Source organism: Lampetra fluviatilis, chromosome 43 (assembly GCF_964198595.1).
Source record: "Lampetra fluviatilis chromosome 43, kcLamFluv1.1, whole genome shotgun sequence".
Lineage (NCBI taxonomy): Eukaryota > Metazoa > Chordata > Hyperoartia > Petromyzontiformes > Petromyzontidae > Lampetra > Lampetra fluviatilis.
In genome coordinates this window covers 8,708,045-8,780,133 of record NC_136317.1, presented here as the reverse complement: position 1 = coordinate 8,780,133, position 72,089 = coordinate 8,708,045, and the positions used below count along the sequence as shown (strand labels likewise).

Sequence of the window (72,089 nt, the reverse complement as noted above, 5' to 3'; positions counted from 1 at the left end):
TTACCTGATAAAAGAAACAATAGTTTAGAGGCGGTGAGCTCAACGTGGAGTGACTTGGAAAACCAAATTTTGTAACAAAGCCATGTGGCAGTGTAAACGAGTCCTGCAGGAAAATTGTGGTAAGTGTCTAATGTACACAGGCTTCTCATTGCAGTAATGTTGGTGATGAGGTCTAAGATGTAGGTTGGTCAATGCACATCTGGTGCATGAATTAGCATGGGTTCCCCAGTCTGACCTCAAATGTTCAAGGTGGAACGTGGAGAGGTGGTGATGTTCCCCACAACTCTGCCAGCTCCACTGCTCAAAGTGCAGCTACACAGCACCAATCTCAGTGTGGTGTCTGAGGGGCGAGTGCAATAATTGTATTCCTATTGCAGGAAAATGACGCGACAACCGAAACCGTTTTGCTTTTTTATCTTCATCCCATTCACCACCACTGACCTACCAGTGAAGTATGGTCAATCAACACTGCACAAATAAACCATTCAAAAAGTAAAGTTTGTTTTATTTAACCAGATGAGATGAAAACACGAGGCCAGGACGGTCTAATGTGCAACTGACTTGGGTCACCAAAATGACAAAGTACAGAATGAAGCTAATAGCAATTTGACCCAAAAGCAACTTACGAAATCCAAAACGGTGCACAAAAATAAATATTCAATAATGAGCTATGTTGACTTGTGTATTATGAATTTAAAGTGAAATAATTTTAAATTAAGTTACATAGATGCAAAAATTAGGTGGCTGTTACACTAATTTGTAAAACAAGTGAGGATATTAGTCAATTGCAGGTGAAGTGATTGTAGAGAATGTACAGCGACAAAGATGGGAGGGGAACCGTGGATATTTGTGAAGCGATGGAATTCCAGTCGTTTGGGGCATTCATAGATGAGTGGGAACCTCGCAAGCCATGCGAAACTGGCCAAACATCCTGCCGCAGGACCCTCCTGGGAGAGTCGTGGAAGTGGGTGACACTGCAGGATGATTGGCACTGGTGATCGGAGTCAACGTGAGCTGCATCTGTGCGTGGTAGTGAGAGGCAAGAGTTTATGCGAATCTACGTTGAGTAAAGAAATTGGCATTGGATTTGTGATCCAGTTCCCAGGCAAAATAGCGGAGTGGCACATTAAAGACAAAAGTCCACATCAGAGAAAAACAATCTCAGCTAGCCTTCTCGTCATAGTTGTGGCAGGTTTGGAACAGGGTCTATCAGCACTTCTCTCCAAAACCACTCGAAGCAGTGGAGCCCACCCGACCTCTCAGCACGCAGTTACTCAGCATAGTCGGCCAAAAACGAAGAACCACCAACTATTGCGAGACTTTTTCCAAAAAGATTTTATTAACTAAACGATTCAGATACAAGCAGAGATGTGAAAGGGGGTTGGCACAAGCCCAAAAACATTACAGATTACAGTACAATGTAAACCTGTCTCTGATTGGGAACATGGAGATAACATGATTGCCTCGTCAGCTGCCTCAATGTCAGCTAAAAGCAAAGATAACCCGATTGCTAAGTTCAACCTTCTGTCCAAGAAGAAGCCAGATCCACACGTTAAAAAGTTAGACCGTGACAAGATTGTTATCAGAGTAACAGGTAAATTTTCGGACAGCCTAAAATCGGTTCGAGCTCAAGGGTTGAATTTCGCAGTCACCCCATTGTGACCCTCGGGCTCCACCCATCTCAAACCTTTATAACATCCTGCTTCAGCAGCTCTCGCTATATTTTCACCTGATGACGATTGCTTGTGTTGCGATCGAAACGTCGTGATAATTTTTTATTCACTTTATTTTAATTTCAATTTTTATTATTTTATTGTTATTACTTTTTTCTATCTATAATAAGCCTTTACCGAAAGACCCAAACAATATGAATTCCTGCACTCACGGAAGCATTAAGTCAAGATTTAACCGCCTCTACGGGGAGGGTTTCCACTCAACTATTAGATATTTTAACAACTTCGAGACAAGAAGGTTCATCTGATCAAGTCGCTCACTTTTCTGAAGAGATGCCGCGACACTAAGGTAATACCGATTGCTTTTACACTGACATCTGCTGCTGTCACTTCTGCTAATGCTAAACGGATCTTGTTCAGGACTGGCCTAGACCTGATCTCAGAGTGAATAATATTGCTCCGATTTGAACTAGACAATTTAGACAAGACTCTCTTGCAATCACACTTAACATTGACAGAAAAAATGTCTACATCTGATTGGGAACATGTAGGTAACATGACTGCCTCGTCAGCGACCTCAATGTCAGCTAAAATGCGAAGATAACCTGATTGCCAAGTTCAACCTCCTGTCCAAGAAGAAACCAGATCCACAGGTTTAAAAAGTTAGACGGTGCCAAGATTGTTATCAATCAGAGTAACAGCCCAATTTCCGACAGCCTAAAATCGGTTCTAGCTAAAGGATTGAATTTCGCAGTCACCCCGAAACACAGCCCGGTTGATGATATCATTGCCCAGGTCGACGTAGCCCTTAAGGGGTTGGGACACATCCCTGCAGACGTGGCAAGATAGTAAATTGCTGAAATCTTTCTCAACTAAAAAAGAGAGATGACACAGTCATCCTCTCAGCCAACAAGGACAATGCTCCTGTCATCATGGACAAAACCACATACAACAACAACATTCAGGACCTAGTTAATGATGGTAGCTATACCAAAATCAATGGAGATCCCACCAACCGCCTGGTTATGAAAACCAACAATATCATCACTGATTCGACATCTTTAATCGAATCAAATAAGTGGCTTTCCTTAAAACCCTCTGCTGCTAGACCACTTACATTTTATGGCTTACCAAAAATCCATAAAGAAGGTACACCACTTCGGCCTATCGTCTCCACTATTGACTCACCCACCTGCAAACTGGCCAGATTTCTGTCTGAGACCTTACATCCATTCACTGGTAAGACCACCTCAGCTGTATTTAACTCAGCTCACTTGGTATCGTTAATTAGGGACATCTCACTATATCCAGGACATTTGCTTGTCAGTTTCAAGGTAACATATTTACTTAACTTTCGTGACTGCATGAATTAATATTCTATGGTTATTTTGGGAAAGTCACGTAGATAGAACAAATAATAACAATAAAAATGAAAATAAAGTGAATAAAACATAATAATAAAATATCACAACGTTTCGATTACAACACAAGCAATCGTCATCCGGAGAAAAAAGAAGGGGAAAGCTGCTGAGGCAGGCTGTTTATGAAAGGTTTAGAGATGGACAGGGCAGCTAATGTTAATGTAGGAGAGGTCTCCGACACCGTCAGGAGGTCTACACCAATCAATGCTATGCACCTCGTTCCACACACCCACAATGTTGACGGTTCAGGTGGACAAGAAAACACAAATCAAGTCATGACCCAAAGTGGTTGATGACATCTTTCCAATGATTGCTGAGTTTAAAACCCTCGTCTCGGTTGAAATTGTGTCTGTAGAAATGGATAGTTTCGTGAACAAATTTTTGTTGATAGCCAGCCGGCTTGCAAAGTACCATCGTCTAAGAGAAATAAATTTCACGTGAGCCAGCCGCATTAAAGTAATGATCAGCCATGGCAGAAGTACTGGTCCTGCCGTTCTTCAGATCTGCCTTATGTTCATGAACACGGTCCAAGACATGTCGTTTGGTTTCCCCAATGTAACTGCTGCCACATATGCAGCTTCGTTTGTAGACGCCGAGATATTGCATGTCAGGAATCTTGTCCTTCGCAGATGGGATCAGGTCACGAATTTTATACACTGTGTTAAATCGGACCTGGATCTTGTGTTTGCTCAAGATTTTGCAAATGTTTTTGGTTATCCCTGCTATGTAAGGTAAGGTGATGGTTTTGATTGGATCTTCAGATGGCTCCTTCCGGGCGGTTTGGGTGATGGCTTTGCAGATTGTGTAGTCAGAATATCCATTCCCCTTGAGAGCCTGGTGTATGTGTTTGAGTTCACTGGTCAGGTGTTCATGGTCAGATATACATTGAGCTCTATGGTGTAGAGTTTTGATGAGGGAATTCTTCTGGGATGGATGGTGGTGGGAATCAGGTTTTAGGTAGGCATCCATATGGGTGGCTTTCTTGTAGACAGAGTGTCTCATTGAGCCATCTGGTCTCTTTTCGATTAAAACATCCAAGAATGATAACTTGCCATCCTTATCCACCTCCATGGTGAATTTGATGGCTGGGTGTATGGAATTGATGTGGTTGAAGAATTGGTCCAGAGCTGGTAGGCAATGTGGCCAGAAAATAACAAAATATCACGACTGAGCAATCATTGGAAGGACGTTATTAACCAGGTTAAGTCGTAAATGTCTAAGATGTTTAGTAATTATTTACGAATCTGGTGTTACATTAACAGGTTAAATGTCTTGACATTAACAGGTTAAATGTCTCACTAACAAAGCCACTGATGCTCGTTGACCTTGATGTGGCAGTGGCTCTGCAATCTTACATTGACATGCTATCTCTCACAATGCAATGTTGGATCCATGCGCTTAACCTCAAACAATGCGAATTCAACCCCGATGGAGTCTGGAGAGCTCAATGGAGTTCAAACTCACGAACACCTCGTTGTGAAGGACCAAACACAGAAGATCCCTGGGTTTCATCTTCCACAAAGCTCATGGTCCACCCTAAATCGCATCCACAGCACAAACCATGGCAGATGTGGACACTTGATGCACAAAATATGGAAAATTAAAAATTCTCCAGTGTGCGAAGGTGGTCATCCAAAATAGGACTGTGCAAGATATGACAAGGCAATGCCCGATCCACAAATACGAATGAGACATCACTTTCGTTATGTTTAATGCAATGTTCTTGTGGGGTGAGTTGGCAGCCGGGACGGCTGGGTGTTACCAGGGGGGGGGGGGTGATGTAGTGGCATTGTTGGGCGCGATGCACGATCACCACTACTCTTAGCCGGTAGTACAGGCCCCGTGTCAACAGGGGGCGGAAGAGAGGCTGAGCAGGATAGTTTTGATGAAGTGAGGTCGTTGGGCCGAGGTAACCCCCAGGGAGCATCGTGACCGGAGGTGCATACTCCAGACCCCCAAGAGGGGGCTGGCGGATGACGTCACACTCCAGGTCCCTCTGGAAGGTTCCAGAAGGAAGGCATGGCTAGGGGCGGAGTGAGCTTGGACCGTGTATAAAAGCTGGACCCCTAAACGGGTCCAGCAGTTGTTTTCCACTCGTAGACTCGAAGAAGCCACCCTAGAGACCTGGAGCCGGGGCTGGACCCCAGGACCTTGGCTGGGTCAGAACCGAGCAGCCCCGTGGGTAGGACCTGAGGACCTTGGCTGGGTCGGGTCAGAATATTCTCCCTATCGTCCCGCTAGCCAGAGGACCCTTAGTGAGCTATTCCCCCAGTGTGTAGGGCATGCCAGTGTGGAGGACATACCTCCTAAGGGTATCGGATGGAAGGGGCCATAACCCCTTCGTGTTAGGGCTGTTACTGTTATTGTATAATAAATGTGTTGCCTCCAGAGAAGTGTCTCTCTTTCTCCATTTATACCCACTATACTAGTCATGAATTTACATGTTCTATTTACGTGACAAACCTGATTAATTAACTATGTCGGGTGGTGGTGGGTTTACCGATGCATTTATATATTTGTAGTGTCTTAGGTCTCTTCTTCTCCCTTCTCGAGGTGTGTGTTTGCGGGTGCCATGTGGTGCACACACTCAGTCAAAGACGAGGTCGTCGTAGGAGGCACTGTCTCTCTTTTATTAAGTTCACACCGTCATCTCCGGCCTCCTCTCTAACGACCACGCTGCCGTACGGCCCGGCCCAACCCGCGTTGCAGCAATGGCGTCGACCGAGACGGCCAACTACTATCCGGCCGCGCAATGATCGGGCGAAGGCGGCAGCGACGAAGGCAGCAACGACGACAGCGACGACAAGACAAGTCAACTCCCAGTACCAGCAGCCTGGAGTTCTCACTCTCCGCTGCTTATATTCCGCTAGGCTCGGCTTGGTTCCACCCTAGCCACGCCTCCCTTCTCGAACCCACCAGAGGGTTCCAAGGGCCTCCCTATAAGGTCTACTGTGACCCTTGCCCCAGTTCCTCTATCCTGCTTGCACACCCGTGTATATGCTCAACGGCGCGTGCGCGAAATGTCCACCGCAATTGCTGCTGCTGTACAGCAGTCGGCGCTGTGTCAATACATATGTGTAGTGGGTTCCATGGAGACACACACTTTAATCTGGAGGCACCACGTTTATGATACGGCCCCAACAGGGCTACTAATTTAACATTACAAAGGGTTAACTAGACCCCAACCGGGTCACTATGTAACTGGGTCAGGAGGGTAACTTCTTCCTGACCCACGGAGCCTGAAAGTGCAATCTAAGACCAATGACCGAAGAGACATAGCACAGTGAGTTCACTCCTAGAGACAGCCACGATCGATCCTCCCCATCCCTCTTATTCTGTTGAGCGTGGCCTCGGTCCGCCTCCAGCCAAGCCCCCTTCTCGATCTCTCCCAAAGAAACTGGGGCCAGCGTCATGTGTCCCTCAAGCCCCCTTTTCGGGCCCTCTTGCTACCCCGTGCAATTCACGTGCCCTCTCTCTCCCTTCAACGGGACCATGCCCTTGAGGGCCCGCTTCCCTGCCATTCCTCCGCCGGTTCCAAAGAGAAGTACGAGACATATGCAGTTACCTGCTCGTGAATCTAGATGGCGTAGATGCCATCGAGACTCTAATTACATCTCTACATATGTATGCGACCTAACCCAAAAAAACTGTATTATATACGAAAGCGTTGGCCACTCGTCTGGAAGCTGTTCTTCCAGAAATAATTTACCCCTCCCAGACTGGCTTCATAAAAGGGAGGGACATCACCTATCATACTGGAACAATAATTAATAGATGTAATTGCATGGTCATAAAAAAAACAAGCCAACGCAATTACGTTGGATGGAGAAAAGGCATTGGACAAAGTCAAGTGGGATATCCTCTTCCAAACAATTCAACATATTAACTTCCTACAAAAATTCCTAGCATTCTGCAAACTACCAAACACTCTCCTTACGTCCTCTATCAAAGAGAATGGGTGGATATCAAGGGAATTCCTTCTAAGTAGAGGCACAAGAATAGGGATACCTTCTATCTCCACTCCTTTTTGCAATAGCCATAGAACCACTGGCAATAACCCTTAGGACATAAAATAAAATAAAGGGGGTACAAGGCCCTGGAGAGAAAGTATGAAATTACTTTTATATGCTGACAACATTCTTATAACAATAACCCCTTTGAATCTATTCCAAACATGCCTTATACTTCGATTTAAAGCTTTCGTGACTGCAGGGATTCATCTTCTTGGTTCTTTCGGTAAAGTCACGTAGAAGGGAAATAATAAAATGATAAAAATAAAACATGATAAAATAATTCTCACGACGTTTCGGCCACAACGCAAGCAGCCGTCCTCAGGTGAAAAACAGGTCTGTCGGAAAGACAGCGTTTCTTTCCGACAGACCTGTCGGAAAGACACGGCTGCTTGCGTTGTGGCCGAAACATCATGAGAATTATTTTATTATGTTTTATTTTTATTATTTTATTATTTCCCTTTTACGTGACTTTACCGAAAGAACCAAGAAGATGCCTTATACTATTGTAATCAGCGACTTCCGCGAAACTTCGTGTAGAGCAGTGATCCCCAACTTTGTTTTGCACCAGGGACCGGTTTCATGAAAGACATTTTTTTTCACGGACCGGGGGGGGCGGGGCGGGGGGGGTTCATCATTGGGTCTTTCCCTCTTTTCAAAGAAGCTCTCCAGCGACGTTTGTTTTTTACTCATTTTGGCTAGGGTTAGCTTGTGGGCTTACCAAAACTGTGACTGGGACAAGTGCACAGTGCGGGAAAGAGGCGCAGATGGAAGTGGTAAATAAAAGAATGGGCGAGCCACACGCGGACTCCCAGCTCACCTCCTGCTGTGCGGCCCGGTTCCTAACAGGCCATGGCCCGGGGGTTGGGGACCCCTGGTGTAGAGGGTAATCGTCTTTATTTCACATACGGGCACAACACAGGCCAACTCTATCTTCTTCCTTTTCCAAGTACAACACTTAAATGTTAGCGTCCCTACAGGCGACACATGGTTGATCATCCGGCGTGGTTCCACCCATCCCCTCCCGGCTTCACTGCTGGCTGACGGCGTGCCGGTAAAGGTGGTGGAACTCGGCAGGAGATCTGCCACGTGGCCGGACGACGGAGAGAGAAGACGACGAGCAGCGACGCAGTCCATACCCAAGACTCCCACACCGAGGCTCCGCCTCCAGCCACGCCCTATCGTGGAAACTTCCCGCATTTTCCCGGAGTATCTCAGCCAGCCACCTTTTTCCCAGATACCTCTCCCTTTGGGATTGGATGATGTTTTAGTGGTGCACATACCCGTGCTTCCCTTTTCCAACCAGCAGGTGTCATCATGTCATTACACTATCAATATTTACAGCACAGCAGCAGGATAAAAGTTAAATATATCAAAATCAGAAAATCAGAGATTATGCCAGTGTGTCTGGTCACAAAACAGTATAAAGCATTTCGGGGTGAAAATACCATAACCTACCTTCTTTTTTCGCTGCTAACTTCCCTCCGTTGCCACAGTCGACTTGCACTCACTTGCATGTTTGGAATGCACGCTCCTTCTCTAAATCAGAATACAAATAATTAAGATGATGACTTTGCCCAAATTTATATTCCTAATTTGAGTGCTCCCTGTCACTATCCCAACACCCTTTCTGCAAATACTCAACTCGGCTACTTCCAAAATCTTCACTCAGCCCCCATCAGAGAACCCCAATATTTTTTCTATGGCTATTAACTAACCAAAGAAAAGCCGAATTTGACGAAACAAAATCCCCCCAACTCCATCGATGCCCCCTGGACACCCCTCAAACATAGGCATGCCTTTTACAGGTAGGAACAACAGTTCCACACTGCCCACCAGGGATTATTTGTCTGCCTGTCTGTTGTGCATGGCCCTAGCCCCACCAGAGCCCTCCCATTGGCTCGGGGGCGCCGACCAATGGGAGCGATGGGTTGGGGTTGGTAGAGGGGGGGGTTAGTGGTGGGGGGGGGGCACCGCCTCGACTCGGGCCAATGAGGAGACGGGCGATGTTTCATTCACAAAATGGGGGAGAGTGGCTCCATTCATAAAATGGAAGCCTTGAAAAGAAAAAAGCGGATCTTCTTGCCTCATGTTTCTTTCAACATTCCCAGCCTTAAGGTGATTCAGTTGGGGGTGGGAGGGAGGGGCTGGGTGGGGAGGGGAGGGTGGGGAGGGGCTGGGTGTGGAGGGAGGGGCTGGGTGGGGAGGGTGGGGAGGGGCTGGGTGTGGAGGGTGGGGCTGGGTGGGGAGGGGAGGGTGGGAAGGGTGGGGAGGGTGGGGGTGGGAGGGGTGGGGCTGGCTACCCCGTGGTGTCCTTATAAAACTCAACGTTTAACCTACACACTACACTATACACGACACGATACACTACACTTATACAGGTAGGAACAACAGCTTCCACACTGCCCACCAGGGATTATTTGTCTGTCTGTCGTGCAGGAATGCACTGTCCAACCAAGTTCCTACCTGCCCACTCCGAAGGAACGTGTTGGGAATGTCCAGACATTAACAATTGTTTTCAAAAGATCACTTGCTACTTTAACCACGTTCACAAAACAAGCATCTCACCCTCACCGGAAATGTCCTTATTGGGGTTGAATCCTCAAGGCCTTTCCATAGAGGCAAATATATTATTCCAAATGTTCAGTGTTATGGCAAAACGCACTATTATAGCCAACTGGAGAGAACATGCTCCCCCCAACACTGCAGGAATGGGCCAATACCTTATCAAAAAATGCCGCTTTAGAGGATCTAAGTGCACAACTAAGCGGCAGGGAGGAAGCTTACCACAAAACATGGAACCCCTTCACTACCTCCCCTCCAGTAGGCAATGATTCGTAGGAACATTCATGAGGGCATTTAGTCACTCTTCCCCACCACCCCTTCCCTTTTTTCTCCTACAAGGGTATCAGAGCTTAGGAAGACACCAGGGTTGCAGATTTTATTGAAAGTTTATTGAAACGTGCAGTTTAGACAGGTTTCCAGGTTTTCTGCTTGTACCTGAATTGTTTTAATAAAATACTTTTTGAAAAAAAAAAGCTCGGGTGGGATTGATTGTTGTGAGCGGTTTTGGAGAGAAGTGCTGATAGACCCCGATCCAAACCTGCCACAACTATGACGAGAAGGTTAGCCGAGTTTGTTTTTCTCTGATGTGGACTATTATCTTTAAGGTGCCACTCTCCACAATTGTGCAGGGGGAACTGGATCACAAATCCAATGCCAGTTTCTTTACTCAACTTAGATTCGTATCAACTCTTGCCTCTCACTACCACGCACAGATGCAGCTCTCACGTTAACGACTCCGATCACCACAGTGCCAATCATCCTGCAGTGTCACCCAGTTTCACGACTCTCCCAGGAGGGTCCTGCGGCACGATGTTTGGCCAGTTTCGCATGGCTTGCGAGGTTCCCACTCATCTATGAATGCCCCAAACGATTGGAATTCCATCGCTTCACAAATGTCCACGGTTCCTCTCCCATCGATATCGCAATTTGATGCTTAGCTGTACATTTTCTACAATCACTTCACCTGCAATTGACTAATATCCTCACTTGTTTTACAGATTAGTGCAGTAGCCACTCATTTTTGCATCTATGTAACTTAATATAAAATTTCAGGTAAAATTCATAATACACGAGTCAACGTTGTCAACAACTCATTATTAAATATTTATTTTCGTGCAATATTTTGGATTTCGTAAGTTGCTTTTGAGTCAGATTGCTATTAGCTTCATTCTGTACTTTGTCATTTTGGTGACCCGAGTCACTTGCAAATTAGACCATCCTGGCCTCGTGTTTTTATCTCATCTGGTTAAACAAAACACACTTTACCTTTTGAACGGTTTATTTATGTGGTGTTGATTGACCATACTTCAAGTCAGTGGTGGTGAATGGGATGAACAAAAAAAAAGCAAGACTGTTTCAGTTGTCGCGTCATGTTCCTGCAATTGGAATACAGATCTTGCACTCTCGCCCCTCAGACACCACACTGGGACGGACGTTGTAGCTGCACTTTGAGCAGTGGTGCTGGCAGAGCTGTGGGGAACATCACCGCCTCTCCATGTTCAACCACCAGCAACATTTTTGAAGCCTTCCCGAGGTCAGACTGGACAACCCATGCCAATTCACGCACCAGATGTGCGTTGACCAACCCACATCTTAGGCCTCACCACTCAAAACTGCTCAGTGGCCTAAAATAAAATGTTTCGCTCCGGATGATTGCTGCAAAGTATGACCTGTGTTTTGATTTAGTGTGCTGATCTTTAAGGTGCATTGAAAAATTATAATACTCCGATTGATGCTCCTGCTGTTGTGGAGTGACTCATGTAGCCAGCTATGGCTGCAGGGTTTTGGTAGTCCATGTTGTTTGCGTTTATTGTGAAAATTCCGTCAGTTCCTATGATCACTGTTTCATTGCTTTATTTTGGTGATTTCGAAAAGTTTACTGGTTTGGCCATGTTTGTTGTAGTACGGAGTAAGACTGATGGCCTTAATCTAAGTTGTCTTGTGGTTGTTGTTGTTTGACTTGCCTCCCACTGGGATTTTTGCACACAGCATTGGTGTACGGTGTTTTTTCTGCCATATTTTGCTGTCTTTTCTTGGATTTTCTGTTTGCACTTGTTTTTTGTTTGTTGCGGTTGCACCCGATTCAAGAGCCGAATGGCTCACAGGGCTATACCTAATAAATTAACTTGAACCAACAATAGTGCAATGAGAAGCCTTGGCACAATTTTCATGCAGGACTCATTTACACTGCCACAATGCTTTGTTAAAATTTGGTTTTCCAAAAGTCACTCCACGTTGAGCCCAAAAGTCACTCCACGTTGAGGTAAAAAAACAGAGCTATACGAATATTTTTCAGAAGGGACTTGGCCACAAATGATAGCTCAGTGGCTTTTGGAAATTGGCAACGGCCAAATACTCGGAGGGGCATGTTTATAAATGTTGATATTTTGCAATTTCACATCGCACGTTGGACTAAACCACCAGCAAACTAGATGGTCACCACTATCTGTCCACACCGTTGCCGTAATGATCTTAATTCTAGACATCCAAATGAAACGTGCAGCCAAAGACAACCAGGTATAGTACCAAGGCCTCCTATTGGTGCAGAGGCCTCCATTAGGTGATTGATCAGGAGGCCAGGTTTTAAGGGATTCAAACTGAAAAAGGCAGGAAGCAAAGTTTGAGACGATCGACGTGAGAGAAGGGGGCTCCAAAGAGCTAAGAGGAGAGCACAAAAAACACGTCAGGGGAAGAGGAACTTCAAGAATCAAGCAAGTGGGGCCGAGTTGCTGTGTAATAAAAACAAGTCTGCAAGGTCGTCCACATCTTTACACTTCCACCAATAAGAGCTTTGAGAAACGTTGATTTAAGTTCAATTCCCCCCCCCCCCCACACACACACAAATATCAATGGAGTCATCTGCATATTCTCGGTGTATAGTTCGCAAGGGCTTGGGACAAGGTTAGTTTGGAGTTATGCGTCACTCCAGGAACTCAATTTCTAGTCAACGGCCACACTGCGAGAAATCTGCAATACCACGGATCAGGTGCTTGGCCGCTGGCACGACGATTTTTTCCCAAGATCTGCCTAAACCAGATATGGGGAAAATGCGGCCCGTGGGGCGTATACGGCCCGTTGGGCTTTTTAATCCGGCCCGCCGAACTTGTCCAATTATTATTATTAAATTAAATTTTACCTTCCTCCTCTAATGCCCCCATTTCCCCAATAGATGGCGCACTTTGACCGGGAGTGTGGTGTACAGTAGAACATCTGGTCACGACCATAATTTGTTCCATAACTTTGGCCGCAACCCGATTTGGTCGTGACTCGAACCTAAGTTCCCCATTGGATTGTATGTAAATACGATTAATCCGTTCCAGACTCCTACGAACTGTATATAAATATTGTTTTTTTAAAGATTATTAAGCACAAAAATAGTTAATTACGCCATAAAATGCAGTGTAATAGTAAACTAAATGTAAAAACATTGAATAACACTGAGAAACCTTGAACAGAGAAAACTAACATTGCCAAATCAAGGTTTAGAATCGTTCAACAAGATGATTGTTTCGTCTGCTACATCAGTCGGTCGATTCTGAGAGAGAGAGAATATTCGTATGAGCAATTCATATTTCTATTGAAAGTAACTTAACAGTAATATTTGGGTACAGTATTGTTTTTGGAAGCATTCACCATAATATCGTATGAACGTTTACTTCACCGCATCATCGTATGAATGATGCGAAAAGAGATTAACGGGTTCTTATGTTAGCGATTTACGTACTCGGCGCTTTCGCTCTCTAAATTACGGCTTGAATGAGGGGGAGGGGTATGACTACACACAAAATTAATATCTTACTAGGAATTTTATATAACAAAAGTTATATACATAACTGTTACGCTTTCTGTAATTCAACAAAACAAACAAAACCTAACTCCGAGTTCTCTCCGAATTTCACGAGTCCGTTCTAGACCCCACAGTTTTTTTATAGAGTTTTAAGCACAGAAAACATAATGAAAGTTTGAAAAATCATTAATTATACAAACTTTCAATAATTTCCTTCTTCACTTCGATTTAAATTTTCTTTAAAACTTTCTTCTCACCAACATTACCACTCAATACCACTTTCTCCGAAGGAAAGTTTGTAAAAGAATGCATGGTACAGACAGCAGACATCTTGTGTCCGGAGATAAAAAGCAAATTTGAAAAGTCAGTGTATCACGCAGGACTGTGACTGGCCGTGTGGAACGGATTGATAAAAATATAGCCAATCAATTAAACAAAAAGTCAGATTCCTTTGAATTATTTTCACTAGCACTGGATGAAAGTACGGACGTAAAAGACACTGCTCAGCTCCTCATTTTTATCCGAGGCATTGTCGACAGTTTTGCGATAACAGAGGAGTTTTTGACCATGGAGTCCCTGAAAGGAACAATGCGGGGAGAGGACTTGTATAACCAGGTATCTGCTGTCATCGAAAGAATGACGCTACCTTGGAGTAAACTTGTCAATGTCACAACGGATGGATCGCCAAATTTAATTGGAAAAAATGTTGGGCTGCTGAAAAGAATCCAGGATAAAGTGAGAGGAAAACCCTGTCCAGGGTATTATTTTCCTTCACTGCATCATCCATCAGGAATCCCTGTGTAAGTCTGTATTGCAGCTTAATCATGTCGTGAATCCAGTCGTAAAACTTGAACTTTATACGAGCAAGGGGACTTCAGCACCGTCAGTTTATTACCTTCCTGGAGGAAATTGATGCGGATCATCAGGACTTGCTGTACCACTCTCGTGTCCGCTGGTTAAGTTTGAGGAAAGTGTTACGAGTGTGGGAGTTGAAAGAGGACATCATCGCATTTTTGGAGTTGATGGGGAAATCTGACGAATTCCCCGAGCTAAGCGACAAGAACTGGCTTAGTGACTTTGCGTTTGCTGCGGACACATTTTCACACATGAGCTGAATGTGAAACTGCAGGGGAAAGATCAGTTTGTTCACGACATGTACAAACATGTGAAAGCCTTCAAATCCAAGCTCACTTTGTTCTCCGGACAAATTGCGAACAAATCTTTTGCTCATTTCCCCACACTTGCCATGCAGAAAGAGGCACCGCGAAACGCAAAAAAATACAGCAAATCGCTTGAGGACCTGCACGGAGAACCTTCCGTATGTTCTCCGATTTCGAAAACATTGAACAGTCACTTCAGCTGGTGTCCTGTCCCCTGTCACAAGACCCTGAAACAGCACCACAAGAGCTGCAGTTGGAACTGATAGATCTTCAGTCTCCGTCCTAAAGGACAAGTTCAACTCTGTTAAACTGAATTACTTTTATGCTTCACTTAAGAGCCACGTTTCCAAACCTCCGGAAGACTGCACAGAAGATACCGACTCTGTTTGGCTCGACTTGTGAGCAGATATTCAGCGTCATGAACGCCAACAAAGCCCGTCACAGATCAAAGTTAACGGATCAGCACCTCAGATCTATCCTGATAATTGCCACAACCAAAATAACTCCAGACTTGGATGCACTGGCAACAATGGGAGATCACTGTTCCCACTGAAACTGATGTGTTGCTGCAGCGAGGTTAGAGCCAAATCTCCGACAGCCTGCGTGGCTGCTCCAACCTGTTAATGTAGATAAAGAAGTTCAAGTGCGGTAATTGGTTTGGCGCAGGCCTCAGATGTTTTCATGATGTTGACATGTTCATGTTCGTGCAATTTGTTAAATTGCCTTGCAAATAAATGCTTTGCTACCTGTTAAAGGCCAAATACGTTCATGCAATGATTTTCACATGTCATTTATATTAGTTCACACAAACACTCCATCCACCTGTTCCTGGCCCGGCCCCTCTGTCAAATTTTAGAACCCATTGTGGCCCGCGAGTCAAAAAGTTTGCCCACCCCTGGCCTAACCATTTGAGGGTGAAGGAAGCATCAGCCCTGTTTCTACAGAAATATATTTAGGGATGTTAACCATTCTTTAGGGTGCTATTAACTGGGTGTCAAGTGTTACCATCAGATCCGTTTTTAAACAGTACAAAGCCCGATCCTCCTGACATCCGAGGTCAGTGGGGCGCTCGTGGCTCCTTTTGGGCAAAACAAAACTATTGAGGCTCTTCCATCAAGACCACCGCCATTGCCCGAAACCAAATCTGCATCACGAGAAGGGAATAGCATCATCCACTGCTTGCCGGTTCAACTTGAAAAAACACACGAGTCACCAAGCCCAGGACCAGTTTGCAGCCAATATATAAGGAGATTTATTTGGGCTTATCAGCAGAAATGGGCTGGCCACAGGGCCCCTTGGTGAGGAACACGCGCTCCTGGAATGGGGCATGGCCGGCCACGAGGATCCGCGTCCACGAAAGCTTGGAAGTCTATATTCTTGGGTTTTTTCGGTAAAGTCACATAGGTAAAAAATTAAAATTATTAAAAGTAAAATTAAAATAAAATAAAAAATCACGACGTTTCAGAGGCAACACAAGCCTCCGTCCTCAGGTGGAACAGTCACAGCACGCTCGCTGCATCAAGTAAATGAGAAATTCCAAGAGATCCGACCCCGTATATATACTGGTTGAGGGGGGAAGAGCCAGGGCAGGCCCCTGGATAGGAGTTTTTTTATTATTATGGCAAGGTTGGTGCGGCTGAAGCTACGGCTAGTCTACATAACAAAGGACTGAGTCCTTTGTTATGTAGACTGGCTGAGAGGCGGGGGGGTGCCAGAGTTGTTAAAGTGCAGCTGCTGCTAAATGGTACCGATCCCCTGCCATGTGGATGTAAAAGCAAAAAAGCAGGTCAGGAAGAAACAGCCTCTTGCTACGTTCAAAAAGTCAAAAGTCACTTTATTGTCAAGTGTGTTACATGCATGACATACAACACAGATGAAATTACAGTCCTCTCTCTTGATCCCACGGTGCAACCAAGCAATTCAAAAATGAATCAAAATTAACAGACTTAAATAAACAATAAACAATCGGCGATCAACACAAGATAAATAATCAAAAATGTAATAGACTTAAAATAAACAACAGTCAAGAATTATAAAATATAAAATATGATTTAAATAAAATATTTAAAGAAATAAGATATTTAAACCGGTGTGGCAGTGCGATGTAGTGCAATGTGCAGTCCAGAGATCAGGATGTACGAGTGAATGTGTGTGTGGGGGTTGGGGTCAGGGGACAAAGGGGGGAGGGTGGGCAGAGGGGGGGAGTGATGGTAGAGCAGGGAGGGAGTTGAGTCTCCTGACAGCCTGGTGAAAGAAACTGTCTTTGAGCCTGCTGGTCTTGGCCCGAAGACTCCGCAATCTCCTCCCTGACGGCAGCAGGCTGAAGAGGCTGTGAGATGGGTGGGTGGGATCACCTGCAATCTTGATTGCTTTGCTGGTGATGCGGGTGTTATAAATGTCCAGAAGAGGGGGAAGAGAGACACCAATGATCCTCTCAGCTGCTCTCACTATGCGCTGCAGAGTCTTGCGGCAGGACACGGTGCAGGTGCCGTACCACACAGTGATGCAGCTCGTCAAGATGCTCTCAACGGTGCCTCTGTAGAAGGTGTGCATGATGGGGGGCGGGGCTCCTGCTCTTCTCAGTTTGCGGAGAAAGTACAGGCACTGTTGGGCTTTTTTGGCCAGTGATGCAGTGTTGTGACTCCACGACAGGTCTTCAGAGATGTGTACACCCAGGAACTTGGTGCATCTCACCCTCTCCACTGCAGCACCGTTGATGGTTAGCGGAGTATGCTGGGTGTGCACTCTCCTGAAGTCCACAACAATCTCCTTCGTCTTCTCAACATTCAAGTGGAGATTGTTGTCCTTGCACCACGTGGCCAGCCTGCTCACCTCACTCCTGTAGTTTGTCTCATCCCCGTTTTTGATGGCACCCACCACAGTTGTGTCATCCGCAAACTTAATGAAGAGGTTGGAGCTGAATGATGGTGTGCAGTCGTGGGTCAGCAAAGTGAAGAGGAGGGGGCTCAGCACACATCCTTGGGGAACCCCTGTGTTCAGTGTGATGGTGCCGGAGGTGTTGCTGCCAACTCGAACTGCCTGTGGTCTCCCTGTCAGGAAGTCCAACAGCCAGTTGCACAGAGAGGTGTTGAGCCCCAGGTGGTCTAGTTTGTGGATGAGCTGCTGGGGGATGATTGTGTTGAATGCTGAGCTAAAGTCGATGAACAGCATTCTGACGTAGGAGTCTTTAGTCTCCAGATGGGTGAGAGCTGAGTGGAGGGTAGCGGAGATGGCGTCATCAGTCGAGCGGTTAGACCGATACGCAAACTGGAAAGGGTCCAGGGCAGGGGGAAGGACAGACTTGATGTGTTGTAGGACTAGCCGCTCGAAGCACTTCATAAGGATTGGAGTGAGTGTGACCGGGCGGTAGTCATTGTTGCAGGAGGGTGATGACTTCTTCGGGACCGGGATGATGGTGGTAGCTTTGAGGCACGTAGGTACAACAGCCTGTCTCAGCGAGGTGTTAAAGATGTCGGTGAAGACATCTGTGAGCTCCTCCGCACAGTCTCTCAGGACACGACCCGGAATGTTGTCAGGGCCCTGGGCTTTCCTTGGGTTCGTCCTACTGAGGGATCCCCTCAGGCTATCTGGGGATAGCGTCAGCACCTGGTCGTCGGGAGGTGGTGGAGTCTTCTGTGCTGGGGTGCTGTTGTCTGCCTCAAAGCGAGCGAAGAAATCCTCCAGCTGGTTCAGCAGAGAGGTGGAGCTGTCACAGGTCTGCGGAGAGGGTTTATAGTCCCTGATGGTCTGCATCCCTCGCCACAGGTTCCGGGTGTCTCTGCTGTCATTGAAGCGGTCGGCGATCCTCCTGGAGTACTGCCTCTTGGCCAATCTGATGCCTCGCGACAGGTTGGCCCTGGCTGTCTTCAGGCCCATCTCCTCGCCAGCTTTGAAGGCGGCGTTCCGAGCCCTCAGGAGCCTATGGACTTCCCCTGTCAGCCATGGCTTCTGGTTGGCCCGAATGGAGATGGTTCTGGTGACCGTGACATCCTCCATGCACTTCCTCATGTAGGAAGTGACGGTCTCCGTGTACTCCTGGAGGTCTACGGTGTTGTTGTAGGTGGCTGCCTTTCTGAACATGTTCCAGTCGGTGGTGGAGAAGCAGTCCTGGAGTGCCTCTGAAGACCCCTCAGGCCACACGCAGATCCGCTTTATAACTGGTTTTGTGACTTTAACCAGCGGCCTGTATGCTGACGTTAGCAGAACAGTGGTGTGATCTGAGGCCCCAAGGTGGGGGAGGGGACGGGCTTTGTAGGCACCTTTGTGTGTAGTGTAGACATTGTCCAGGATATTGTTTCCTCGTGTGGGAAAGTTGATGTGTCCCTGGAGTTGTGGAAACACGCTCTTGGGGTTGGCATGGTTGAAATCCCAAGCCAGAATGAGGAAGGCATCTGGGTGGGCTGTCTGCTGGTCACCGATGTGCTGATGGAGTTCATACAGTGCCTCGTTCCTGTTGTTTTCGGAGCCAGGGGGGATGTATCAGAGGTGTGGACTCGAGTCATGTGACTTGGACTCGAGTCAGACTCGAGTCATGAATTTGATGACTTGCGACTCGACTTGGACTTGCATAACAATGACTTTGTCCCACCTATGAGATGTGGACTCGGGTCATGTGACTTGGACTCGAGTCAGACTCGAGTCATGAATTTGATGACTTGCGACTCGACTTGGACTTGCATAACAATGACTTTGTCCCACCTCTGGGATGTATAGTGCCACCAGCAATATGGCACTAAATTCCCTCGGCAGGTAGAATGGCCGGCATTTAATTACCATAAACTCCACCAATGATGAGCAGTGTTGGCAGACCACAACAGCGTCGCGGCACCAGGCATCGGTGATGTAAACACAGAGTCCCCCGCCGCGAGTCTTCCCCCCCTCGACGAGCGCTCTGTCTGCCCGGTAACATGTTAGCCCGGCTAGCTGAATGGCATGGTCCGGGACGTTATCGTTAAGCCATGTTTCCACAAACACAAGGACACAGCACTCACTCACAGTCCTGGAAGTTGTACGAAGAAGGCGGATATAGTCCAGTTTGTTTTCCAGCGAGCGTACGTTGGCCAGTGTGATGGTAGGGATAGCCGGCCGGTGAGGGCTAGCCGCTCGCCTAGCCTCGATACCTCCGCGCTTTCCCCTCTTCTGCTTCCTCATACACCGCCTGTGGCGCTTCCACTGTAGGCTGGTTGCAGTAGTGGGGGTCGGTGGTAGAGCAGGCCTCTGGAGCAGACCGCAATCGCGTAGCTCTTCCGCGTCTGCTGGGTTTATATCCATGAGTGTGGTTCTGCCGATGGCGAGCAGAAATTCGCGAGAATATGTGTGGGTAAAAATTAAAGCAGGAAACCAGCGTGTGAAAAAAGAAGCTAAACATGAAACAAAACTGGCCGTCTATCAGTAAACTGTACAGTAACTAAAGAAGAGTTGTCTGTCAAATAAGATGCTTGGAAGTCCACGCTGGCGCCTTGGTTCTCGTGAAGATCCCCCATGATCTTGCGCACTTCATGCGGGTCACACGCACCCTGCATTCGTGAAACAGGAACACTTTCTGCTACAGCAATGCACCAATCACTGCTCAGTGTTGCAGCAACATAAATAGGAATCAAAATGCTATGTGGCCATGACGAGCCCAGTCTTAATCAACCTCTAACAGTGACTATGCGCGCTCAGTCGTTCTTGCAAAACCCAGTGCCAAGGCAAATGGCACTGCCTCGAGCCCCAGCGGCTCCCAGTGCAAGCGGAGACACGTCATGGCACCACATTGCTCGGGAAACGTTTGCTTGCAGTGCTGTCGCCGTGGAGGGCACAGGAAACCCACCGCCAGGTAGGGCCGCATGTGCTTCACGAGCAGATTCTGTAGCGCGTGCTTCCTCATGGAGACGCTCCCCGCGCCTCCTTCACAGTTGGCGCAGAACTCGCGCACAAAGACGTCCATCATAGCAAAATGCATCTACCAGATGCTTGCAGTATCTTGATGCCATCTCAGAAAAATGCAGATATGTATCCACTTACCCAGCTGGAATTAAACTGAACTGATCGGCTTAAGGCCCCTGTATTTATACTACTATTAATATTACTGGAACGTTCTAGAATGTTCTAGAAGTTACTCCAAGTTTACTCAGCACTGAATTTATCTGGAATGTTTTGGAAAATAGGTAAATTTCAAAATATAACTGTCCTGGTCACAAAAGCAAAGTTTGTGGGGAATAATAGCCATTTTCTCTACTTTTGAGGCATAAGCAATTAGGAAATAACACTTACTACCTAGAAACAAAAAAAAGTGTTACACAGTGGTATCTGCGAATGCCCCAAACGCCTAAAATTCTATCGCTTTGCAAAGTCCTTGGATCCCCTCCCATCTACATCGCAACTTGATGCTGAGCTGTCAATTCTCTACGGTAACTTCACTTGCAATTGCACTTGGCTCGAATATCTTCACCTGTTTTCAGATTAATGTAAAGCCATCTTTTATATGTTTAATGTGATCAGTCTAAAACTGATCTACCCGAGCCGACTTCTGTTGCAGGGAGTTGTGAAATATTTTAGATGTTTCGTGTTGTTATTGTACTGATTGCCCTTTGCTTAATAGCTGTTCATTTTCTTGGTTCTTTCGGTAAAGTCACGTAGAAGGGAAGTAATAAAATAATAAAAATAAAACATAATAAAACAATTCTCACGACGTTTCGGCCACAACGCAAGCAGCCGTCCTCAGGCGAAGAATGAGAACATTATCAAGCTAGGAGCTTATATAGGTGTAGCGAGGAGGAGCGCCTTAACAAAAGAATGTGCATATGAAGAGGAATTTAGCATACCAATGGGCAATGCATAGGAGGTGGGCGGAGGGGTTTCAAAGTCCCATTATGCCCATGCATTATGCAGGATCAACAGCACCACGGGGGGGCGCAAGGAACAGCGTTAATAAAGGAAAGGAATGTTAGTGATATGTAGCTGCATTTGCCAAACAACCACGTAGAAAACCAAAGTGGAAACTACATAAAAAACTAAAATATAAACTGATACTTACTATACTCTACAATAAGCTGAGTTACTAACAACAAATAATAAATTACAATTCTACGTCGTAAGAAGTATATAATATACTTCCATCTAAACTTTATTCTCTTAGCATATACAGTACTATATACTGCCATAGATAAACCCAACATTAAATTATATACTGTATTGCTGTAAACCACCCTATACTTTATACATTTTAATATAACACTATGTATTATTCAACTCACCCTAATGTGTATCGAAATGGTTTATTACGTCCTTCCAATGATTGCTAAGCCTGAATCCATCTTCTCGGTTAAAATTGTCTCTGTGTTTGTATATGTGGATCGCCTCATGAACGAATCTCTCATGATAGCCAGATGGCTTGCAGAGAACCTCCGTCTTGGAGAAGTCAATGTCATGTGAGCCCACTGAGTTGTAACAGTGGTCTGCCACGGCTGAGGTGTTTGTCCTACCGTGTTTTAGATCAGCTTTATGTTCACGAATGCGGTCTGAGACGTGTCGTTTGGTTTCCCCAATGTAACTGCTACCACAGAGGCAACTTAGTTTGTAGACGCCAGGGTACTGTATGTCTGGAATCACATCTTTTACAGACGGTACCAGATCACGGATTTTATGTACTGTGTTGAATCGGACCTGGATCTTGTGTTTAATCAGGATTTTGGAGATCTTTTTTGTGACCCCAGCAATGTAGGGTAAGGTGATGGTCTTGAAAGGCTCCTCAACAGGATCTTTCTTGATGGTTGGAGTGATGGCTTTGCGGATTGTGTAGTCGGAGTAACCATTAGCTTTAAGAGCTTGGCGTACGTGTTTGAGTTCACTGGAAATGTGTTCATGGTCGGAGATGCATTGGGCTCTATGATATAGAGTCTTGATGAGGGAATTCTTCTGGGATGGATGGTGGTGGGAATCCGGTTTTAGATAAGCATCCGTGTGGGTGGCTTTCCTGTAGACAGAGTGGCTCATTGAACCATCAGGTCTCCTTTTGATTAGGACATCCAAAAAGGGTAGCTTGCCATCATTTTCGACTTCCATGGTGAATCTGATGGCTGGGTGTATGGAATTGATGTGGTCGAGAAATTGGTCTAGAGCAGGCCGGCCATGTGGCCAGATGACAAAAGTGTCGTCTACGTATCTCTTCCATAAGGTCGGGCGTAGAGTGGCAGTCTGGATGGCGTCCGTCTCAAATTTCTCCATGAAGATGTTGGCTACAACCGGAGATAGGGGGGAGCCCATTGGGGTGCCCTCAATTTGCTTGTAGAAGGTTCCATTCCAGGTGAAGTATGTATTGGTTAAGCAGTGTCTCACCAGGGGGGGTACCCCAGCATTTAGTCCTTGATGAACCAAGTCTTCAATGATTGCGATGGTGTCAGGCACAGGCACCTTGGTGAACAAGGAAACCACATCAAAACTGACAAGCAGGTCGTCTGGGGACAGGGCAATCCCCTTGATTGTCGATACCAGGTCAGTAGAGTTTAGTACTGCAGAGGTGGTTTTTCCAGTGAAAGGCCGTAGGATTTCGGACAAAAAACGAGCCAGTTTGTAAGTGGGGGAGTTGATAGTAGAGACAATGGGACGAAGAGGTGTATCTTCTTTATGTATCTTTGGCAAGCCGTACAATCTTGGTGGCCTGGCTGCAGAAGGTTTCAACGAGAACTGTTTGGTCTGATCAATTAATGCGGTTGAAGCAGAAATGATGTTGTTGGTTTTGGAGACGAGGCTGTTGGTGGGGTCTCTTTTTATTTTTGTATAGCTGCCATCGTTGAGTAGTTCTTGAATTTTGTTGTTGTATTCTATTTTGTCCATGATGACAGTGGCATTGCCTTTGTCGGCTGAGAGGATGACAATGTCATCCCTCTTTTTTAATTGAGCTAATTCAAAACGCTCATCTTTGCTGATGTTGCTAGCTGGCATCTTAGCGTTTTTGAGGGTTACAGAGATTTCAGATCTTGCTACGTCTGCAGCGATGTGACTCAAGCCCTTGAGAGCTACATCTACTCGAGCAATTATATCATTAACTGGTATGTGTCTAGGTGTGACTGCAAAGTTTAGTCCTTTAGCTAAAACGGATTTCAAACCTTCAGAAATAGGACTGTTACTGCGATTAATTACGACTTTGTTAACATCTAGCTTTTCAATGTGTGGGTCCGGTTTCTTGTTTGAGAGGCGGTTGAATTTGGAAATCAAGTTGTCCTTACATTTAGTCGACATAGCGGCAGCTGAAGAGGCAGTCATTTTTTCCACGTGTTCCCAATCCGAAATAACCGCCTCTACGGGGAGGGTTTCCACATAACTTTGAGATCCTTCAACAAGCTCCGGGATAAGAAGGCTCAGCTAATCGAGTCTCTCACCTTTCTGAAGAGATGCCGCGACTCTAAGGTAATACCAAACGCATTTACACTAACATCTGCTGCTGTAACTTCTTCTAATGCGAAACGAATTCTGTCTAGAACTAGCTTAGCTCTTATCTCAGAGAAAATCAGACTTACGCGCACCGAACTAGATCAGTTAGACAAGACACTCTACAAATCACACTTATCTTTGAGTGCAACAATGTCCACATCGGATTGGGAACACGTGGAAAAAATGACTGCCTCTTCAGCTGCCGCTATGTCGACTAAATGTAAGGACAACTTGATTTCCAAATTCAACCGCCTCTCAAACAAGAAACCGGACCCACACATTGAAAAGCTAGATGTTAACAAAGTCGTAATTAATCGCAGTAACAGTCCTATTTCTGAAGGTTTGAAATCCGTTTTAGCTAAAGGACTAAACTTTGCAGTCACACCTAGACACATACCAGTTAATGATATAATTGCTCGAGTAGATGTAGCTCTCAAGGGCTTGAGTCACATCGCTGCAGACGTAGCAAGATCTGAAATCTCTGTAACCCTCAAAAACGCTAAGATGCCAGCTAGCAACATCAGCAAAGATGAGCGTTTTGAATTAGCTCAATTAAAAAAGAGGGATGACATTGTCATCCTCTCAGCCGACAAAGGCAATGCCACTGTCATCATGGACAAAATAGAATACAACAACAAAATTCAAGAACTACTCAACGATGGCAGCTATACAAAAATAAAAAGAGACCCCACCAACAGCCTCGTCTCCAAAACCAACAACATCATTTCTGCTTCAACCGCATTAATTGATCAGACCAAACAGTTCTCGTTGAAACCTTCTGCAGCCAGGCCACCAAGATTGTACGGCTTGCCAAAGATACATAAAGAAGATACACCTCTTCGTCCCATTGTCTCTACTATCAACTCCCCCACTTACAAACTGGCTCGTTTTTTGTCCGAAATCCTACGGCCTTTCACTGGAAAAACCACCTCTGCAGTACTAAACTCTACTGACCTGGTATCGACAATCAAGGGGATTGCCCTGTCCCCAGACGACCTGCTTGTCAGTTCTGATGTGGTTTCCTTGTTCACCAAGGTGCCTGTGCCTGACACCATCGCAATCATTGAAGACTTGGTTCATCAAGGACTAAATGCTGGGGTACCCCCCCTGGTGAGACACTGCTTAACCAATACATACTTCACCTGGAATGGAACCTTCTACAAGCAAATTGAGGGCACCCCAATGGGCTCCCCCCTATCTCCGGTTGTAGCCAACATCTTCATGGAGAAATTTGAGACGGACGCCATCCAGACTGCCACTCTACGCCCGACCTTATGGAAGAGATACGTAGACGACACTTTTGTCATCTGGCCACATGGCCGGCCTGCTCTAGACCAATTTCTCGACCACATCAATTCCATACACCCAGCCATCAGATTCACCATGGAAGTCGAAAATGATGGCAAGCTACCCTTTTTGGATGTCCTAATCAAAAGGAGACCTGATGGTTCAATGAGCCACTCTGTCTACAGGAAAGCCACCCACACGGATGCTTATCTAAAACCGGATTCCCACCACCATCCATCCCAGAAGAATTCCCTCATCAAGACTCTATATCATAGAGCCCAATGCATCTCCGACCATGAACACATTTCCAGTGAACTCAAACACGTACGCCAAGCTCTTAAAGCTAATGGTTACTCCGACTACACAATCCGCAAAGCCATCACTCCAACCATCAAGAAAGATCCTGTTGAGGAGCCTTTCAAGACCATCACCTTACCCTACATTGCTGGGGTCACAAAAAAGATCTCCAAAATCCTGATTAAACACAAGATCCAGGTCCGATTCAACACAGTACATAAAATCCGTGATCTGGTACCGTCTGTAAAAGATGTGATTCCAGACATACAGTACCCTGGCGTCTACAAACTAAGTTGCCTCTGTGGTAGCAGTTACATTGGGGAAACCAAACGACACGTCTCAGACCGCATTCGTGAACATAAAGCTGATCTAAAACACGGTAGGACAAACACCTCAGCCGTGGCAGACCACTGTTACAACTCAGTGGGCTCACATGACATTGACTTCTCCAAGACGGAGGTTCTCTGCAAGCCATCTGGCTATCATGAGAGATTCGTTCATGAGGCGATCCACATATACAAACACAGAGACAATTTTAACCGAGAAGATGGATTCAGGCTTAGCAATCATTGGAAGGACGTAATAAACCATTTCGATACACATTAGGGTGAGTTGAATAATACATAGTGTTATATTAAAATGTATAAAGTATAGGGTGGTTTACAGCAATACAGTATATAATTTAATGTTGGGTTTATCTATGGCAGTATATAGTACTGTATATGCTAAGAGAATAAAGTTTAGATGGAAGTATATTATATACTTCTTACGACGTAGAATTGTAATTTATTATTTGTTGTTAGTAACTCAGCTTATTGTAGAGTATAGTAAGTATCAGTTTATATTTTAGTTTTTTATGTAGTTTCCACTTTGGTTTTCTACGTGGTTGTTTGGCAAATGCAGCTACATATCACTAACATTCCTTTCCTTTATTAACGCTGTTCCTTGCGCCCCCCCGTGGTGCTGTTGATCCTGCATAATGCATGGGCATAATGGGACTTTGAAACCCCTCCGCCCACCTCCTATGCATTGCCCATTGGTATGCTAAATTCCTCTTCATATGCACATTCTTTTGTTAAGGCGCTCCTCCTCGCTACACCTATATAAGCTCCTAGCTTGATAATGTTCTCATTCTTCGCCTGAGGACGGCTGCTTGCGTTGTGGCCGAAACGTCGTGAGAATTGTTTTATTATGTTTTATTTTTATTATTTTATTACTTCCCTTCTACGTGACTTTACCGAAAGAACCAAGAAGATGAATCCCTGCAGTCACGAAAGCTTTAAATCGAAATATAGCTGTTCATTGTTTTGTGGCTGAAATTTTCGTTACCTGGGTTATGTTTTCTAATCAGGCCCTCCATGGTCTCTTGATTTCTCACCTGGTTACACAAATTACACTCGACTCGAATGCTTTTTCAACGAATCTCTGGATGTGCCGTGTTGATTGACCATACTTCACCAATGTGGTAAGTCGGTGGTGAATGGGATGTGCGAGGGGGGGAGGCAGGACCTTTTCAGTTGTCGCGTCATACCCCTTCAATACCAGCACAGATTTCGCACTTTCTAGTCCCTCTCATGGACACCACACGGGGTTTATCGTTGCCTGCAGCTGCACGTTGATTGGAAACGGAGTGGCACCGAGTATTGGAGTAACCGGAGCTGCGGGAAACATCACAACCCAAGCGTAACCTCTCCGCATTCCACCTTCAGCAGAAAAACTTCTGAAGGCGTCCTCGAGGTCAAACACCGGGGAACCCCACGGCAATTTACGTGCCAGATCTGCCTTACTTCTCCACGTTGACCTCACTTCCTCTATTTAAATTATAAAACAGTTTATTTTAATAGGTAAGGCCCACTGAGCTATTGTGTTCTTTTTCAGAAGCACAAATGGTAGCTCAATGAAGTGGCTTATCAAGCGGAAATTTATAGCTGCCAAATACTCAAGCGCATGTATCAACATGTCTAGGAGAAAACCGAAAACCCGGAAAAAATCATGGGGAAGACAGAAACGCAAACTCTACACATACAGCAGGCGTCAGGGTTGGGATCGAACCCATGACCTCCTGTATATCAGGCAAGGTCGTTAACGTCTCGCCACCGGAGCACCCCTTTCACAATTGTATACAACTTAAACCTCGCTCGGGCCTTCAAAACAGTCTGCGATGTTTCCCAGCAGGTTGCTCGCGACCTTTGTTCGGCTCATTTAAGAGCCCAACTTTTGGGCTTGTTGATTATCTCTTGCAGTTTCACATTCATTCATATCCCACGTTGGAGTTTCATCAGAAAATCAGAGGCAATACCCTCTTCATTTGCCCGTGCCTTTGTTTCCACCAATAACATCGTTGGAAAACAAATGCTAATACCCGGTGACCAACGTTTGTTAAAGTGAGATACCCCCTCGAATAGCAAGTCTTCATCTGCATATCCTCGGCATCACCCCGTTCCCATCGAAGTTGAAGCTCCTCCATTTAGACATTCAACGGCCTTCTCGTAGCACAGAGCTTTGTACTAGATTAGTCTATAGTTATGCATCGCTCGAGTAACTTTGTATAGTGTGAACGGGCACGCTGGTAGAACACTTTCCAAATCCGAAAGCTCAGGTGTGAACTTGGCCGCTTTAAATTTCCGATTCTTTCCGACATATGCCTATACATCGTTCATGAAAAAGGGGAGAGGGCACTCCTTCACAGTTGGCTCAGAACTTGTGCAAGAAGATGTCCACCACAGCGCTCAGATCCTCCATGGCGGCGGCAGATGAAGGCATCACGACATTATCAGTGAACACAGTGTACATTAATTTTACACAAGATGAAGCTCGATCACCTATATAACCTTTCGACTGTTAGCAACAAGTATAGCACACGAGGGGGTAGATCGCCAGCACCTCGCGACAATTGCTTCCCACGTTGAGAGGTGTACACACCAAGTGCTCATTTGCGGCCACGTCGACCTAAAGAAGGTCCAGGACTCGTTAAGAAAAAGCCTCGTCTGGTGTTGGCCCCAATTTAGAATCAAACTCGGGTCGCAGAGTTAAAAATCGCAGCGCACAAACCGCTCAGATCCACACCACAAGCGTGTACAATCCACACGGGTTAACTTGGCGCAGTAACCCTACGCAAATACACATATTGCGTTCATGAGAGAGGACTCGAGAACCGCGAGATGTCCTGGCTTAACAAACCAGGATCCAGCCATGAAAGCAGATGCCTCAAAGACGGAGTGTTATTTATTAGGTCCGCCTTTCGGCGTCATCTGGTCGAGCACCAATTGAGACGAGGCTCAAAAGAAAGCTGTTTCTGGTGTGGACCAATCAGTTTCAAGGACAATGCATATATTATCAGAGTGTGTTTTTGTTTGCATTTTGACTGCAAGTATTGTGGTTAATGCAGACATGATTCCTTGTAAAATGGTTTCAGTTTTGTTGCCAAAAAAAGGGGAAACCCCTATTATAATGGTTGTGTTAGTTAGATATTTAAACCTGTTAACGTAAATATATTTAATCTGTTAATGTAACACCAGAGAGTCGAAAATAAATACTAAATATCACAGACAATTATGACTTAACCTGGTTAATAACGTCCTTCCAATGATTGCTCAGTCGCGATATTTTAGCAATTTTTATTCACTTTATTTTCATTTTTATTTTCATTATTTAATTGTTATAATTGTTTCTATTTACGTGACTTTACCGAAAAAAACATAGAATATCAGTTTCTATATAATTTTTTTGTTCACCAAAGTTCCCGTTCCTGACACCATTGCAATCATTGAAGATTTGGTCCAACAATCACTGAATGCTCATGTACCGGCCCTGGTTAGACACTGCCTCACCAACACTTACTTCACCTGGAATGGAACATTCTACAAACAAGTTGACGGTACCCCAATTGGTTCTCCCTTATCTCCAGTTGTAGCCAATGTTTAATGGAACATTTTGAGACAGATGCCATGCAGGCATCCACCCTACGTCCTTTCTTTTGGAAGAGGTACGTAGATGACACGTTCATCATCTGGCCACATGGCCTACCTGCTCTGGACCAATTATTCAACCACATCAATTCCATACACCCAGCCATCAAATTCACCATGGAGGTGGAAAGGATGGCAAGTTACCATTCTTGGATGTTTTAATCGAAAAGAGACCAGATGGCTCAATGGAACGCTCTGTCTACAGGAAAGCCACCCATATGGATGCCTACCTAAAACCTGATTCCCACCACCATCCATGCCAGAATAATTCATTCATCAAAACGCTACAATATAGAGCTCAATGTATCTCCGACCATGAACACCTGACCAGTAAACTCTAACACGTACACCAGGCTCTCAAGGCGAATGGATATTCTGACTACACAATCCGCAAAGCCATCACCCCAACCGCGAGAAAGAAGCCATCTGAAGAATCAATCAAAACCATCACTTTCCCTTATATAGCAGAGATAGCCAAAAGATTTCCAAAATCTTGAACAAACACAAGATCCAAGTCCGATTTAACGCAGTGCATAAAATTCGTGACCTGATTCCATCTGTGAAGGACAAGATTCCTGACATGCAATATCCTGGCGTTTACAAACTAAGCTGTATCTGTGGCAGCAATGACATTCGGGAAACCAAAAGACATATCTCGGAACGTGTTCATGAACATAAGGCAGATCTGAAACACGGCAGGACCAATACTTCTGCCGTGGCTGATCATTACTTTAATGCGGCTGGCTCACGTGAAATAGATTTTTCTTAGACGTTGGTACTTTGCAAGCCGGCTGGCTATCAACAAACATTCGTTCACGAAACCATCCATTTCTACAGACACAGACACAATTTCAACCGAGACGAGGGTTTTAAACTTAGCAATCATTGGAAAAATGTCATCAACCACTTTTGGTCATGACTTGATTTGTTTTCTTGTCCACCTCAACCGTCAGCAGTGTGGGTGTGTGGAACGATGTGCAATGCATTTGATTGGTGTAGACCTACTGCCGGTGTCAGAGACCTCTCGTACATTAACACTAGCTGCCCTGCCCATCTCTAAACCTTTATTAACAGCACTTTGATTGGTGTAGACCTACTGCTAGTGTCGGAGACCTCTCCTACATTATCATTAGCTGCCCCGCCCATCTCTAAACCTTTATAAACAGCCTGCTTCAGCAGCTTTCCCCCTCTTTTTTCCCTGATGCCAATTGCTTGTGTTGTGATCGAAACGTTGTGATATTTTTATCATTTTTTATTAACTTAATTTTATTTTTATTATTTTATTGTTATTTTTTTTCTATCTACGTGACTTTACCGAAAGAACCATAGAATATGAAAGCCTGCAGTCACGAAAGTTTTAAGTCAAAATTTTACATTGAAACTGACAAGCAAATCACCTGGAGATAGTGAGATGTCCGTATCTAACGATACCAAGTGAGCCGAGTTAAGTACAGCTGAGGTGGTCTTACCAGTGAGGGCTACTTTGTAGGTGGGTGAGTCAATGGTGGAGACGATAGGCCGAAGGGGTGTCCCTTCTTCATGGATTTTTGATAAACCATAAAATCTGGGTGGTCTAGCAGCAGAGGGTTTTAAGGCTAGCCGCTTCGATGTTTCGATTAAAGATGTCGAATCAGTGATGATATTGTTGGTTTTCGTAACCAGGCGGTTGGTGGGATCTCTTGATTTTGGTATAGCTTCCATCACTAAGTAGGTCCTGAATTTTGTTGTTGTATGTGGGTTTGTCCAGGATGACAGTAGCATTGCCCTTGTTGGCTGAGAGGATGACTATGTCATCTCTCTTTTTTAGTTGAGACAAACTCAAAGCGCTCATCCTTACTGATGTTGCCAATAGGTGTCTTAGCGTTTTTGAGGATTGCAGCGATTTCCGATCTTGCCACGTCTGCAGGAATGTGTCCCAAACCCTTAAGGACTACGTCGACCTGGACAATGATAAGTCTCTGTGTGGGAAATCTGTGGGTCTCGGTGTGGTGAGTGTGTGGGTCTCTGTGTGGTAAATGTGTGGGTCTCTGTGTGGTGAGTGTGTGGGTCTCTGTGTGGTGAGTGTGTGGGTCTCTGTGTGGTGAGTGTGTGGGTCTCTGTGTGGGAAGTGTGTTGGTCTGTGTTACTCTGTGTGGTGAGTATGTGGGTGTCTGTGTGGTGAATTTGAGTCTCTGTGTGGTGAGTGTGTGCGTCTCTGTGTGGTGAGTGTGTGGGTCTCTGTGGGTCTTTGTGTGTATCTGTGTGAGGTGAGTCTGTGGGTCTCTGTGTGAGGTGAGTCTGTGGGTGTCTGTGTGTGGTTAGTGTGTGTGTCTTTGTGAGGTGTGTCTGTGGGTGTCTTTGTGTGGTTAGTGTGTGTGTCTTTGTGAGGTGAGTCATTGTGTGTCTGTGTGAGGTGAGTCTGTGGGTGTCTGTGTGATAAGTCTTGTGGGTCTCTGTGTGGTGAGTGTGTGGGTCTCTGTATGGTGAGTGTGTGGGTCTCTGTATGGTGAGTGTGTGGGTCTCTGTGTGGTGAGCATGTGGGTCTCTGTGTGGTGAGTGTGTGGGTCTCTGTGTGGTGAATATGTGGGTCAATGTGTAGGGAGTCTGTGGGTCTCTGTGGGTCTCTGTGTGTGTCTGTGTGAGGTGAGTCTGTGGGTCTCTGTGTGAGGTGAGTCTGTGGGTCTCTGTGTGTGTCTGTGTGTGGTGAGTGTGTGTGTCTTTGTGAGGTGAGTCTGTGTGTGTCTGTGTGAGGTGAGTCTGTGGGTGTCTGTGTGAGGCGAGTCTGTGGGTGTCTGTGTGTGGTGAGTGTGTGTGTCTGTGTGAGGTGAGTCTGTGGGTGTCTGTGTGTGGTGAGTGTGTGGGTCTCTGTGTGGTGAATCTGAGTCTCTGTGTGGTGAGTGTGTGGGTCTCTGTGTGGTTAGTGTGTGGGTCTCTGTGTAGGGAGTGTGTGGGTCTCTGTGTGCTGAGTGTGTGGGTCTCTGTGTGGTGTGTGCGTCTCTGTATGGTGAGTGTGTGGGTGTCTGTGTGGTGAGTCTGAGTCTCTGTGTGGTGAGTGTGTGGGTCTCTGTGTGGTAAATGTGTGGGTCTCTGTGTGGTGAGTATGTGGGTCTCTGTGTGGTGAGTGTGTGGGTCTCTGTGTGGTGAATATGTGGGTCAATGTGTAGGGAGTCTGTGGGTCTCTGTGGGTCTCTGTGTGTGTCTGTGTGAGGTGAGTCTGTGGGTTTCTGTGTGAGGTGAGTCTGTGGGTCTCTGTGTGTGTCTGTGTGTGGTGAGTGTGTGTGTCTATGTGAGGTGAGTCTGTGGGTGTCTGTGTGTGGTTAGTATGTGTGTCTGTGTGAGGTGTGTCTGTGGGTGTCTGTGTGTGGTGAGTGTGTGGGTCTCTGTGTGGTGAATATGTGGGTCAATGTGTAGGGAGTCTGTGGGTCTCTGTGGGTCTCTGTGTGTGTCTGTGTGTGGTGAGTGTGTGTGTCTTTGTGAGGTGAGTCTGTGTGTGTCTGTGTGAGGTGAGTCTGTGGGTGTCTGTGTGAGGTGAGTCTGTGGGTGTCTGTGTGTGGTGAGTGTGTGTGTCTGTGTGAGGTGAGTCTGTGGGTGTCTGTGTGTGGTGAGTGTGTGGGTCTCTGTGTGATGAGTTTGCGGGTCTCTGTGTGGTGAGTCCGTGGGTCTATGTGTGATGACTCTGCGGGTCTCTGTGTGGTGAATCTGAGTCTCTGTGTGGTGAGTGCGTGGGTCTCTGTGTGGTTAGTGTGTGGGTCTCTGTGTAGGGAGTGTGTGGGTCTCTGTGTGCTGAGTGTGTGGGTCTCTGTGTGGTGTGTGCGTCTCTGTATGGTGAGTGTGTGGGTGTCTGTGTGGTGAGTCTGAGTCTCTGTGTGGTGAGTGTGTGGGTCTCTGTGTGGTGAGTGTGTGGGTCTCTGTGTGGTGAGTGTATGGGTCATTGTGTAGGGAGTCTGTGGGTCTCTGCGTGTCTCTTTGTGTGTCTGTGTGAGGTGAGTCTGTGGGTTTCTGTGTGAGGTGAGTCTGTGGGTCTCTGTGTGTGTCTGTGTGTGGTGAGTGTGTGTGTCTATGTGAGGTGAGTCTGTGGGTGTCTGTGTGTGGTTAGTATGTGTGTCTGTGTGAGGTGTGTCTGTGGGTGTCTGTGTGAGGTGAGTCTGTGGGTGTCTGTGTGTGGTGAGTGTGTGGGTCTCTGTGTGATGAGTTTGCGGGTCTCTGTGTGGTGAGTGCGTGGGTCTCTGTGTGATGACTCTGCGGGTCTCTGTGTGGTGAATCTGAGTCTCTGTGTGGTGAGTGTGTGGGTCTCTGTGTGGTTAGTGTGTGGGTCTCTGTGTAGGGAGTGTGTGGGTCTCTGTGTGCTGAGTGTGTGGGTCTCTGTGTGTTGTGTGCGTCTCTGTATGGTGAGTGTGTGGGTCTCTGTGTAGGGAGTGTGTGGGTCTCTGTGTGGTTAGTGTGTGGGTCTCTGTGTAGGGAGTGTGTGGGTCTCTGTGTGGTGAGTGTGTGAGTCTCTGTGTGTGTCTGTGTGAGGTGAGTATGTGGGTCTCTGTGTGTGTCTGTGTGTGGTGAGTGTGTGTGTCTATGTGAGGTGAGTCTGTGGGTGTCTGTGTGTGGTTAGTATGTGTGTCTGTGTGAGGTGTGTCTGTGGGTGTCTGTGTGAGGTGAGTCTGTGGGTGTCTGTGTGAGGTGAGTCTGTGGGTGTCTGTGTGTGGTGAGTGTGTGTGTCTGTGTGAGGTGAGTCTGTTGGTGTCTGTGTGTGGTGAGTGTGTGGGTCTCTGTGTGATGAGTTTGCGGGTCTCTGTGTGGTGAGTGCGTGGGTCTCTGTGTGATGACTCTGCGGGTCTCTGCGTAGTGAATCTGAGTCTCTGTGTGGTGAGTGTGTGGGTCTCTGTGTGGTAAGTGTGTGGGTCTCTGTGTAGGGAGTGTGTGGGTCTCTGTGTGCTGAGTGTGTGGGTCTCTGTGTGGTGTGTGCGTCTCTGTATGGTGAGTGTGTGGGTCTCTGTGTGGTGAGTCTGAGTCTCTGTGTGGTGAGTGTGTGGGTCACTGTGTGGTTAGTGTGTGGGTCTCTGTGTAGGGAGTGTGTGGGTCTCTGTGTGGTGAGTGTGTGGGTCTCTGTGTGGTGAGTGTGTGGGTCATTGTGTAGGGAATCTGTGGGTCATTGTGTAGGGAGTCTGTGGGTCTCTGCGGGTCTCTGTGTGTGTCTGTGTGAGGTGAGTCTGTGGGTCTCTGTGTGAGGTGAGTCTGTGGGTCTCTGTGTGTGTCTGTGTGTGGTGAGTGTGTGTGTCTATGTGAGGTGAGTCTGTGGGTGTCTGTGTGTGGTTAGTATGTGTGTCTGTGTGAGGTGTGTCTGTGGGTGTCTGTGTGTGGTTAGTGTGTGTGTGTCTGTGTGTGTTGAGTGTGTGTGTCTGTGTGAGGTGAGTCTGTGAGTGTGTGTGTGTGGTGAGTGTGTGGGTCTCTGCGTGATGAGTCTGCGGGTCTCTGTGTGGTGAGTGCGTGGGTCTCTGTGTGGTGAGTGTGTGGGTCTCTGTGTGGTGAGTGTGTGGGTCTCTGTGTGGTGAGTGTGTGCGTCTATTTATGGTGAGTGTGTGGGTCTCTGTGTGGTGAGTCTGTGGGTCTTTGCGTGGTAAGTCTGTGGGTCTTTGTGTGGTGAGTGTGTGGGTCTCTGTGTGGTGAGTGTGGGTCTCTGCGTGGTGAGTGTGTGGGTCTCTGTGTGGTGAGTCTGAGGGTCTCTGTGTAGTGAGTCTGTGGGTCTCTGTGTGGTGCATCTGAGTCTCCGTGGGTGTCTATACATTTCCACACGATGATGATGTTATCAGCCACTTGGTTGAGCTACATAGCTCCTTACCTAGTAAAATTTGAAATGTTTTAGTTTAGTATTTGGGTCTCTATGTATCTATGTGGGTCTCTGTGTGTCTCTGGGTATCTATGGGTCTCTGTGTTTCCCTGGATCTCTGTGTGTCTCTCTCCGTTTCCATGTATCTCGATGGGTCTCTATGTGTCCCTGTCAGTCTCTATGTATCTCTATGTATCTCAATTGGTCTCTATGTATCATTATGGGTCTCTCTGTATCTCTATGGGTCTCTGTGTATCCCTGGATCTCTGTGTGTCCCTGTCCGACTCTATGGATCTCTATGTATCTCCATGGGTTTCTATGTATATCTATGGGTCTCTACGTATCACTATGGGTCTCTGTGTGTCTCTATGAGTTTCTATTTATCACTATGGGTCTCTGTGTATCTCTGGATCTCTGTGTGTCTCATTCGGCCTCTGTATCTCTGTGGTTCTGTATGGTTATCTATGGGTCTCTGTGTATCTCTATGGGTCTCTGTGTATCACTCTGAGTCTCTGTGTATCTCTATGGGTCTTTATGTATCACGATGGGTCTCTGTGTGTCTCTATGGATAAGCGTGGTTTCTTAAGCGAACTGGGAAATGTGGTGGGCGCATAACATGGGATACGATGGGAGCTCTATGGGATTGGCCGGCGGGTGCGATTGTAATGCGTAGTGCGGATAAGCGTGGTTTATTCAGCGAACTGGGGAATGTGGTGAAGGGTAACGTGGGATCCTATTGGAGTAGCCGGTGAAGGTGATTGCAATTTGTAGCGTGGATAAGTAAGGTGATTTTGTTATGTAGGAAATTTGGTGGAAGGTTTGATGTAAAGCCTATAGCATCCTATGGGATTAGCCAGTGAACGTGATTGCAATTTGTAGTGTGGATAGGTTAGGTATGCTGTCCATGATGACTCGTGCAGAACTCATTAATTGTAACTCAAACACATGCCTCACCCCCCTTGTGACGTCACCACAGGCTTGGTGCATGAGGAGGTCACGGGTCAGACCCAGCAGGTGCTATGGGCTGACTGCTGTGCCAGGCTAGGTGCAGGAGGAGGTTACGTTACAGACCCAGCAGGTGCCATGGGTTGAGTGCTGTGCCAGGCTAGGTACAGGAAGAGGTCACGGGACAGACTCAGCAGGTGCCATGGGTTGACTGCTGTGCCAAGCTAGGTACAGGACGAGGTCAAGGGACACAACCAGCAGGTACCATGGGTTGACTGCTGTGCCAGGCTAGGTGCATCTGACGACAAACATCTGGGCAGTTCACCACCATTGGTTCAAGCAGAGCCTGTCTGCTTCTGCTGATGAGACACGGACCTGGGTTGGGCAGACTCCAAATATACAGCAGCAGTCGGGATGGAACCCACGACCTCCTGAGACCAGGCGAGGTAGTTAACATCTCATCAGGGTCGGGATCAAATCCACGACCCCCTTCGTACCAGGTGAGGTAGTCAACATCTGGACCCAAGTCCACTGAGACCCCAGGCAGCAGCAACTCGCCACAACAAACACAATTGCAACGTTCTGTTGAGTCCTCTTATTTATTAACAACAATCGATGAACAAATAATGGTCTAGATATATACGTGTAATGCGAGCGTAAACGGGCTCGCGGGATGTGACATAACAGGTGGGAGGAGTTAGGGTCACGTGGGGAGAGAGAAAGCTTTTAAGGACAGGAACCGGAAGGGCTGGGGGAGAGTGTGAGAATAAAGACAGGAGGCCACGCAGGGCAGGAGAAGGAAATTGGCGTGATCGCCACAGGGTTGGGACTCGGCACCATTGGCCAGCGGTGTCCGGGCACGGAGGCGACGGAGAGCCAGCAGCGGGGCTGCATAGTGAGCAGCCGTGGGGCTGCAGGTCGGAGGCAGAGAGGCTGAGTAACGAGCCAGCAGCGGGGCTGCATAGTGAGCCAGCAACAAGTCTGCAGGAGCGACGGCAGCAGTGGGGCTGCCGAGCGGGAGACGGAGGAGACTTTGAGCAAGACGCCGTGCGGGCAAAGTTGTACGAACCAATAAAGGACAACGGAGACAGACCCAGTGCAAGAGTCCTTTATTACACTGGTGTCAGAAGTGAAACGGCATGTCAAAACAGCTGAGAAGAAATAATATCCCCGCACCGTCTGCTACATCTTCCGACGACGACGACCTTCCTCAGGCAGTGGCGCTGCCAACGATGGAGGGAGAAATCGACGCGGAAACGAGTGACGGCCCAGGGGTGCAAGAGGTCGCCACTTCGGTGGATCCGCCCACGCTGGGGGATGCTGACCAGCGATGGAGACAGATGGCGGCCCAGCTGGAGACTTTAAAGACCGTCTTGGCACAACTGTGCGACCTCGTCACGCCGGCGACGGGTTCGGGGAGGCCCGGGGGTGAACAACAGACCAGGGCCTTGCCTGCACAGCCAGCGCCCTCCGCCACGCGGCACGAGGACGCCATCTTGGGCGTGGCGGGAGAAGAACCGCGGGAAGCCGCCATCTTGCGCCCTCCGCGGCGGAAAGCCGCCATCTTTGACACGTTGCGGTGCGACGCCATCTTGAACATGCCACGCGACGCGCCATCTGCAGAGGACAGCGGAGCGAGGACCCGCAGCCGTCACTTGACAACAGTTAAAGAATTCTCAATTGGAGGCGACTGGAGTGCGTTCGCCTGCCGATTTTTGGCGGCGGTACGCTCCGCCAGATGGACTGACACCGAGGCCCTGGAAGTTCTGCCAACTCTTCTCGACGATGAGTCGGTCAGATTTTTCCGTTCCATCAAGGCCGAGAAGAAGAAACTGAGAGGGGTTTTTGATGAGATGGCGGATGCGTAAGAGCCACCGGATGACGCGCACCGACAATTCGTTCAGCGCCAGCGGGCACCTGAAGAGTCGCCGGTGGCATACAGGGGTGCTGTCCTGGAATTGGCCATGACCGCATACCCTGAGACGGAGCCTGACCTATTGGAACCCCTTATTTTGGGCAAAATGCTGGAGCTGTCGAGAGATTTGGAGATCCCTATGCCGGTGTGCGGCCATGAGAAGTTGACGTCACGGGCTGCTGCGAAGTGTTTGGATGCCCAGTTTAATCTGCGCCGTTGGAAGCAGGTGACAGCGTGGACGGGGGGGCCCATCGTGGAGGGGGGTGCCGTGGGTTGGGATCCCAAGAAGGCGGTCTACGTTCCTGACGGGGGGGGCCCGCAGGAATTGACGGCCGCCTCTGCGCAGTGGCCTGCCCGCGGAGGGCCGGGGCCGCGATCTGCGCCGACGCGGGAGCGTCAGGATGGAGGGAGTCCTGTGCGTCGCAACGACGTCGAGTGTTTTCGCTGCGGTCGCAAAGGCCACTTCGCCAGGGATTGTTGGGCCCGTATCCCGGGGCCACCCCAGCAGGAGGCCTCGACCACAGACGTGCCGCGGAAGGACCCTCCAGGACAGGCAAGTCGGTGCGCACCAGACACCCGGCAAGGCTTGGCACCTCATTCATCACCGTTGCCGCGCGATCCGGTTGTCGTTAACAACGGGAGGCCGCCGAATGGCCTATGTCGCTCGGTAACGCAGTGGCGTAAATTGGCACAGCGGGTTGTTGCGGCCGCTACTGGTTCGTCCACTGTGCCAGGGTCGACGTGCGCATTTTAGTAGACTCCGGTGCGTCCGCGACGATTATATCGGATGTCATTTTCCATTTGTTGGGCATCCCGCCGGACGTAGTGCGCCCGGTTTACGATTCCTGTGTAGCAGCGAACGGGGGAAGTATGGGCATTGTGGGCCAGGTGGACGCCAATATATCCATCGGGGGGGTGTCGGCCTCAGGAACTGTGTTGATTTCGAGGTCCCTTGCGGTTCCGTGTTTGTTGGGGACTGATTTTCTAGCCAAAATGCCCATTCTAATAAGAGTTAATCAAAATTGCATTGAATTACCGGGGGGTCGAAAAATTTCATTTTTGCCGTCGCCCTAGGGGCGACCCGCTCCGGTCTGCCAGGTGCAGGTGCTGTCCGAGGTATCTGTTGACATTCCACCTGGTTCACAGATGCTTATCCCCTTGCGATATCGGAAACCGGTGCCTGGTCGGGAAGGAGCGCCTGGGGTTTTGTTATCACCGTCCGCAACCATTACGGGCGGGTCGGCGCTGGTCGGGGCGCAAACTATTATCCGGCCGGACCAGCAGCCGTTTTTTCAGGTGCTCAATGGGAGTACGGAGAATGTTTGCGTGCCGGCCGGAACGGTCGTGGCCCATGCCACGACAGCGTTCACGGCCCATGACGATCTGGGCCACCGGGATGTGGTTGGCGGAGTTTCAGGCCCTACGGGCCAAGATGATCGCTGGGTCGCCGAATTGTGCGGGGAGAATTCATCCCTGACCGGGGAACAGCGATCCGTGCTTCGCGCGCTATTGTTGAGTTATTCCGATGTGTTTAGCTTCGACGATTTGGACTTGGGACGCACCTCCCTGCTTTCCCATCATATTGGCACGGGGGACGCTGCTCCGATTCGGTTGAACTCGCATCGGATGAGCCCGGCGGAGTGAGACCATGTTCGTGGAGCAGTGGATGACATGCTGGCTGCGGACATAATATCTCCGTCTAACAGCCCATGGGGCGCGCCTGTAGTCTTGGTCAAAAAGAAAGACGGCAAATTGCGATTTTGCGTCGATTTCCGCAAATTAAACAAAGTGTCCGTGGCGGATGCGTATCCCCTGCCGCGTATGGATGATTCCCTCGATGCCTTGTCGGGGGCGAAGTTCTTTTCGACGCTGGATCTCTCTTCGGGATTCTGGCAGCTTCCCCTCGATGAGTCCTCGAGGGAAAAGACTGCTTTCCGTACGCCGCAGGGCCTATTTCAATTTAATTGTCTTCCGATGGGGTTGAATGCTGCCCCCGCCACATTTCAGAGGTTGATGGAGCTGGTATTAACGGGGTGGCAGTGGGAGACATGTCTGATATATTTAGACGACATCATCGTCTTTAGCCGCACATTTGACGAACATCTACAGAGACTGGAGGCGGTGTTTGCCAGGATGCGCTCCGTCAATCTGAAATTTAAACCTCAGAAATGTCACCTATTGCAACGATCCGTGCGCTATTTGGGACACATAGTCAGTGCCGACGGGGTTGCCACGGATCCGGAGAAGACGGCGTGCGTCCGCAACTGGCCAACCCCGGCCACGGTGGGGGATGTGTGTCGCTTCTTGGGGTTTGCCTCATATTACCGTAGGTTCGTTCCCAATTTTGCAACGATTGCTAGGCCTCTGCACCTCCTTACGGGTAGAGGACGGAAATTCAGTTGGAGCCCGCCGGAGGAGGCGGCATTTAAGGGCCTGCGTGATCGTTTGGCGACGGCGCCAACATTGGACTATCCCGATTTCGATCACCCTTTCATTCTGGACACAGACGCGAGTGACACGGGCATTGGGGCCGTTCTGTCGCAGTCCAAAGGCGGTGTGGAACGCGTGGTGGCGTACGGTAGCCACGTCTTGTCCCCCGCAGAAACCCGCTACTGCGTCACTCGCCGCGAACTTTTGGCCATTGTCTATTTTCTCCGCCAATTTCGGCCGTATCTCTACGGCCGTTCGTTTATTGTGCGCACGGATCATGCGGCTTTACAATATGTTCTGAAGGTAGACCAACCATCTGGCCAACTGGCACGATGGTTGGACACTCTGTAGGAGTTTTCCTTCCATATTCAGCATCAGAAGGGGGCGCGTCACGCAAATGCGGACGCGCTCTCCAGGTTACTGCAAGGATCCCCTTGCGCTTGCGCGTCAGGTACGCATAGGTGTACGCCGACTCAGCAGCCCCCTCGGCCTATTGCGTTAGCGGTCGAGGTGCCTGAGGCTCCAGTGTGCCTGGGACCGGCCGATGGGGTTCTGAACCTTCCACGAGCAGTGTGGATTCGTGAACAAATGCTTGACGACTCGTTGGGGACTCTGTGGAGTCTGGCTGCAAAGGGAGGGGGGGGACTGGTTTCCGGAGGGACGCCGGGGGCCGCTCTCCGCGACGGACTGCTGATGTGGAGGGAGGGGTTACATGATCGCTGGCGTCTTGTTGTACCGTCGTCGTTACGGTACGAATTGATTAGGACTCTGCATTGCGACACGCTATTACACCTGGGGGTGCAGAAAACCTTGTTGATGTTGCAGCGAGACTACTTCTGGCACGGCATGACGACGGATGTCGTCGGGCACGTTCGCGCGTGTCCCAAGTGTGCCCGGCGGAAGCCGCCTAAACACCCATATGTGCCGCCGGTACAGTCTATACAGGTGTCTCGAGTTAACGAGTTGGTGGCGTTGGATATTTTGGGACCCTTCCCGCCATCTGCTAAGGGTAATAAATACTTGCTAGTTGGAGTGGAGTATCTCTCCCGCTGGCCGATGGCCTTGCCCCTGCCCGACCAGTCGGCGGCGTCCATTACGGACGCCTTTCTATTTGGATATGTCATGGACAAGGGGGCGCCGGAGAGGCTGCTCACGGATCAGGGCCGGAATTTTTCTTCTAAATTGTTGGGGGAGGTGTGCGCTGCTCTGGGGACCAAAAAGATCCGGACATCCCCCTACCACCCGCAGACGGATGGCATGGTGGAACGACTAAATCGGACGCTGTCAGCCATGCTGTGTCACACGGTTAATGAGAAGCAAGCTGACTGGGATTTGCACATCCCTGGGGTACTCTCGGCATACCGGATGACGCCTCACGCGTCCACAGGATATTCTCCGTTTTTTCTCATGTACGGTCGCGAAAACGTGCCGCCAATGGATGTGCAGTTGGGAACGGGAGTGAGAGGGCCTATTAAGCCTCTCCCCGATTACATTCAGGACGCCGTTCGCCACGTCGCTGAGGCGCGGGAGGGGGCCCGATTGGCTACTGCCAAAACCCAGGCCCGAAACGAACGTTGCGCTCGACGCTCGAAGGGGAAGTGCCCCTGGAAGGTGGGGGACATGGTTTGGCTGCATTGCCCGCAGGTGCGAGCAGGAACCTCCCCTAAATTGCATAAACCATGGCAGGGGCCTGTTAGGCTCATTGAGGTTCCTAACCCGCAGTTCGCGCACGTTCGGTTCGGATCTCAGCGCTGGTAAGTCCATACGTCTCGGTTGAAACCATACGTGGCCCCTCGGACGGATGCGTCATCTCCTGATGTTGCCTTGCCGGTGTCTGTTGCTGCCGACGCACCCTTGCCTGTGCCTGTTGACCCTGCAAGAGCGCCTGTCGTGCCTTCTACAGACGAACTGGCCGTGACACTGCAGGAGGCAGCGGACTCTGCTCTGGGTGGGCCTACCACGGCTGCGGGGACACCTGACCCCGCCGCCCCTCCAACCCCACCACAGACACGGTTGCGGGACGTCCCGGACTCGGGTCCTTCAGGGGAATGGGACCTTGGCGTTGACGGGCCTCCAATAGCGACAGGGGGTTTTGACCCTGTCGCTCCTAAAACCCCGTCGCGTTCTCGGTCTGCAGGGGGGCCGCCGCTCGTCCGGGACGGGCCGGCGACCCGCACACGTTCAAAATCTTTATTTTCCTTGATTGTTGTTCTTGTTCTTGTTGTTATTGTTATTATTGTTGTATTCTCCATTGTCCGGTCACGGCTGATGGTTGTTGGTCGCTCGCATTACTTGTTCTGTTTCAGCCGAGGACGGCTGGAATTTTCTCGACGGGGGAGGGTGGTGTAATGCGAGCGTAAACGGGCTCGCGGGATGTGACGTAACAGGTGGGAGGAGTTAGGGTCACGTGGGGAGAGAGAGAGATTTTAAGGACAGGAACCGGAAGGGCTGGGGGAGAGTTTGAGAATAAAGACAGGAGGAGGCCACGCAGGGCAGGAGAAGGAAAGTGGCGTGATCGCCACAGGGTTGGGACTCGGCACCGTTGGCCAGCGGTGTCCGGGCACGGAGGCGACGGAGAGCCAGCAGCGGGGCTGCATAGTGAGCAGCCGTGGGGCTGTAGGTCGGAGGCAGAGAGGCTGAGTAACGAGCCAGCAGCGGGGCTGCATAGTGAGCCAGCAACAAGTCTGCAGGAGCGACGGCAGCAGTGGGGCTGCCGAGCGGGAGACGGAGGAGACTCTGAGCGAGACGCCGTGCGGGCAAAGTTGTACGAACCAATAAAGGACAACGGAGACAGACCCAGTGCAAGAGTCCTTTATTACATATGTACACATTATTACATTATAACTTTTTCTCATCTCTATCCTAACTCTTCACACGCGCACGTGTGGGTGGTGAGTGCGGGTTGTGAGTACGGGTGGTGAGTGTGGGTGGTGAGTGTAGGTGGTGTGGTGAGTGTGGGTGGTGTGGTGAGTGTGGGTGGTGAGTGTGGGTGGTGTGTGTGGTGAGTGTGGTGTGGTGAGTGTGGGTGGTGAGTGTGGGTGGTGTGGTGAGTGTGGGTGGTGAGTGTGGGTGGTAATTGTGGATGGTGAGTGTGGGTGGTGTGGTGAGTGTGGGTGGTGAGTGTGGATGGTGAGTGTGGGTCCACTCCGCTACTCTGCCGTGGGCCGCCCACCACAGAGCAGCAGGCGGCTGAGGAGCGTGCGGACTGAGCGGACTGAGCGGAGTGAGCGTAGTGAGCGGAGCGCCCTGCCCACACGCGCCAGGGCACCTCGCTCTCTCTCCTCCTCCTCTTCCTCCTTCTCTTTATTCTCCTCCTCTTTATCCTCCTCGTTGTCGTCATCCTCCTCCTGCGTCTCCACCACCTTCACCACCACCTCCGTCCTCTCTCCAAAGGTCTGGGTGAGCGGTCCCGACAACGATAACGACGATGACGATGATGACGATGATGACGATGATGATGATGACGATGATGACAATGGGAGCTTCTCATCCGGCTCCGCTATGTGGAGAGAGAGGCAGCAGCACCACAGCAGCACATCATCGTCATCATTATCATCATCATCATCGTCATCATTGTCATCATCGTCATCATCATCATTGTCATCATCGTCATCATCGTCGTCGTCATTGTCATCATCATCATCATCGTCATCATCGTCATCGTCGTCATCCTCAACGTCATCATCATCAGCGTCATCATCGTCATCGTCATCATCTTCGTCATCGTCATCATCATCTTCATCATCGTCGTCATCGACGTCATCCTCAACGTCATCGACGTCATCCTCAACGTCATCATCATCATCATCGTCGTTATCATCGTCATCGTCGTCATCCTCATCGTCATCATCGTCGTCATCGTCATCATCATCGTCATCATCATCATCGTCATTATCCTCGTCGTCATCATCATCATCATCATCATCGTCGTCGTCATCATCATCGTCATCATCATCATCGTCGTCGTCATCCTCATCATCCTCATCGTCGTCATCCTCATCGTCGTCATCCTCATCGTCGTCATCGTTATCATCGTCATCGTCATCATCAACGTCATCAGACCCACAGAGACCCATACTCATAGAGACCCATATAGACCCACAGACACCCATAGACCCACAGAGACCCATAGACCCACAGAGACCCATAGACCCACAGAGACCCATAGACCCATGTAGACCATTCATAGCAGCAGTCAATTACTCGAAGTGCGTGACGCCGATTCTAAACGTGAAGGGGAAAATCTGGAGGACCCGGAAAAGAATCCACGCGGTGACCACCACGGGGACAGAAAATCAGATTGCAAATATACAGCAGCGGCAGGCATCGTCAGTGTCGGGATCGAGCCCACGACCTCCTGTGTACCAGGCGAGGTAGTTAACATCTCATCAGGGTCGGGATCAAGCCCACGACCTCCTGCGTACCAAACGAGGTGGTTAACATCTCATCAGGGTCTGGATCCAACCGACGACCTCCTGTGTACCAGGTGAGGTGGTTAACATCTCATAATGGTCGGGATCGAACCCACGAACTCCTGTGTACCAGGGGAGGTAGTCAACATCTCACCAGGGTCAGAATTGAACCCACAACCTCCTGCGTACCAGGTGAGGTAGTTAACGTCTCATCAGGGTTGGGATCGAACCCACGATATCCTGCATACCAGGCGAGGTAGTTAACATATCATCAGGGTCGGGATCGAACCCACAACCTTCTGCGTACCAGGCGAGGTAGTTAACATCTCATCAGGGTCGGGATCGAACTCACGACCTCCTGCGTACCAGGCGAGGTACTGAACGTCTCATCTGGGTCGGGATCGAACCCACGACCTCCTGCGTACCAGGCGAGGTAGTTAACGAGATAACGTCTCATCAGGGTTGGGATCAAATACACGACCTCCTGCGTACCAGGCGAGGTAGCTAACGTCTCATCAGGGTCGGGGTCGAACCCACGACCTCCTGCGTACCAGGCGAGGTAGTTAACATCTCTTTAGGGTCGGGATCGAACCCGGGACCTCCTGCATACCAGGCGAGGTAGGTAACATCACATCAGGGTCGGGATCGAACCCACGACCTCCTGGGTACCAGGCGAGGTAGTCAACATCTCATCAGGGTCGGGATCAACCCCACGACCTGCGTACCAGGCGAGGTAGTTAACGTCTCATCAGGGTCGGGATCGAACCCACTACCTCCTGCGTACCAGGCGAGGTACACAGAGAGAGGCTCACCGTGGCGCAGCAGCTGCAGAGCCCTGCACAGGAGTGGTGCCGCCGCTGCTGCTGATGGTGGTGATGGCCCAGCTGGTGGTGTAGGCCCAGCTGGTGGTGGTGGTCCGGATGGTGGTGGTGGTGGCCCGGATGGTGGCAGTGGTGAGGGTGGCCTCGATTGTGGTGGGGGTGGCCTCGCTGGCGGTGGTGGCCGGGGTGGTGGGGGTGGCCTAGCTGGTTGTGGTGGCCCGGATGGTGGCGGTGGTGGTGGCCCGGATGGTGGCGGTGGTAGAGGTGGCCTCGCTGGTGGTGGAGGTGGCCTCGCTGGTGGTGGTGGCCGGGGTGGTGGGGGTGGCCTCACTGGTGGTGGTGGCCGGGGTGGTGGGGGTGGCCTCGCTGGTGGTGGTGGCCGGGGTGGTGGGGGTGGCCTCGCTGGTGGTGGTGGCCGGGTTGGTGGTGGTGGCCCGGATGGTGGCGGTGGTGGCTTCGCTGGTGGTGGGGGTGGCCTTGCTGGTGGTGATGGCCGGGGTGGTGGGGGTGGCCCAGCTGGTGGTGGTGGCCCAATGGTGGCGGTGGTGGTGGCCCGGATGGTGGCGGTGGTGATGGCCCGGATGGTGGCGGTGGTGGCCCGGATGGTGATGGGGGTGGCCCTGCTGGTGGTGGCCCGGGTGGTGGTGGTGGTGGTTTGGAGCCAGCTGTGAGCCAGCGCCTGCTCAGGCGTCATCCGGAGATTCGGATCCCATCTATTGGGAGACGCACGGGGAGGGAGGGAAGTGTGGGGGGGAGACGCACACGTGGTAAGAGGGGCATGGTGAGATGATTTGACAGGGTGGGAGGTGGGGGGAGAGTGGGGAGATGGCGGCGTGGGGGGGGAGAGATGGAGAAAGTGGGAGGGAGTGGCTGTGGAAAGTGAGTGGGTGGCAGAGCTGTCAACCCGTACCGTTTATTCGATATTCTTGTACAGGGTAATTGAGTTTTCAGGTCCGTACGGAGTGCAGCCGTTTCAATTCTGGGTAACAACAATAATTTGTGTCTATTTGTTTGTGTTTGTCCCTTGTGATGGGACTTTGCAGGATAAACGTTGAGATTTATAAGGGTCATGGGGTGACCAATAAAGGTCTGAATTGGGTCTGTAGTAAGATAGGGCACTGATAAAGGGTTGACAGGTATGGGGTGATGAGTGGGGATGAGTGAGTGGGGATGAGTGAATGGGTATGAGTGAGTGGGGATGAGTGAGTGGGGTTCAGTGAGTGGGGCTGAGTGAGTGGGGGTGCATGGGGGCGTGTCGGGGTGGGTGAGGGTGAGCGAGGGGTGAGTGTGGTTCGTACTGCAGGCAGCGGCTGACGAAGTCCACCAGCTGAGGGTGGTGACCCTGCAGCGCGCAGTGCAGGGGGAGGCTTCCCGGTGGCCGCTGCTTGGACACGTTGTATGGGAGGCCCTCAGAGTCTGCAGAGACAGAAAGACGCATGCAGAGTCACCAACCACCACGTCGCCCACATACCAACTCACCCACTCACCTACCAACCCACTATGTCACTCACTCACCCACCCCCTCACCTACCTACTCACCTACCCAACCACTCACCCGACCGCTCACTCACACACCCACCTATGCTTCCTAGCGACTGCTACAGAGAGCCCCAAACCCCACCCCACCTCCCACCTCCGGGATATTCAGAGACCCTCCCCAGCCCCCCCCCCCCCCCCCCCCACAAAAGAACCCTATAAGAGCCTCCCTGCCACCCACCAACTAACAAAACGGAATGGGTTACGTCGCTGGCGCCAGCCTGCCCGAGCCTTCGACTCACCAAAGTAAAGTGTCCTGTTTGGGGCTTCGTCCACCATCTTTTTCGGGGGCATGCCCAGGATCTGCGCACGGTTTCGGACGAAGAGAAAAGGAGGAGGGGGGGGTGTAGCCTCAGCGGGCCCATTGGACAGGGGCGGTTTCTTCATTAGGGCGATTGGGCGACGCACCACCAATGTGTGAAAGGGACTTTTTCAATCACATTAACAATCTCATTCAACCACAGAGCTATGCTAGCCGTTACTGTGCCTCTGGATATAGTCCAATCAGCGTCATGTCACGTTCTGTGGAGTACCGCCTCTTTTTGGGCGAATTCACTCCGGCTGAGAATCGCCCCGTGTGGTCCCATAGACTTACATTCAAAGATGTTTTTTTTCGAAGGGCGGGCGCTGCAATGCATTCTCTATGGCTTCCGGGAGGGCTCGCACTAACGTGCTTACGTCATCATACGTAAGCACGTTTCAGTCAACAAAATTATTTGTCGCCACCTAGTGGAATCTTTAATAAAAGAAACTGAGTGGATTGTAATAATAGTAAGTATAGAAACAAACAAGATGTATTGTAAGAGTCACTTTATTTTTCATTAATATTAAAGAAGTGAAGTTGCCTTTACATGCTTAAGCTGTTAATTTATCCATTGCATGGGTGGACCTTATCCTTATCAATCATCCAGACATTTGCCCCCCCTGAGAGATTTTGCAGGAGCCGCCACTGCCATTGGGGCAAGTGCTGTCTGTCAGCGGTGAGTAGTGGCGGAGGCAGCGCCTGTCGAGGCCGGAACTGTGTACATAGACAACAATCCCCTCTTCCCCTCCTTGTCTTAGCCTTTTCCGATTTCTGGGGCAAGTGCTGTTTAATCACAAGCAGCACCTATGAAGGCCGCACAGTGTACAAAGACAACAATCCCCTCCCCACATTATCCTCATCTCATTGCTGGGGCAAGTGCTGTTTGTCGCGAGCAGCACCTACGAAGGCCAGCACTGTGTACAAAGACAACAATCCCCCCTTCCCCGTATTAGCGCCATCTCATTGCTGGGGCAAGTGCTGTTTAATCACAAGCAGCACCTATGAAGGCCAGCACTGTGTACAAAGACAGCAATCCCCCCTCCCCATATTAGCCTCATCTCATTGCTGGGACAAGTGCTGGTAGCAGCGAGCAGCACCTTTGAAGGCCGGAATGGCACACGAGGGGGTTGGTGCCCAGCACCACGCCCGGCCACCTTTGTCTCCTCACTGGCTTTTGTGGCCGTGAGAGGGAATCAAACTCTATGAGTATGGGTCTCTGTGGGTCTGTATGGGTCTCTATGAGTATGGGTCTCTGTGCAGACCAAGAGACCCATACCCATAGAGACCTGCCTGCCCACCCACCATACCCACCGTACCCACCCACCATACACACCCACCATACCCACCCACTATACCCACCGTACCCACCCACAGCCCGTACCTCGATGCAGCAGGGCAGGTGTTCTTCGTAGGCCCGTGAATCAAAGAGATCCTTGCCGGTGGCCATCTCGGCCACGGTGCAGCCCAGGGCCCACATGTCCACAGCGCAGGTGACATGGTAGCCCAGCAGCAGCTCAGGGGCCACGTAGGGCACCGTCCCGCCCACGGTTTGGGCTGCACAGCAACAACAACAACGACGATGAATATGAAGTAGTCCCTCCATCAACAGCGACGTGGGTTGAACAGGTTTTTTTTCGGTCGGTCAAACGCGTAGTCGGCTTCTGCGACCGATATTTCACGGCGTAGGCGAGTTTTCAGGTTGGACCGCGTACTCTGGCTGCCCGCCTGATGATGATGCTCGTCTGCAAGCGCTCGAATTGTAAACGTCGTAGTGGGTTTACATCTCCAGCACACCGATTAGTGCTGTGCAAGTGGCGAATTGGAGCGTCCTGTTTACGTGACGCTCAACCTCACTGAGTGGCTGCGTCGGATGGCGGTGGGTTTGACGGCGCAATGTTTACATTGACGCGAGCTAACCCTAAAAAAAAACTCCACGCACGCGAAGCCACTCACTTTCATACTTCAGGTAGAAGCTGCACCCGAAGTCGGTGACCCTCACTTTGCCGGCCGCGGTTAGCAGAATATTGTCCTGGACAAAGGGGAGACAGATAAGGAATTCCACGCTCTGAGGTTATGGCGATAGTGTCAAACCAGCAGTGGGTCGATCACGCAAAGTGACGCATTTACACCCACATGGGCAGCCCCCCCCCCCCGACTTGTGACACGAGCTATGTGCCTAAGACCCATTCAAAGTAGTTTTAATAAACTACTAATAAACTACTAAACCCATTTGTTTAATTTTACTACCAGGGTGTGAGGCCCCGCTGAGCTGCTGTGTAGCTATTTTATCGGAAACGACCTGGCCATCACATAATGATAGCTCAACGAAGTGGGCTGATATCATCATCAGCACGTGGAAATGTTACAACAGCAGTCAAATACTCTAAACGCATGGTGATGTTGATTATGAACGTGGAGGGAAAAACCGGAGGACCCGGAGAAAAATCCACGCGACCACCACAGGGAGAGAGAGATGTAGACTCAAAATATACAGCAGGCGTCAGGGTCAGGATCAAACCCACGACCCCCTGTATACCAGGCGAGGTAGTTTACATCTCCTGCTACCTCCTCCATCTGGTAAGGAGGAGGTGGCAGAGTCACAGTAGAGAGACGGAGCCAGCGCATTGACCTGCAATCAACTGTGGCCAGCCTGCCTCTGCGGTACAAGTGTCCACCTCGTCCCGGATTGTCTTCACCGGAGGTACGGTGACCCCACCACTACCACCACCTCCCTCCAGATGGACGGAGCCAGCGCATCGACCCCGCGATCAACAGTGGCCGGGCTGCCTCCACGCCAGCTAACCAAGCGCCCCGATGAGAGGGCGCGACCACCGCGCCCGCTCCGCTCACCGGCTTGATGTCCCCGTGGACGATGCCCAGCACCTTGGCGTACAACAGGAAGTCGAGAATGGCCCTGGTGTACTCCCTCAACCGCCTCAAGTAGATTCGCCCGATGCTCCCTTTGCTCATGACGTCGTAGAGGCTCTTCCTGGCACGACAACAACGCCGACGTTAAAATCCCTTTCCCGTTCCGATGACGTCCGCAGGGCGCCCCACGACCCGGACCCCAAACTGACTTTAGTTTTGGGGGGGAGGTAATGAAACGCCTCGTTGCTCCGCGGTATTCATCCGCGGCCTCGCCGCGCCGCACTACTTGCGCCGAGGGAACTAACGTGCACAAAACATTGCCGCGCGTTTAATATTTTATGATAATAATTTCATTATTATGATTTTATTATAATTTTACCATGATTATGTTATTATTATCAAAATAGAATTTAAATTAAGTAATGTATTCGATTAAATTAATTTACTTAACGAGGCGAAACATATTTTTGATGAATTGTTAACTACCTTTAAACTCATTAAATAAACTGCAAAAGAAGTTAATTATGAAAGTTATTCAATAAAGCTATTGGGGAACAAATTAGAAAATGTATCCCCCCCCCCACTTTGCGCAAGAGCACAGAAGTGTGGTCACCACATCTGTGTTTCTATATAAAAAACGAAACAGGTAGAATTCTGCACAAAATCTGGCTGTCGCCTGATGAAGCTAATTGTAAGTACAGGTGACACGTCATACTCCAACACACTGTTGTGCTGTACCATTATATTACACTATACACTACACTATACACTACACTACTTAACACTACATTGTACACTACACACTAGTGCTGTACTAGTAACAAATTGGCACGTTCTCTTTGCGTGACAACCCTTACTAGTTGGCTGTGGCGGATGGTGGCGGGTTTAATGACACAACATTTATATATTTACGCAATCTAACCAAAAATACCTCTATTATGGATGATATTGGTCGCGAAAGCCCTGCGTGTAAAACTCAATAAATAAATGTGGTAAATCTAGTTGCTTGATCAAATATTAAATAAATATTCATTCCGAAATAAATCAACTATCGAACGGAGCAATGGACACGCGCGCACACGTGGGTGGTGGGGGGGGGAGGTTCGCGTACTTCAAGAGCTCGACGACGAGGCAATTGTGTCCGCGGAATTCGAACGTATCCAGGACCCGGATGACTCCATAGCGCTCATCGCTGTCCTTGCCCTGCAGCTCCTTGGCCACCTCCAGCTCCGTCCTCTGGCGGGCCGCTGTCGAGGAGCTGCGCAGTGGGAGGGGGAAGGCCATGAAATCAATGGTGACTCTGTGTGGGTGTCTCTTTAGGTGACTCTGTGGGGATCTCTTTCGGTGTCTCCGTGGGGGTCTTTGTGGGGGTCTCTGTGGGGGTCTCTGTGGGGGTCTCTGTGGGGGTCTCTGTGGGGGTCTCTGTGGGAGTCTCTGTGGGTGACTGTAGGGGTCTCTGTGGGTGACTTTGTGGGGGTCTTTGTGGGTATCTCGGTGGGTGACTCTGTGGGTGACTCTGTGGGTGACTCTGTGAGTGACTGTGGGGGTCTGTGTGGGAGTCTCGGCAGGGGTCTCTGTGGGGTCTCTGTGGGTGACTCTGTGGGTTACTCTGTGGGTTGCTATGTGTCTGGGTGTTTCTGTGGGCCTCTGTGGGTCTCTAAGTGTATGGGTGTCTCTGTGGGTCTCTAAGGTCTCTATTAATTTGGGTGTCTCTTGGGTCTCTAAGGGTCTGGGTGTCTCTGTGGGTCTCTAAGGGTCTGGGTGTCTATGTGGGTGTCTCTTTGGGTCTCTTAGGGTCTGGGTGTCTCTGTGGGTCTCTGTGGGCGTCTCTGTTGGTTACTCTGTGGGTTACTCTGTGGGTCTCTGGGTCTGGATGTTTCTGTGGGCCTCTGTGGGCCTCTCTGGGTCTCTAAGGGTCTGGGTGCCTCCGTGGGTGTCTAAGGGTCTGGGTGTCTCTGTGGGTCTCTGTGGGTCTCTATGGGTCTGTTTATAGTGAGCAGAAGTCTTACGCCAGTTGGTATATTGTCAGCGAGTCCATAGTGTCAGTTTCATGGCGGTGCCTCCAATCATTTGATTATTATTTTCCGAGAGCGCGGGCCGCCGTGGAAGGCCATCCGACTCACCACAAGGGCAGCGACAGCATCTTGACGGCCACGAGCGTTTTGGTTTTGTGGTCGAGGCACTGCAGCACCAGGCCCTGGCCTCCCTCGCTGATCAACTTCTGCACCTCATAGCGGTAGTGGAGCTGTTCCTTGCGGACCTAGGAGGCGGAGGAGGCAGAGGCCTGTAGTCAGAGTCATAGCAATCGGAGCGTCTCACGCTCGGTAGTGGCAGCAGCAGTCGGGGCTTCCACGACCGCCATTATCCACCACTGAGGTTTACTTTTGCTTGGGTGTTAGATCGCGGAAAGGTATAAATGTTTCGTTAAACTACCGAATGCTTGCCTTAAAGCTTTCGTGACTGCAGGAATTCATATTCTTGGGTCTTTCGGTAAAGTCACGTAGATAGGTTAAAAGAAAATTATTAAAAATACCAGAAAACTACGTTTCAATCGCAACGCAAGCGGTCATCTTCCTGTTATTTTTATTTTATTTGAACCTATCTACGTGACTTTACCGAAAGACCCAAGAATACCGAATGCCGTTAAAACTTGGGGGAGTTGTTCGCCTTTTTGCGTTTATCCATCTAACACTGGGTAGTGAGACACTGGTGGTGAGACACTGGTGGTGAGACACTGGTGGTGAGACACTGGTGGTGAGACACTGGTGGTGAGACACTGGTGGTGAGGTACTGGTGGTGAGGCACTGGTGGTGAGGCACTGGGGGTGAGGCACTGGTGGTGAGGCACTGGTGGTGATGCACTGGTGGTGATGCACAGGTTGTGAGACACAGGTATTGAGACTGGGCCCTAAAGAAGGCTGCTCTCTCTGGTGTAGACCAATCAGTTTCAAAGGCAATGCCACATATTATCAGAGCATGTTTTTGCTTGCATGTGTAGTAAGGTTCCCGGAGACTTGACAACGTAGTTGGAGGCACACGCTTGTTTATTAACACCAGCGAGTAACAGGCAACTTACAGTACTTGAAGGGGTATCGGCCCCTTCACCCGTCTACGCTACGGAACACAACAGCCTGACTCACAGCTAGCTTACAGCTAGGTTACGGCACCCGGAATACCCAGTCCAGTTCTTAGAAGAGCGTCGGTTCTGGGCTCTTAGGGCCACGCCGCCGGCTTGCCTGGTCGGCCCTGAAAAGGGCAGCGATCCCAGGGAGTTCCAGGGCCTGTCTAGCTGGTCTTCTTTCTTCACTGGTTACAGCTTAACACTAGACCCCGAGCCGTCCGGCTCGCCACCTTAAATAGCCATCCCCCCTTGAGGGGTGGGGCTGTGGGGGATCCCAGCTCCGCAATAGCCCCCCAGGATAACAACGCGGACGTCGCAGTAAACACCGTCTTCGCGTACCGATGTAGCCACGCCCATTGTGTTTGTTTGCCATCCGCGGCAAGTCTAAATCCGGCCGTCTACAACGGCTACAACGGCTCTACATCACCCCCCCCTGTACAGCTCGCAGCCGTCCCGGCTGCAACAAAATGGCAATAAAGATGCATCCACCCTTTTGAACCCGTGTGTGCCTCACAAATTTTTAACAACAACAACAAGAAGAACAAACCAACACGACGCACCCTGACCGAATAAATACCCCATCCTGTAAAAACAACATATATACAAGAACCGAGGGCGGTCACCCGCAAGGGTCGCGTTGGCGGCCAGCCTCACAAAAGTCTACGCGTTCTGGCGCGCGTCCTTGCAGCGGGGCCGTCACAAGGGACCCCTCTGGTTAGGCCAGTGGCGGTTGTTAGCAGTCCGGGTGTGAGGGTGTCCGGCTCCGCTGCAGAGCGACCCCCGACCCCCCCAGGAGGGGTTGGCGGTCGTGAGCGTGTCACTCCTGGTGCGCCTGGAGGTGGAACAGACGGTGTTAAGTCAGGTGACAGCAGAGAAGTCGTACTCCGGGAGTCGGTGGACCCCTCACATGATTGGCCACGCGTGTGTGAAGTATGAACATGGGGCGCAACGAACGGTTTTAACCTGGAGGGGTGCACAAACCACCGACGTTTCCCCCATCGGATACGCACACATTGTGGGCACAAAACCTGCACCACCTCCACGGGCCCCCGCCACGGCCGCACCAGTTTAGACGAGGTTGCTAGCGGGACTTGGGGACAGTGCAACCACGCCTGGTCACCCGGCTTCCACTGAAGCACGTGCACCCGACCCAGCCTGAGCCTCTCATTCGCCTTCTGGCGGAGTTCAGAGTTCTGCATGGCCGCCTCCCACGCCTCTGTCAATTTAGCGACGTTGAATTTCACATGTTCGGCCAATTTGGATTTACTATGCGGCGTGGCGATCCGCAGCTGAGTCGGAACAGGTGGGTTAGGCTCCCGGCCATACATTAGGAAAAAGGGCGAAAACCCGGTCGCCGCATGGGGAGCCATCCTGTATGCTGCCAGAACCCCCGGGATATGAAGGTCCCAATCGGTCTGGGATTCAGACACCTGCTGGGACAGCATGGACGTGATGGTCCGATGCAGCCGCTCCACCATTCCATCCGTTTGCGGATGATATGGGGAGGTGCGAATCTTTTTCATTCCCAGGAGCTCGCACACCTCGTGGAGAAGCTTCCCCGAAAACTTTTTACCCTGATCGGTCAGCAGCCGCTCCGGAGCACCTTTGTCGAGGACATAGCCTTGGACAAAGGCCTCCACGATGGCTGCTGCTGACTGATTGGCAAGGGGCCAGGCCATAGGCCATCTCGTAAAATATTCTACCCCGGTTAACAGGTATCTATTCCCCCTTGGCGTAGCGGGGAATGGGCCCAGAATATCTAGTGCGACGAGCTCGTTAACTCGGGAAACTTTTACGGACTGTAAGGGTGGGTTAGACCCCTTCGCTGGTGGCTTCCTTTGCGCGCACTGGGTGCATGACCCCAACAGGTCCTCCACATCCTTTGCCATGCCCGGCCATGAAAAATCTAGTTGGAGTGTGGCAAGGGTTTTGTGGGTCCCTAAGTGGAGGAGTTGCTCGTGCGCAGCCCACACGACGCTCCCCCGCAACGCAGAAGGCACCACCAGCCGGTGTCGACGGGATTTGCCGTCCCAGTGCATGAGAAGGCCCTGGACCAACCCTCAGAAGTCGACATTTTCACCCCCCCGCACGATTCCCCCGACGCGACGGCGCAAAGCGAGGAGGGAGGTGTCCTCCATTTGGAGGCGCCCCCACTCCGCAACCGACAACCCCAGCAAGGAATCCCTCCCTTCTTTCTCGATAGGACCGGCAACGAAAAGCCCATCGGCGGCGGCTGCTTAAACCGAATTAGAGCTGACATTCGGAGGTCTGCAACGCCCCGAACCCAGCAGGCAAGCGCACTCAGAGGTGGGTGGTAACTGGGACAGAGCGTCCGCATTGGTGTGGCGAGTGCCCTTACGATAGGTAGTCGCAAAATCGAAATCCTGAAGGATTTCCAACCATCGAGACAATTGTCCCGATGGCTGTTGAACCCGCAAAGCATACTGCAGCGCCGCATGATCTGTGCGGACGGTGAACCGCCGACCGTACAGATATGGGCGGTATTGTTGAATGAAGTACACGATTGCCAATAGTTCCCTACGGGTAACGCAGTATCTTTGTTCCGCCGGAGACAACACCTGACTGCCGTACGCAACCACATGTTCCACGCCCCCAATAACCTGGGAGAGAACGCCCCCGATGCCCGTGTTGCTTGCGTCTGTATCGAGCAAGAAGGGTTTTGTAAAATCCGGGTAACTCAATGGCGGAGCCCCGACTAGGGCGTCCCGGAGCGAGTGAAAAGCGGCATCTTCCTCCTTACCCCAATGAAATTTGACCCCCTTAGATGTCAAGGCATGTAAGGGTTTCGCAATGGTAGCGAAATCAGCGACAAACCGGCGGTAGTATGATGCGAATCCGATGAAACTCCTGACCTCACCCACCGAGGTGGGAGTTGGCCAGGAGCTAACACATTTCGTTTTGGCGGGATCAGTGGCAAGGCCTGAACGGCCCACAATGTGACCCAAATAGCGCACCAATTCGCGGAGCAAGAAACACTTCTGGGGCTTGAACTTCAAATTAGCAGCCCGCATTTTGAGAAAAACGGCACGCATCCTCTGGAGGTGTTCATCGAATGTTCTACTAAAGACGATGACATCGTCTAGGTAAATCAGACACGAATCCCACTGCAAGCCAGCCAGAACCAATTCCATTAATCGCTGAAAAGTTGCCGGCGCGGAATGTAATCCCATCGGCAAGCGATTAAATTGGAAAAGGCCCTGCGGCGTACGGAAAGCAGTTTTCGGTTTGGATTCGTCATCCAGAGGGAGCTGCCAGAACCCGGACAATAAATCCAATGTGGAGAAGAATCGCGCCCCTGCCAGGGCATCAAGCGATTCGTCCATCCGGGGAAGCAGGTATGCGTCGGCTACAGAAATTTTGTTAAGCCGACGGAAATCCACACAAAAGCGCAATGATCCGTCGTGTTTTTTAACCAGAACGATCGGTGCGCCCCAAGGGCTGGTGGAAGGGGATATGTTATCCGCAGCTAGCATGTCGTCTACAGCCGATTTAACATGCTCCTTTTCGGCGGGACTTAACCGAAATGGATTTTGGCGGATTGCCGCGCTGTCACCCGTGTCAATATGGTGTTTCAACAATTTAGTACAGCCAATATCATATTTATTTAGACTAAAAACGTCTGAAAATTCGCGAAGGAGGACTCGAAGCCTCTCACGCTGTGGACCGGACAGGTCCACCGATCCCGCGCAAAGCGCATCGAGCCACCCCTCATCACGATCCGAATGTGGTAGCGAGGGCGAACCGGCGCTCACCTGAGCAACAACCGGTTCCTCACGAGGCACCGGCGTCGCGTGCGCGAGCACGGTCCCCTGAGGAACCACGGCCGTTCGCGACCCCACATTGAGGACCGCCATGAAGGGGTCCTCGTCCCCTTTGACCACGGTCTTGGCCGCTACCAAGTCGGGTCCGTTGACCCCGGCCCTCGATGGTCCCAACAGAACCCCCCGATCCCTGACGCCCTCCCCAAACGGTCGGCGCAGCCTAAGAGGTACGAGCATTTGAGCTCCCGGCGGTACGCGTACCGTCCTCGCGACCAGCGCCGGTACCGTCGCAAACGCCGCACGGACAGGGGTAGCGGGGGATGACACAAAGGCCATACGTCGCCCCGACGGAAGTGCAATGCATCCTTGGTCGATTAGTATATGAATGGGCATTTTAGCCAAGAAATCCGTCCCCAACAGGCACGGAACCGCCAGCGAGGAGGAGACCAATATCGGGCCGGAAAATGTAATGTCCCCAATACAAATTTGCGCGCGGATCTGTCCGATAATGCCCAACGAACCCCCGTTAGCAGCGTAACATGGGACATCAACAGGGAGCAAGGGACGACTTTGAATGGGGAGAATGTTGTAAATCAAATCAGACACAATAGTCGCCGATGCTCCCGTATCAATCAAGACCCGTACCTCGACCCCATCAATATGTCCCACAACAACCGACGACCCCGACGACGCGGCAACAACACGATGAGCCAACTCGGACCACTGGGTCGGTTGGACCGCACACCCCACGGAGGTACGTTTTGGCGTGACAATGGATAATTTCTGACCCCCGTTAGTTGCGGTGTGTGAGTGAGTGGCAGGTGTGTGTGTGGGCCAACCATGTGGGGTGCCACGACTCGCCGGATTTTGCTGGGGAGACTTGGGTCGAGGCGCGACGTCCTGGCGAGGCGTCGCACCACGCTGCCGAGGAGCCCGGCATCCTGACGCCACATGGCCCTGGAGACCACAGTTGTAGCAGCGCCTGAGTGTTGCTGATGGCTTGGGCTGATCCCGGCGGCTCGGTCCGTCCCGAGCTGGCCGTACTCCGGACCTCCACTCCGTCGGGCGATCCACAACGCAGATGTCTTCCGCTGGGAGGGCGGATGCAGCCACGGTATGGCTGGCCGTCGCTTTGCTGGCCTTCCGACGTTGGGCCAGCAGGTTTGCATGGATGTGCCGGGCGGCCCTCAGCGAACACATTTCCGCGTCGTCCTCAGCCATGACGACGATGTCCAAATCATCGGCCAGCAGCAGTAGCTTCTCCGCGACCATGGCGTCCACCCCATCCTCGTCCATCCGTGGAAAAGCCGTTTTCGCCAGGGCCAGGAGAGCCGTGCAGTACGCCAAGGCCGACTCCTTGGCGCCCCGCTGACGATCGTAAAACAGCTGACGACAGTCCGAGGGGGGTCCATAGACCGCGGCGAGGAGTTGCAGCGCCATTTGCAGCGTGGCGCGCTTCGCCCTTGGTGCCGAGGTGAGAGTGGCGAGGGCATCGCTGTCAAGCATCGCCGGCAGCGCACGCAACGCCTCGTCGTCGGTCCATTTCGCCATCTCTTGATGGGCGAGGAAGCGCCTCTGGAAGCCACCCTAGTCGCCTTCTCCTCCCACTAATTCCTTGAGAGGTGGCAGTTGCTGTTGCAGCGCAGCGTCCGTAGGCGAAAAACGCTCTCCGTCACTCCGTGCAGATTTGGCGGGCTGGGCGCGTGGCATCGGCGGTTGCTGTGGTGACGTTTCGTTGTCCGCCGCTGCCGACGTGGCTTGTGGTTGGTGAGTATCGGCCACGTGACGTAGCCCCGCCTCGCCGTCAGCCTGCACTGTACTTATGGCGGGAACTTCAAACTCAGCGTCCTTGGAAATGGCGGGAAACGGCATCGTATGTTGGCCGCCATCGCTGAGTGCAGCTCCTCCCGCCCCCAGTCGGGTAATCTGTTCCAGTGTGGCGGCTGCAGCATAGAGCAATTATGCCAGTCGAGAGTGGGCCAGCCGCAGTCCTTCAGACGACGGTCCCCACTCGTCTTGACGTTGCGGTGTGGGTGGATTTGGCCCCTGCTGCTCGAGTCTGCCCTCAGCCATTTCTGGCTCAAAGTCAGCCGAGGTTTCCTCCGCCCCCGTCTCTCTGGTACGAGCTGTCCGTCGTGTCTCCATCCTTGTAGAACCACTTCCGACACCAGATGTAGTAAGGTTCCCGGAGACTTGACAACGTAGTTGGAGGCACACGCTTGTTTATTAACACCAGCGAGTAACAGGCAACTTACAGTACTTGAAGGGGTATCGGCCCCTTCACCCGTCTACGCTACGGAACACAACAGCCTGACTCACAGCTAACTTACAGCTAGGTTACGGCACCCGGAATACCCAGTCCGGCTCTTAGAAGAGCGTCGGATCTGGGCTCTTAGGGCCACGCCGCCGGCTTGCCTGGTCGGCCCTGAAAAGGGCAGCGATCCCAGGGAGTTCCAGGGCCTGTCTAGCTGGTCTTCTTTCTTCACTGGTTACAGCTTAACACTAGACCCCGAGCCGTCCGGCTCGCCACCTTAAATAGCCATCCCCCCTTGAGGGGTGGGGCTGTGGGGGATCCCAGCTCCGCAATAGCCCCCCAGGATAACAACGCGGACGTCGCAGTAAACACCGTCTTCACGTACCGATGTAGCCACGCCCATTGTGTTTGTTTGCCATCTGCGGCAAGTCTAAATCCGGCCGTCTACAACGGCTACAACGGCTCTACACATGTTCACCACAAGTACGTGTTTTATTTCCAGAAAGGCTACAGCCTATTGTTACGCTGTTAAACGCCACACCGCTGACCTGCTATGTAGCTCTTCTTTTTCAAAAGCGACCTGGCCATCACAAATCATTGCTCAACGAAGTGGCCTTGTCATTACCACCGTGTGGAAATGTGTAGCAGAAGCCAATTGCTCTAAATGTGTCGTGATGTTGTTTCTAAATGTGGAAGGAGAAAAAACGGAGGACCCGGAGAAAAATCCACGCAACCACGGGGAGAGAGATAGAGACGCAAACTCCAAATATACAGCAGGCGTCAGGGTCGGTATCGAACCCACGACCTCCTGTATACAAGGCGAGGTGGTTAACATCTGGCCACCGCGGCCGACATCGTTGTGAGTGGATTAGCCAAAGTTTGCTGCATACGAAATAACTGCGAAATAACTAACACAGAGACCTAGATCCTGAGAGACCCACAGAGACCCACAGACACCCAGACCAATAAAGACCCACACAGATCCTTAGACACCCACAGAGACCCCCAGAAACCCGCAACACAAAACCTTAACTGACTGTCTGTGTCTGGTGGTGGTGGCAGGTTTAATGATTACACATTTATACTCATGCCTTCTAACCCAATAAAAACTTGTGGGTGTCTAATAGTGTCTCTTTGGGTGCCTCTGTGGGTCTCAATGGGAGTGGGTCTCTGTGGATCTCTGTGGGTGTCTCTTTGGTTCTCTGTGGGTCTCTATGGGTGTCTCTGTGACCCTCACAGGGATGTAGTTGTTGTTATCGTCGTCGTAGCCGTCGTTGTTGCCGCCCCTGGGTTTGTCGACCTCGTCGACAGTGAAGAACCATACTTGTTTCATGGCCGCCAGCTCCAGCTTTTGGCGATGACTCAGCTGAGGCCCAAAGAGATCCAGGATCGCTGCACAAGTGACAACAACAACTTAAACTTTGAACTATTTCTGTTTTGTTTACATGCCAGGTAAGGCCCCCGCTAGAGCTACATCGTCATCATCATCACGTGCAGATTCATCACTCCAATCAGACCCACAGAGAGCCACAGAAACCCATACTCATAAAGAACCATAGAGACCCATACTCATATAGATCCATAGAGACCCACAGAGATACATGCTCATATCGAACCATAAAGACCCACAGAGACCCATACTAAAACTAAACTGTATATACTATTTGGTTCTTTCGGTACAGGCATGACTTTGCCGAAAAAACCAAAGAGTATGGATCCCTGCAGTCACGAAAACTTCAAATCTAGATTAAACTATACGTTTTTTTTTATTTTGGCAGGTAAGGCCCCACCCAAATGGCTGATATCATAATCTTCATCACGTGGAAATATATAGCGGCAGCTAAATACTCTATACCCATGCAACATGGCCGCCATGACATCCCCCATACAACATGGGCATCATGACAACCCCCGTGCAATATCCTGCCATGACAACCCCCATGCAACATGGCCACTATGACAACCCCCATGCAACATGGCCATCATGACATCCTTAATGCAAAATGACCGCAATAAATTTCCCTATGTAACATGGCCGCAGTGACATCCCCCATGCAACATGGCCGCAATAAAGCCTTCCTTGCAACATGGCTGCAGCGACATCCCTCATGCAACATGGCTGCAATATAGTCCACATTGCAACATGGCCACAGTGACATCCCCCATGCAACATGGCCGCAATAAAGTCCCCTTTGCAACATGGCCACAGTGACATCCTTTATGCAACATGGCCGCAATAAAGTCCCCCTTGCAACTTGGCCGTAGTGACATCCCTCATGCCACATGGCTGCAATAAAGTCCCCCATGTAACATGGCCGCAGTGACATCCCCCATGCAACTTGGCCGCAATAAAGTCACCATTGCAACATGGCCGCAGTGACATCCCTCATGCTAATGGTTGCCGTGACATCCCCCATGCAACATGGCTATCATGACATCCCTCATGCAACATGGCTGCCCTAAAGACCCCCATGAATCATGGCCGCTGTAAAATCCTCCACGTAACATGGCCATCGTGATGTACCCCATGCAACATGGCTGCCGTGAAATCCCCCATGCAAAATTGCCACAATGAAGTCCCCTATGCAACATGGCTGCCATAAAATCCCCTAAACAACATGGCCACCGTGAAGTCCCCCATGCAAAATGGCGGTAGTGACTTCCTCCCATTCACCGTGGCCATGTTAGCTCACTGCTGTTCGCACCTCGAGGCGATTTACTGCGGATAGGGCCGGTGCCGGCTGCGGACAGCGCGCCCCACGTGTTGCCAGAGACTCCCTCCCTCCTTCTCGCTCCAGTTTGGCTCGTCTACATGCACATACACACACACAAACAATATTGGAGTAGGCTCCTCTACACACACGAACTTCACATAAACAGTAGGCGTCAGGGTCGAGCCCACGACCTCCTGTTTACCAAGTGAGGTTGTTAACATCTCACCATCGTGGTGCCACACATTAGTGTACAGGCATCAGAAACACTCACTACATCTCGCGGAGGATCGTTCCGCGGTTTGGTTCACAAGTGCGAGTTGTAAGTCGATTTAACACGTAGGCTTTCGCGACCAACATTATTCATAATCAACGTTTTTGGGTTAGATCGCGTTATTTATAAATGTGTCATAACCCTCCACCACCCGACACGGCCGATCAGCAAAAAAATGTCACGTTGACAAAAGACAAAAAGTTCACTGCTTTAGCCCACAGGGGTGTTGAACCATTGAAACCACAACATTTACAATTTTTGAGTACGACGTTTCGCTGGCAATTGCATCCAGCATCATCGGGCAATTCGCCAGAATGGTAAGGCTCTGCTTTTGCTCCCGGTCTTAAATAGAGCAGCAGCAGGGTGACGTCATCATTTAACTCATCAGGTGCAACGATTTGAGGCAGAGGGGGGGGGGTTATTGTAATTATATACTAGATTAGCAATCAGGCAATTGTTACGATGTGAGTTGTAGATTAGTAATCAGTTGTAATGTGTGTTATTGGAATTATATGCTACGTTAGTAATCAGTTAATTAGTATTTGTTTCCCCTATTTAATAATACACTTCCAGGCCGCACTAAGGCTGTAGCTGTCTGAGCGGTTAAAGTTATTTCTGTTTCTCTCAATTTCACATGGATTATTTCATTAGTCTTTGCCAGTAGTAATTAGTTTAACACAACACTTCAAAGTCATCAAAATCAATTGAGTGTCCCTGTTGGCAAGCATGTTCCGCCACTGCCGACAGTTGTGTTTGAGATAGTTTAATATTTCTTTGATGTTCTTTTAGTCTTACACTAATGTTACTCCCCGTCTGTCCAATATAGCATCTGCCACAAACAATTAATCCGATATACACCTTCTGTTGATAATTTAGGTAATAAGTCTTTAGTGCAAGTTACTAGTTTTTGACTTTTGTGTACTGTACCAAATCTTACTGTAATGTTTTGCTTTTGCAAAACACGGGCTAAATTGTCAGTTACTCCTGAGATACATGGTATTTTAATTGTTTTAACAATCTGATCGCTTTCAGCGGTGTTGCTTTGCGATCATGATTTGCCAATTAGTCCTCTGTTAATTTGAGCATTATTGTAGCCATTCTGTCTTAGTGCTTCTTTAACATGTTTAATCTATCTCACTAGACTTTCACCATCTGACACTATTTTAGCCCGATGTATGAGCGTCTTGATAAGAGAGGATTTCTGAGCTGGGTGATGATGCGAATCTGCATTCAGATAGGCATCAGTGTGCGTTTGCTTTCTGTAAACGCTGTGTGTTATTTTACCATTTAGGCCATGTCCAAGTAAAATATCCAGGAACGGGAGTGTGTTATTCACCTCCATTTCCATGGTGAACTGGATGGGCGAGTTTCGTGCATTGAGATGATTTAGAAAATCGTTAAATGTATCTTTACCATGTGGCCAGACAACCAAAGTGTCATCCACATATCTAAACCAAAAGGATGGTTTTAATGTGCTCGACGCAAGTGCTCTCGTTTCAAAGTATTCCATGTACAAATTTGCTATAGCAGGAGAAAAAGGAGAGCCCATTGCTGCTCCTTCCCTTTGTTTAAAGAAATCGCCTCTCCGTAAGAAGAAAGTGTTATTTAAACAATGGTCAGCGAGTTTCGGAATATCTTTTTGGTAAACCTGTATTCTTTACCAGTGTATCAAGTAATTTAAGCGACTCGCTCACTGGAACCTTAGTGAATAGCAAAATCACATCAAAACTCACGAAAATATCATTAGGGTTAAGTGGAAGCGTATTATTAAATAATATACATATTACAGTTCCTTATAGGGGAAACAAATACTAATTAACTGATTACTAACGTAGCATATAATTACAATAACACACATTACAACTGATTACTAATCTAAAACTCACATCGTAACAATTGCCTGATTACTAATCTAGTATATAATTACAATAACCCCCCCTCCGCCTCAAATCGTTGCACCTGATGAGTTAAATTATGACATCACCCTGCTGCTGCTCTATTTAAGACCGGGAGCAAGAGCAAAGCCTCACCATTCTGGCGAATTGCCCGATGATGCTGGATGCAATTATCAGCGAAACGTCGTACTCAAAAATTGTAAATGTTGTGGTTTCATACTTCAACACACCGGTGGGATAAAGCAGTGCACTATTTGTCTTTTGTCAACGTGACACTTTTTTGCTGATTGGCCGTGTCGGGTGGTGGAGGGTTACGACACATTTATAAATAACGCGATCTAACCCAAAAACGTTGATTATGTATTGTAAGTCGAAGTTAAACAAATATATATTTCATGGAAGCTCATTAGTAAGTGCTGATGGTATTTGTAAGTGAGGGTGCTGTTCGTAAGTGAGAGTGATGTTCATAAGTGTGGGTGGTCTTTGTAATTGTGGGTGGTGTTGGTAAGTGCTGGTGCTGTTCGTAAGTCGAGTGTAGGGGCCCATGCGTACATCCATGGTGTTGATGCTCAGAGTGGCTTCTTTCACGCAGCAGTCCCCAAGGTGTCTGTGTGGAAAGCTGTGGGTGGGGGAGGTGGAGATGGTGTAGAGAGTCACAACACGAATTCGCATCCTCACCAATGTCCCACATCTCCCCACCAGGAACCCATCATTCTCACCACGAACCCCTATCCTCACCACGAACTCACAACACGGACTCACATCCTCACCACGAACTCACATGGACTCACATCCTCCCCACGGACCCAACTTCACCACGAACCCACAACACGGACCCACACACTCACCACGAACCCACAACACGGACCCACACACTCACCATGCACTCACACCCTCACCATGGACCCACATCCTCACTACAGAACCATACACTCACCACGAACCCAAAACACGGTCCCACAAACTGACCACGAACCCACAACAGGCAACCACAAACTCATCCCGAACCCACAACAGGCAACCACACACTCACCACGAACCCACAACACGGACCCACACACTTACCAATAATCCACAAAACTCACCTCGTCAAAAGTTTCGCTCGGATGGCTTCAGAAGTTATTCGAAAGGCGACGATGATGAAGCTGAAGCAGCTGAAGTTTAAGAAGCTGCCGTCTCCTTCACGCACGTCTCGAACTCTGAGGAAGCACGTGGTGATTGCGACGTCACCGGTGATGTGACAGTGAGACAGACATGACCACGCCCCCTTCAACCACGCCCCTCCAAGTGACGCGCATGCGCGACCACGCCCCCGGAAGGCGCCTCCCGCCCCTCCTCTTTGGGCGCCCTCCCACCTCCACCCCCAGCTTCTACTTCCGTTTCCGGTCGGTGTGAATGGCGGCGATGGCGGGAAAAATCTGAACCCTGTCTGTGCCTCCTCGAGGTCGACTCAGCCTGAAGATGCCGACACGGGTCTCTGTGTGAGGTGAGTCTCTATGTGTCTCTGTGTGTGGGTCTCTGTGTGATGTCTGTGTGTTGAGTCTGTGGGTCTCTGTGTATGTCTGTGTGTGGTGAGTTTGTGTGTGTCTGTGTCGTGAGTTTGTGGATCTCTGTGTGGTGAGTCTGTGGGTCTCAGTGTGAGGTGAGTTTGTGGGTTTCTGTATAAGGTGAGTCTGTGGGTGTCTGTGTGGTGAGTCTGTGGGTCTCTGTGTGTGTTTGTGTGAGGTGAGTCTGTGGGTCTCTGTGTGAGGTGAGTTTGTGGGTCTCTGTGTGAGGTGAGTCTGTGGGTCTCTGTGTGTTTGTGTGTGGTGAGTTTGTGTGTGTCTGTGTGGTGAGTCTGTGGGCCTCTGTGTGAGGTGAGTCTGTGGGTCTCTGTGGGTGTCTGTTTGAGGTGAGTCTGTGGGTGTCTCTGTGTGGTGAGTGTGTGGGTGTCTGTGTGTGGTGAGTGTGTGGTGAGTGTGTGTGTATGTGTGAGGTGTGTCTCTGTGTGATGAATCTGTGGGTTTCTGTGTGGTGAGTGTGTGGGTCTCTGTGTAGTGAGTGTGTGCGTCTCTGTATGGTGAGTGTGTGGGTCTCTGTGTGGTGAGTCTGAGTCTCTGTGTGGTGAGTGTGTGGGTCTTTGTGTGGTGAGTATGTGGGTCTCTGTGTGGTGAGTGTGTGGGTCTCCGTGTGGTGAGTCTGTGGATCTCTATGTGATGAGTCTGTGGGTTTCTGTGTGGTGAGTGTATGGGTCTCTGTTTTGTGAGTGTGTGGGTCTCTGTGTGTGTCTGTGTTAGGTGAGTCTGTGGGTGTCTGTGTGAGATGAGTCTGTGGGTCTCTGTGGGTGTCTGTTTGAGGTGACTCTGTGGGTGTCTCTGTGTGGTGAGTGTGTGGGTGTCTGTGTGTGGTGAGTGTGTGGTGAGTGTGTGTGTCTGTGTGAGATGTGTCTCTGTGTGATGAATTTGTGGGTCTCTGTGTGGTGAGTGTGTGGGTTTCTGTGTGGTGAGTGTGTGGGTCTCTGTGTGGTGAGTGTGTGGGTCTCTGTGTGGTGAGTGTGTGGGTCTCTGTGTGGTGAGTGTGTGCGTCTCTGTATGGTGAGTGTGTGGGTCTCTGTGTGGTGAGTCTGAGTCTCTGTGTGGTGAGTGTGTGGGTCTTTGTGTGGTGAGTGTGTGGGTTCTTTGTGTAGTGTATGTGTGGGTCTGCGTGGTGAGTGTGTGGGTCTCTGTGTGGTGAGTATGTGGGTCTCTGTGTGGTGAGTGTGTGGGTCTCTGTATGGTGAGTGTGTGGGTCTCCGTGTGGTGAGTCTGTGGATCTCTATGTGATGAGTCTGTGGGTTTCTGTGTGGTGAGTGTATCGGTCTCTGTTTTGTGAGTGTGTGGGTCTCTGCATGATGCGTCTGTGGGTTTCTGTGTGGTGAATGTGTGTGTCTGTGTGAGGTGAGTCTGTGGGTCTCTGTGTAGGGAGTGTGTGGGTCTCTGTGTGATGAGTCTGTGGGAGCAACGAGCGCCCCACTGACCTCGGATGTCAGGAGGATCGGGCTTTGTACTGTTTAAAAATGGATCTGATGGGTGGTACTTCACCCAGTTAATAGCCCCCTAAAGTGGGTAACATCCCAAAATATATTTCTGTAGAAAAAGGGGTGACGATCCCTTCACCCTCAATTGTATTGGCAGATCTTGGAAAGAAAATCGTCGTGCTAGCGGCCACGCACCTGATCAGTGGTATTGACTATTTCTAGCAGCGCGGCCGTTGAGACTAGAAATTGAGTTCCTGGAGTGACGCATATCTATAAACTAACCTTGTCCCAAGCACTTGCGAACTGAGAAGGCATTTGACTCTGGAAATTTGAGTGCAAGCTTCTGTGATGCTAAGGGGCTACACCGAGAATATGCAGTTGAAAAATCCATTGATATTTGTGGGGGGGGGGGGGGGGATTGAACTTAAATCAATGGTTCGCAAAGCTCTTATTGGTCAAAGTGTAAAGATGTGGACAAACTTGGAGCCTTGTCTGTATTACACAGCAACGGTAGGCCCCACTTGCTTTACTCTTGAAATGCCTTTCCCCGAAATGTTTTGGCTTTCCCCTTAGCTCTTTGGAGCCCCTTCTCTCACGTCGATCGTCTCAACAGTGTGCAACTGTCATTTCAAAGCTCAACCTTTGCTTTCTGCCTTTTTAGTTTGAATCCCTTCAAACCTTGCCTCCTGATCAGTCGCCGATGGAGGCCTCTGCAGCAATTGGAGGCCTTGGTACTACCTGGTTTTTGGCTGCACGTTTGCTTTGGATGTGGTCTAAAATGAAGGTCATTACCGCAAAGGTGTGGGCAGATAGTGGCAACCATCTAATTTTCTGGTGACCTAGTTCAACGTCTGATGCGAATTAATGTGAAAATTCAATAAATTTATCATCATTGAGAAACATGCCCCTTCGAGTATTTGGCCGATGTAAATTTCCGCATGCCACTGAGCTATCAGTTGTGGCCAGGTCCCTTCGGAAAAATATCCGTATTGCTCTGGTTTTTACCTGGTTAAAGAAACAATAGTTTTAGAGACGTGAGCTCAACGTGGAGTGACTTTTGGAAAACCAGACTTGGTAACAAAGCATTGTGGCAATGTAAATGAGTCCAGGAAAATTGTGCCAAGTGTCTAATGTACACAGGCTTCTCATTGCACTAATGTTGATCATGAGGTCTAAGATGTGGGTTGGTTAAAGCACATCTGGTGCGTGAATTAGCATCGTGTTCCCAGTCTGATCTCAAGAAGGCTTAAAAAATGTTGCTGAAGGTGGAACGTGGAGAGGCGGTGATGTTCTCCACAAATCTGCCAGCTCCACTGCTCAAAGTGAAGCTACACAGCACCAATCCCAGTGTGGTGTCTGAGGGGCGAGTGCAATATCTGTATTCCTATTGTAGGAACATGACGCGACAACCGAAACGGTCTTGCTTTTTTTTTTCTTCATCCCATTCACCACCACTGACCTACCGGTAGTGAAGTATGGTCAATCAACACTGCACAAATAAACCATTAAAAAAGTAAAGTTAATTGTGTTGAACCAGGTGAGATGAAAACACAAGAGGCCAGGATTGTCTAATGTGCAACTGACTTGGGTCACCAAAATGACAAAGTACAGAATGAAGCTAATAGCAATCTGACCCAAAAGCAACTTACGAAATCCAAAACATTGCACGAAAATTAAAAATTCAATACTGAGTTATTTTGACTTGTGTATTATGAATTATAAGTGAAATAATTTTAAATTAAGTTACATAGATGCAAAAAATTACATGCAGGTGAAGTGATTGTAGAGAATGTACAGCGAAAAAGATGGGAGGGTAACCGTGGATATTTGTGAAGCGATGGAATTCCAGTCGTTTGGGGCATTCATAGATGAGTGGGAACCTCGCAAGCCATGCGAAACTGGCCAAACATCCTGCCGCAGGACCCTCCTGGGAGAGTCGTGAAAGTGGGTGACACTGCAGGATGATTGGCACTGGTGATCGGCACTGGTGATCGGAGTCGTTAACGTGAGAGCTGCATCTATGCGTGGTAGTGAGAGGCGAGAGTTGATGCGAATCTACGTTGAGTAAAGAAACTGACATTGGATTTGTGATCCAGTTCCCTGGCAAAATAACGGAGAGTGGCACATTAAAAACAAAAGTCCACATCAGAGAAAAACAATCTCAGCTAGCCTTGTCATCATAGTTGTGGCAGGATTGGAACGGGGTCTATCAGCACTTCTCTCCAAAACCACTCGAAGCAGTGGAGCCCACCCGACCTCTCAGCACGTAGTTACTCAGCATAGTCAGCCAAAAATGAAGAACCACCAACTATTGCAAGACTTTTTCCAAAAATATTTTATTTACTAAACGATTCAGATACAAGCAGAGATGTGAAAGGGGGTTGGCACCAGCCCAAAAACATTACAGATTACAGTACAATGTAAACCTGTCTAAACTGCACGTCTTTACATCTGATTGGGAACATGGAGATAACATGACTGCCTCGTCAGCTGCTCAATATCAGCTAAAAGCAAAGATAACCTGATTGCCAAGTTCAACCTCCTGTCCAAGAAGAAGCCAGATCCACACGTTAAAAAGTTAGACCGTGACAAGATTGTTATCAATCAGAGTAACAGGTCAATTTTCGGACAGCCTAAAATCGGTTCTAGCTAAAGGGTTAAATTTTGCAGTCACCCCATTGTGACCCTTGGGCTACACCAGACATGGGCAAATTACGGCCCCCGGGTCGTATACGGCCCGTTGGGCTTTTTAATCCGGCCCGCCGAACTTGTCCAAATATTATTATTAAATTACATTTTACCTTCCTCTTGTAATGCCCTCATTTCCCCATTAGATGGCGCACTTTGACTTCAGCACTGCCAGTTTATTACATTCCTGGAGGAAACTGATGCGGATCATTAGGACTTGCTGTACCACTCTCGTGTCCGCTGGTTAAGTTTGGGGAAAGTGTTAAAACGACTGTGGGAGCTGAAAGAGGACATCATCGCATTTTTGGAGTTGATGGGGAAATCTGACGAATTCCTTGAGCTAAGCGACAAGAACTGGCTTAGTGACTTTGCGTTTGCTGTGGACATTTTCACACATGAATGAGCTGAATGTGAAACTGCAGGGGAAAGATCAATTTGTTCACGACATGTACAAACATGTGAAAGCCTTCAAATCCAAGCTCACTTTGTTCTCCGGATAAATTGCGAACAAATCTTTCGCTCATTTCCCCACACTTGCCATGCAGGAAGAGACACCGCGAAACGCAAACAAATACAGCAAATCACTTGAGGACCTGTACAGTGAATTCTGCCGTAGATTCTCTGATTTCGAAAACATTGAACAGTCACTTCAGCTGGTGTCCTGTCCCCTGTCACAAGACCCTGAAAAAGCACCACAGGAGCTGCAGTTGGAACTGATAGATCTTCAGGCTGACTCCGTCCTAAAGGAGAAGTTTAACTCTGTTAAACTGAATGACTTTTATGCTTGACTTAACAGAGCCACGTTTCCAAACCTCCGGAGGACTGCACAGAAGATACCAACTCTGCTTGGCTCGACTTATGTGTGTGAGCAGACATTCAGCGTCATGAACGCCAACAAAGCCCGTCACAGATCAAAGTTAACGGATCAGCACCTCAGATCTATCCTGAGAATTGCCACAACCAAAATAACTCCAGACTTGAATGCACTGGCAAAAATGGAAGATCAACAACACTGTTCTCATTGAAACTGAAAGTGATGATGTGTTGCTGCAGCGAGGTTGGAGCCAAATCTCCTACACACAGCCTGCGTGGCTGCTCTAACCTGTTAATGTAGATAATAAAGAATTTAAAGTGCTGCAATTGGTTTGGGCGCAGGCCTCACATGTTTTCATGATGTTTGATCAGTCACGTTACGACATGTTTTTGTATTGTTCATGTTCGTGCAATTTGTTAAATTGCCTTGCAAATAAATGTTTTGCTACCTTTCATGTAATGATTTTTACATGTCATTTATATTAGTTCAGACAAACACTCCATCCATCTGTTCCTGGCCCGGCCCCTCTGTCAAATTTTAGAACCCATTGTGGCCCGCAAGCCAAAAAGTTTGCCCACCCCTGGGCTACACCCATCTCAAACCTTTATAACAGACTGCCTCAGCAGCTCTCTCGCTATATCTTCACCTGATGACGATTGCTTGTGTTGCGATCGAAACGTCGTGATAATTTTTTATTCACTTTATTTTCATTTCAATTTTTATTCTTTTATTGTTATTATTTTTTCCATCTATGTGCCTTTACCGAAAAACCCAAAGAATATGAATTCCTGCAGTCACGGGAGCTTTAAGTCAAGATTTAACCGCCTCTACGGGGAGGGTTTCCACTCAACTATTAGTTATTTTAACAAACTTCGGGACAAGAAGGCTCATCTAATCGAGTCGCTCACTTTTCTGAAGAGATGCCGCGACACTAAGTCATAATTGG

General features: G+C 49.5%; 1 protein-coding gene across 1 annotated transcript; it reads right to left on the bottom strand.

Annotated features, from left to right (window-relative positions):
• Window positions 1–38,224: 38,224 nt before the first annotated feature.
• LOC144946919 (dual specificity tyrosine-phosphorylation-regulated kinase 4-like) lies at window positions 38,225–65,204 on the bottom strand. The gene is made up of 14 exons (XM_078875987.1): window positions 65,199–65,204; window positions 62,472–62,574; window positions 61,004–61,158; window positions 52,734–52,870; window positions 51,722–51,868; window positions 50,593–50,731; window positions 49,696–49,771; window positions 49,124–49,296; window positions 47,681–47,741; window positions 47,201–47,318; window positions 46,537–46,615; window positions 43,924–44,064; window positions 38,547–38,616; window positions 38,225–38,241 (listed from the first exon to the last, which is right to left on the bottom strand). Exons 1-14 carry the CDS (start codon window positions 65,202–65,204, stop codon window positions 38,225–38,227), a joined length of 1,422 nt encoding a protein of 473 aa, XP_078732113.1.
• Window positions 65,205–72,089: the final 6,885 nt, after the last annotated feature.

Excerpts from the sequence above, each read along its gene's own strand:
- LOC144946919 (XM_078875987.1), bottom strand. Across the intron at positions 51,869-52,733 it reads ATGCTGTCGCTGCCCTTGTG|CTCCTCGACAGCGGCCCGCC; the intron begins GTGAGTCGGATG and ends CCCACTGCGCAG. Across the intron at positions 49,297-49,695 it reads CTTCTACCTGAAGTATGAAA|CCCAAACCGTGGGCGGGACG; the intron begins GTGAGTGGCTTC and ends GTTGCTGTGCAG.